At 61.3% G+C, this 60,948-nt stretch overlaps 1 protein-coding gene and 1 long non-coding RNA gene across 3 annotated transcripts; both read left to right on the top strand.

The window, feature by feature from the left end:
- Positions 1-2,711: 2,711 nt before the first annotated feature.
- On the top strand, positions 2,712-40,567 carry FOXO6 (forkhead box O6). Of its 2 annotated transcripts, XM_064635285.1 has the most exons (3): positions 2,712-2,997; positions 3,125-4,060; positions 35,910-40,567. In XM_064635285.1, exons 2-3 carry the CDS (start codon positions 3,632-3,634, stop codon positions 37,320-37,322), a joined length of 1,842 nt encoding a protein of 613 aa, XP_064491355.1. In that variant the 5' UTR covers positions 2,712-2,997; positions 3,125-3,631; the 3' UTR covers positions 37,323-40,567. The 2 variants fall into 2 exon arrangements, with proteins under 2 accessions (XP_064491355.1, XP_064491354.1); XM_064635284.1 differs by having other exon boundaries at positions 2,712-4,060.
- A 16,649-nt stretch (positions 40,568-57,216) lies between these two features.
- On the top strand, positions 57,217-58,933 carry LOC135402266 (uncharacterized). The gene is made up of 3 exons (XR_010425070.1): positions 57,217-57,365; positions 57,943-58,169; positions 58,579-58,933. It is a non-coding gene; the product is annotated as an uncharacterized LOC135402266 (long non-coding RNA).
- The last annotated feature ends 2,015 nt before the right edge of the window (positions 58,934-60,948 follow it).

The following is a 60,948-nucleotide window of genomic DNA, read 5'->3' as shown; positions in this document are numbered from 1 at the left end:
GTGGGCACCTTACCAAGGCTGGGCACATCCGTGTCACCTCTCTCCTCCCGCTCCTGAAGTGTGAGCTTCACACCACAAACCAAGCTGCTGAATGGCTTCATCATCATCAAGAGCAAACTGGCTCATGCCCCAGAGCTGGGAGGCAGAGGAGCCCCCTTTCCTGGCAGGATGGGCAGAGGGGGAAGCAGGACACTCCATGGAACACCTTTGTCCAGGTGCTGCTGGAAGCCATCAGGGAAAGGACAGACTGGGGAGTTGCATCGAGCAAGGGCTGCACTGGTGTGGGAAAGATCATAGAATCCCAGAATATCCTGAGCTGGAAGGGACTCAGGGATCAATGAGTCCAACTCCTGGCCCTGCACAGGACACCCCAACAATCCCACCATGTGCCTGAGGGTGCTCCTTGAGCTGTGGCAGGTTTGGGGCTGTGACTGCTTCCCAAGGATCCCAAGACCCTGCAGCACCACCCACCCATCACCCCCTTCCCTGTTGCTGCTGCTGCCCTGATGGCTCTGCTCTGCTCTGCTCTTTCCCCCTGGACCTGCTGTGCCCATGCTCATCCCAGGCTCTGGAGCAGCAGGTGAGGGGGGTGCAAGGGATGCCAGAGATGGGAGCACCATGGAGTGGGAGCACCATGGGATAGGAGTACCATGGGATGGGAGGAGCTTTGGTTGCTTTTAGGTGCGAGGAGCCACAAAGTTGTCCAAAATAGGCCTGTCACCTCACCCCTGAGGGAGTTCTGCTGTGCAGGTGGGGAAACTGAGGCAGCAGGGGAGTGAGCCCAGTGTGGTCCTGCAGAATTAGGCACCTGGCAGCACGGGCAGGGAGCTCTGAGCGCTGTCCCCAAGGGATGAGTTGGCTCAGGGAGAGGCACCTGCTGCAGGGCAGGAGGAGAAGTGCTGCAAGAGAAAGGGAGCAGCACCAGGCAGGGACAGGCACGGGAAGGGCTGTGCAGGCTCGACCCTCCACTCAGCTCCGCACTGGGGAACCGGGCTGGGAAAACAAGGCTGGAAGAGCAGGTGAGAAATGTGGGAGTGTTTTGACTAAGGCAAGACTGAGGGAAGAAACACCCCTGGCTCCAAATGGGTAAAAGGCTGTGGAGAGGGAACGGTTCTGCCTGTGGATCCTCGGGAAGGGGAAGGACATAAACCACAGCAAGGGAAACTTGAGATAGTCGCTGGAGAAATGCTCTGGGGAGGAGGGAGGCACAGGGAGATGAGCACGGTAGCACCGCCCTGGGGTCTGTGGGGTCAGGGGGCGTTTGGGGTCAGGTCTGTCCTGAGAGTGCTCTGGTACCCCCATAGCCAGGATGGCCAGGGCATGTCTGATGCCAGCCTGGCTCAGCCTTCCGGGGCTTGTGGAACCAAGGAGATGAGGGGCTTGGCCAGCAAGGGAAGGAGGGAACACACCCCCCAAGCCCTCGTGCTGTGCTGTGCCCCCAGGGACAGCTGGAGCCTCTGCAGCCACCACTGTCGCTGTGGGTTGTGAAACAGAGCACTTGTCAAGTCCCGCCTGTGTATTGTATTATATTTATTATATTATATCTATTAGATTATATTATACTTTATTATATTATTAGAGCTGTCAGGCCGAGCACTCTCAGGCTGGAACCATCAGCTCCTCAGTTGCTTGGGTAACCTCAGCCCGTCCCCTCGGACCAGGAACGGGGCTGCAGGAGCAGGACCGCACGCGACTGTGACTGTGGCAGGAAAGACAGTTACAGGCACAGCTGGTGGCACTTAGGGTGACAAAGCCCGGGGGGATTCAGGGAGCTCAGTGACAGTGTTCCCAGGGCCAGCCAGGCACGGCGGGTGGGGACGGGCAGAGTGGCTGCCCGCTCCTGGGGTGGTGGGGAGGGGGAAAAGGTGGGTGTGAGGAGGGGTGTGTTGGGGTGCAGGCAGCGGGGTGGGCACGGGCAGGGCTCAGGCGTGTGTCCCCCGCGGGTGCTGGGTGAGAGATGCGTGTGGGTGCAGGATGAGGTGTTTGCACCCTCGTGGGTGCCGGGGGTGCGCGGGTTGGGGCAGCGCCCCTGCCCTCCTGCCCTGCCAGGCCCCGGGTGGGCTTCGTGTGTCTGACTAAACATCACCGCGTCCCCTGCGGTGACACCACCGGGGAGCCACCGGGCTGCTGGGCCCGGCGGGCTGCGGGCAGGGCCGGGGTCGGGGACGGGTCGGGTTTGGGATCGGGGTCGGGGTCGGGGCCGGGTCGGGATCGGGGCCGCCGCAAGGTGGGCGGGGGGCGTGGCCTCCTTCGAGGGGGCGTGTCTGCCCGCGGTGGGCGGGGCCGCTCGCGGGATGTCCCTCGGCGGGGGCGTGGCCGAGGCTCCCGGGGGCGTGGCCCGTAGTGAAGGGGGCGTGCCCCGCGTTGCCCGGGGTGACGCGCGGATGCGGCCGGAGTCCGTGACGTCACCCTCGGTGGGCGGGGCCTCTACCCCCTCCCCATTCACCCCCCCTCGCGCCCGGAGCGTCCCGCCGGCGCCGGGCCAATCAGCGCGCGGGGGGGGCGTGGCCGCCGGGCGCCTCCGGCCAATGGGGCGGCGGTGGCGGCCCCGGGGCTACAATGGGGGGCGCCCGGGGCGCACGTGGGGCCGCGGCGGGGCCGGGCGGGGGTCGCGGCCCGGGCCAGGCGGGGGGGGCGCGGGGCCGGGGTTGGGGCCGGGGGGCTCCGCTCCGCTCCATCCCGTCCCGCCCCGCCGCTGCCCCGCGCGGCGCGAGGGCACTCCCCTCCCCCGCCCTCCCCCCGCCCCTCCGGGCCCTCCCCCTGTGTCACGGCGGCGCCCGCATTCGGGAACGGGCACGGCGGAGGGAGGGAAGGAGGGAGCGAGCGAGCGAAGGAACGCACGAACGAGCGAGCAGCCGCTCCAGCATGTGGCCCGCCCGCGCCGTGGCGGCAGCGCGGCGGCGGCGGCGGCGGCGGGCAGGTGCGCGGCCGCTGAAGCGGAGCGGGGGGGCGTAGGGGCGGGAGCCCGCCCGCCGCCGCCCTCGCCGGCGCTGTCAGGTGCGTGCCGCCCGCCAGCATGGCTCCGCCGCAACGCCGGACCTAGCGCCGGGCCGCCCGCGGGAGGCTGCGCCCGCCGCGCCGAGGGCTTCCCCCCCCAGCTCCGTCCCGCTTCTCCCCCGCCCAGGTGCCCCGGAGCGCGCCGGTGCCCGGCCGAGGATGCTGCCCGCCGCCGCTCGCCCCGGTTCATCTGTTGCTGCCTGAGCCAGCCCGATGGATGCGGCCGCCCCCGCGCCCTGCCCGCCCGCAGCCGCCCCGCTGGCCGCCGAGCCGGGAACCGCTCCGGAGCTCCGCGGCTGGTAAAAACCGAACCAAAACCAAATCCGAACCAAAAAAACACACCCCCGCTTCGGCCGGGGCTGGAGAGGTGGCCGAGGACCATGCAGCGCGTCCCCCGGCTCGGCGCTCCCGGCAGAGCCGCCTCCTAGAGCCGCCGGACTCGGGGCTCCCCCCGCCAGGACCCGAGCGGCTCCTCCTTCCCCTCTCCCCTCCAGCCGGGCAAGGAGCCCGCCTTCGCACTCCTCTCCCTCTCGAGATTTTGGGTTTTTTGTTGTGTGTTTATTTTTTTTTTTTTGAGTGGAAACCGCCCGTAACTCCGGGGGGGGGGCTGTAGGGGGACGGCGGGGAGGGGACCATGGAAGAAAAGCTCCAGGCGCATCAGGTGGAGATCGACCCGGATTTCGAGCCGCAGAGCCGGCCCCGCTCTTGCACTTGGCCTCTCCCCCACCCCGACTTGGCGACGGAGGAGGAGGATGGGGGCGCGGGGGGACCCCCGGCGCTGGCGGCCGGCGGGGACGGAGCCGAGAACGCGGCGGCCCCGGTGGAGCGCAGAGTCGCCGCCGCGCCCCCACCGCCCCCCGGCGCGGATGTGGGGCAGCTCCGCAAGGCCAAGACCTCCCGGCGCAACGCCTGGGGCAACCTTTCCTACGCCGACCTCATCACCAAAGCCATCGAGAGCTCGCCGGAGAAGCGCCTCACCCTCTCGCAAATCTACGACTGGATGGTGCGATACGTTCCCTACTTTAAGGATAAAGGAGACAGCAACAGCTCCGCCGGCTGGAAGGTACCTCACCCCCTGACCCCAACCCCAGCGCAACTTTGCCCCTCTCCCGAAGGTGTGCCAGAGCTTGGAGGCTTCTCCTGGGGCAGCCGGAGCTTGGCTCTGGTTGGGCGATCTGGGGGATCCCCGCTGTCCTCACGGTTGGGGAGATAAGGGCTCGGACAAGTTTTGGGGAGAGCCCGTGCCTCGTGGTGTTGCGTGTTAGAACCGGGGTGAGCTTGTCCCCGTGTCACCCGCCAGGCTCGAGCTGAGCGCCGGAGCGGTGCCACCGTCCTCCCGGGGGTCGGGGATGGCGACGGGCAGCGGGGTCGTGGCCACCGTCCTCCCGGGGGTTGGGGATGGCGACGGGCAGCGGGGTTGTGGCCGGCTCTCCCAGGTGTCCAAGCACCGGGGTGCGGTGAATGACAACCCCACGTCACGGCTCTCCTGTCCCTGCCGTGCCAGGTCCCCGCGTGCCGGTGGCGTGCCCGGGAGCACAGCCGGAGGGAGGGCTGTCCCCGAACAGGTGTCTCCGGGCTGGCTTGTACCCAGTGCGTCCTCCTGTCTCAGCCCCCGCCTTCCCCGGGGCTGCGTCCCCCTCCCGGGGGGGGCTGTGCAGGCAGCACACGGTCCCCTCAGCTCCAAGCTGGCATTCCCCGGCTCCGATCCCGGCTGGCACTGTGGGCTCGTTAGGATTCCCTGGCAGGGACAGTATTCCCGTCTTGCTTGGTGGGAGCTGGGGATCCCTGGCACCGGCAAGGGCACGGGGAGTGCTGGGTCTGGGGGTCACCCTGGCCCCTGCCCCTCCGGCTGGTGCTGCGCTGGGAAGGGGGAAGAGATCGGCTGTGTCCAGATGGTGTCAGTAAAAAGGAGTCGGTTTCTCTTAAGTCCTCCCCTAAGCCCTGTCACCTCCAGTGTGATTAGTGTGTGACGAGGCTCCGGGGGCTCTTACACCAGCCTGTGGCCCTGGCACGCGAGTCCTGGCTCCGGACCCGGCCCACCTCAGGGGGTCCTTCTTAGGTGAAAATGGGGCTCTTTTGGGGCAGGAAGGCTGGAATCTGTGGCACCTATATCCAGGCTGTGTGGGCTGGTGTTATGTGCAGGCTGGGCACCCACTCGTGATGGGTGGGCAGAGGGCAGCCGGTGTCCCCCTGCTGTGGAGATTGGCCAGGGAAGGGTGTCGGGGCTGTGGAGGTGGCAGGAGGTGGTGGTTGTGTGGTGCCTCTCAAACCTCCACCTGGGGCAAGACCTGCACAGCCCTGGGCACGTGCTGGCAGAGAAGGGTCTCCCCAAGACTCACACCTGGTGGGGACAGCAGGGGACATGCACTCATGGGGTCTTGGAGATGTGTCGGGGAGGTGTGTGAAGGCTCTGGACTGGGGCCTGGGAGGGCTGGGATGAGGAGCAAAGGGATTCCCAGGCAGCCACATGTGTCAGTGGGGGCTTCGTGGTGCATGATATGCAAGGGGAGGGCAGGCTCAGGGTCCAGCTGCAAATCCAGGGGCACGTAGAGGGGCTGCTTGCTCAGATGGGCTCACCTGTGTGCACCCTGTGATGGGATGCTCTCTCCTTTCCTGGCCCATCTCCAGGTTGGAGCATGTGCCAGGGCTCTGCCTGGGCTGTGGGCAGGTGGCTCTGCTGCCAGGACTGCACTGCTGTGGGCTGGTTCCCCCATGGAAGCCTCCCTTGCCCTCACAATGGCACTGGGATTTGAACCCCCCAGCTGGGCTGAGCGAAGAGTCCTGCCTGACCTGCCTGCGCTCTGGGCTGGCCCGAGCGGGGTGCCCAGGGCAGAGCGGGGTGCCCTGGAGCCTCTCCTGGTGCTGCAGGTGCTCAGTCCTCAGCTGAGGATGGTGGTGTGAGGGCTGACAATAGCCCGGAGCGAGAAGCAGAGGCCCCCTTTGTGCAGTGGTTTCATCAGACACCAGCATGTCGGGGGTTAAACACCTTCCCGACAGCTCCATATCACTCCTGGCTGCCCCCTGCCCCCCCTCGGTGTCCCCTCCCCTGGGTGCCAAGGGAGCACCCAGAGCGCTGGCAGTTGGTTTTGGGGTAGTGGGCACTGGTGGCTGTTTCAAGCCCTGTAGATGCCGTGTCCCTCCGGCCCCAGGCCGGGGAGAAGCGTGGCAGGGCCACAGCATTTCCTCTCCCCGCACGGCAGAGTCACAGCGAGGTCTCGGCTGCTTCTGTAATGAGCCCCTTTCAGCCTCCTCGTGCTGGAGGGAGCGGGATGGTGGAGGTCTGGGGGCCTGGCCGAGGGCTGCTGCTCTGGCAGGACTTTGTAGAATCATGGAATGGTTCCACCCCCCTACCACAGGCAGGGACGCCTTCCACTAGCCCAGGCTGCCCAGAGCCCCATCCAACCTGGCCTTGGACACTTCAAACCCTACTCTTGACTTCTCCAAAACCTTTCTGCCCTGCTCTGGCACTGGGAGGACCTTCACAGCCATACCCCTTCCTGCATCCAGCTGGTGGTGGGGATGCTGAACCCACACCTGGCCACGGTGTCCCATGTGTCCCTCAGGAGTGTGTGCCCCAGGCTGGCTGTTGTCTCTCAGGTGGGCAGCATGCTGGCACGGGGTGTGTTTTGGGGTCAGGCCTCTCCTCCACCAGGCTGTGCTTTGCATGACATGGTTTCATAGTCAGAGACTCATGGAATGGTTTGGGTTGGAAGGGATCGTAAAGACCATCTCGTTCCACCCCCTGCCACGAGCAAGCAGGGACACCTTCCACTGTCCCAGGCTGCTCCAAGCCCCATCTGACACTTCTAGGGATGGGGCAGCCACATCACTCATGGTGAACTCATGAAACTGAGGCACAGCACCCAAACCCCTCGGCTGTGCCCAGTGTCGGGACCAGGACCCAGCTGGGTGTGATGGGGAGCGTGGGGGGGGCTCTGGCTGCTGCCCCCCGGGATGTGCATCCCCCCTGCCCCCCGTGCTGCAGGGGCTGAGCCAGCGTGTCAGGCTTGTGCACCGGGAGCTGCTGCTGCTGCTTCCCGATGCAGGGCAGCGGGTGCCTGCTGACTGACAGTTCTGCTTAATTAGGGAGTTGTTATTTTATCAATTCCAAAGCGCTTGAAGTTTTCTGCTCCAGCTCACGCTTCCCTCTCGTTAATGGGAAACCAACACCCTCCGTCAGAAAGGCAGCGGCACTGATGCATTTTAAAGGGTTCTGCTTGCTCCGGTTTGACATCCAAAATATAACAATCAAGCCATCAGCTGGTGGATGCCTGTTTGATGCGGTTCTGACAGCACTGAAAACCTTAATTTCCTAGCCCTCCCTCCTCCTCCTCCTCCTCCTTTCTCTTGCCGGGTCGGCTGAGCGGCAGCACGGGGGGCCGGGGCTGCCAGGGGCTGCCAGGGGCTGCCAGGGGCTGCCAGGGGCTGGGGGCCCACGGGAGTGCTGTGTGCTCGGGGCTGGGGGCTGCCATGCAGAGACACCCCCCACCGAGTGCCACCGTCCTCTTGCAGGGCATGATGGAAATGAATTAGGGAGAAAAAGGTGTGGAAATTGTATTTGGGTGAGAGTGTGGCCCAAGTGCCCATTGCTGCTCAAGGATTTGGGGGGTTTGGGGACCAGGGTGCTTTCCCTCCCTGCTGCACGTGGGGACCCCTGAGCTGTGACCACGGGGGCAGAGCCTGGCTGGGCACCCCAAGGGCATCCTCCAGGGGAGCAGCTCCTGGCTCTGTGGCTCTGTCACTGGTGCCACCCCCTGCCCCAGCCCCGGCCCTTGCCCTCTTGGATGGGGACAGTGCCTCTGGAGCCTTGCCCAGTGCAGCTGGAGAGGCTCCAACCCAGCACCTGGACCGATGGGGACGACCTTCCCCTCATGGAAGGCAGTCAGGGTGCCAGTGAGGGCGGGGGTGGTGCCATGGGGGTGGCACAGGGATGAAGAGGGGGCTCACGGGGGGGATGGGGTGACCGGTCTCTGGGGTGCACAGCTCCTGTTTGTGCTGGGATTAGCCCTGGGGGTGCCCCCCGGCTCAGGGGGCTCTGTGGGGGCACGGCCCCGGGACCTCGGCTGAGTGGGGGCTGCCCGGTGGGGGCTCCCGTTGGGGCGGTTTGGCTCAGCTCAGCTCAGTCACGTATCCCATCCTCTCCATATATGGAGATTTTTCCAGCAGCACGGAGAGCCTGATGCTCCCCGGAGAGCTGCCCAGGGCCGGGAGCAGAGGGGCTGGGAGCGTCCGGTCATCCTGGGGACCACTCAGGGCCGGGAGGAGCTGCGGCTCCTTCACCTCAGGGACCCCCATCATTCCCAACAGCTCCTGGATAAGCCGCCCTGGCTCTCTGGTCCCCACAGGTGCAACACCCCTGGGATCCCCTCATGTGAGGGGACCCCTCTGACTCTTTCCTACAGCACAGGCAGGGTCCCCCCAGATGCTGGACTGGGGTCCCTGACCCTTCAGCACCCCAGGCCTGGAGTGGGTGTCTCCTGCCTGTCCCTGGCTTCTCACAGGGATGGGGGAGCCCACTGGCATCCCCCTGAGCTGCCCTGATGCGCTGCAGCACTGCCAGCGGCGTGGCCGGGAGGAATCCCCTTTCCTCCTTCCCACCTCATTTTTCTCTCTCCTTTTGGAGGTTTTCATCTTCTAATATTTTTTTCCCCTCTCTCCCCTCTTCTGGAATCGCTTCTCATGCAGCGCTAACTGCTGAAGTAACACAAACCTGCTAAATGGTCCAGCTTTATGATAGCATAAAAATGATACTACAGCAGCGAGTGGGGCTTTATTAAACCCCAGGGAAAGGCTCCAAATGAACAGCTTGCTCTGCTCTTAGCTTCCCCCCTACTCTCCCCCTTTATTTTTAATAACCACTGGAATATAAACTACAGTTAAGATCCCGTGGACTAGAAGAGCGCTCGCAGCCCAGCGTTCTCTCCATCCATCCCCCGTGGATCCCTGTGTGCATCCCTCCCTCTGCTTCCCGGTGCTGGGATGAGAGGACCAGCATCCTGGCCTAGAAAATGAATTTTATAATTAAAAAGCCTTGTAAATATTTTTCTAGGGAGGCTGTTCTCCCAGTCAGGCCAGACGTGTTGTGGGAGTGAGCTCGAGCTCCTTGGCCAGGCTTCCCATCCCAGTGGGACCCTCACTGGGATGCTGCTGGCAGTGGGAGGTCCCCTGGGTATAGGGAATGTGGTTGGACACCAGTCAGCCCTGTGTCCTCACACAGGGACCCCACAGGAAGGGGATGAATCTCCCTTTTCCAGTGCACCAACATGTTCTGGGCACGGTTGGACTTCCATCCCCAGGCTGCCTGGGGTTCATCCCAAGCCCCACATCCATGCCCTTGGATGTTCCATGGGGATGCTCTGGAGCTGGGTCTGGATCTCCCCTTGCCCTGCCACCCCCCTGCACCCCAGCCCTGCCTGCGGGGAGGCAGCTGCCTGCCCCTGACCCCCTAGTGGGGTCCCTGCTCCTCGCTCCCATTACTTTTAATTAGCCTGACACTTCCTGTCGGCTCCCACCGAAGGTGCCTGATTAGAGCCGAGGTGAAAGGCACTTTGGGTTATGGAAGGACACGGGAGGCTCGCCTGTCTGCCGCTCAGGCTCATTTTGGACAGCATCTGTTCATTATTATGTGGTGCCTTGGCCGGGTGCCAGCCCAGGAGAATTGAAAGCCCCGGCACAAAGCTCGCTTTCACCCGCCGCAGGGAGGAGGAGGAGGCACCCGACGCTGGGGGGGACACGGGGACCCCCAAAGCAGGCTGGTCCCTTCCCTCCCAGCAGGGCTACTCCAGCGTCCTGGGGCATCCTGAGCTGCTGCCTGCTATGGGTCTGTGGGGTGTTGGAGAATCACAGAGTCACAGACCGGCTGGGGTTGGAAGGGACCTTGAAGGTTGTCTTGTTGCAACCCCCTGCCATGGGCAGGGACACCTTCCACTAGCAGGTGTCCATTCCCCAGAACTGCTGCTGTCCTGTGGGCTGGGGGGGGACAGCAGCAGGGGGCTGCCCCAGGGGTTTGCAGCAGGATGGGGTGATAGTGGGTTCTGCGTCCTGGTGCTTACTTTGTCAGCAAGGGACTCATCCTTCCCCTCCCCACCACTCCTGTGCCACCCTGTGCATCTCTCCATGCCAGTCAGGGCTTGACAGCAGGGAGGCTCTTGGGCTTTGCTGCTGGGGTTGGTGGCACTTTGTATGCACCCAGCCAGGGATGCCAGGATGGGCAGTGGTGCAGCCCAGCTTGCTGCTCCCCTGGGGCCATGGGGCCAAGGAGGTTGCCCAGACAGCCCTGGATGCTGGCAGTGGGGTGGCTCCCCCCCGGCTCCCCTGGTGCAGGCAGACCCCTGCCTGTGCCTGCCCACAGCGATGCTGCTGGGCACCCACTGCCTGTGCCCACACGTCTCCATTGGCACGTGTTCCCTCACCCTCCTGTGCGTGTGTCCGGCTGTGCCAGGCTCCCCACACACGCTCAGCCCACGCCCTGCGCTCGGATCTGCATCAGGGTGCAAGGGCAGCGTGGGAAGGACCCTCGGACACACCTCGGGCCAGCTCGTACCGGGCACTGCACCCACTCCTGGGAGCGTGGGCTGGTGGCAGTGTCCCCCTGTCCTCGGGGACACAACATGATCACGCTGTGGGCAGTGGGTGCTTTTGAAGACGTGCCCGTGGCTGGGTGGGTGGATGGGGTGGGGAGCCCAAGCCGGGGGTGCTGAGCAGCCAACCTTGGATTTACTTGGGAAGGGGGACAAAACAAAAAAAACACCAACCCCAAAACCCCTGCAAAAAAAAAAAAAAAAACCCACAAAAAACAATCGAAGAGATAAAAAAAAGGCAACACCACCACGGAGGAGAAGAAAGGCGAGGGTTGTTCGCAGCCGCCGCCGCCTGGCGCGGTGCCAGCCCGGGGACGCTCCGGAGCAGACATGCCAAGCTGTAATTGCAGACAGGCTCATTTCGGGAGACGAGACGGTTATTTTTAACTCGCGTTAAGGTAATGCACTGATCTCCTGCCTGTGGGTTCAAAAGTTCAACACCCCGCCCCGCCCCAAAACCCCCTTTGCTCCCCCACCCCACGCGGGTACCCCCGGCGGGGCTGTGGGTGTTCCCCCCGGGAAGTGCATCCCGGTGCCCACGGCCCCCATGGCTGGGCAGCCTGGCACTGCCAACACCCTTGCCCTCCTCATGGCAGCCACGGTGTCTCCCGGGGAGTCTGGCTCATCTCCTGTGGGACTGGGAGGAGGCTGCAGCCAGGCCAGCCCTGGGCTGTGGAGGAGACGTGTGTCTGGGGGGCTGTGCCAGCCGAGGTCCCCGAGGAATGTGCTGGGGATGGTGCTGTGTGCCAGGGTGCCAGGTCCTGCTTGGAGCCCGCTGGGAAAGCCTTGCACTGCTCTCGGTGGTGGCACTGCCTACTCTCCAGGTCCCCGAGCACTTTCCAGTCGCAGCCCCGTGCTCTGGTGACTGTGCTGCCCCGGGGATCGCTGGCACCTCCTCCGGCAGCCAGGCTGGCAGGGCAGGGTGAGTGTGGCAGGACATGGGTTCCTCGGCCTGGACAGGGTTCCTCCCTGCAGGAGGGTTGAGCCTCTGGGCCACCTGTCTGTCTGGAGCAGACCCCAAGCCTGATGCTTCCAGTGCCGTTCGGTGCTCCATGCTGGGTATATATGGCCACCTCAGCACTGGTTTTTTATTTAAAAGATACTGCACAGTGCCAGGAGGGCCTGGGTGCCCTCGGCTCCTCCGGGAGCAGCTTTGCTACCCTGGGATAGGATGTCACGTGGTGCCAAGCTGGGGAGGCTGGGGATGAGCCTGGCACCTGCTCCCCACCCCTCTGCCCAAACCATCCGAAGGGAAAGTGGAGCAGAAACGCCCCAAAACGTGTCAGGTTTGGATCTGCAATAGCCGTGATTAATCCTTTCCCTCCCCACCAGCCTCCCCCAGGATTCAGCAGCTGGGAGCCGGCGGGCAGGAGGCCCTTTGTGCTCCCGAGCAGGAGCAGCGTGGCCGGCCCCCTGTCCCCAAACGCCCTCTCGCCCGGGTTCTGGCGTCAGCGCTTTGCCAGCCGGCCGGGAACTCCCCGCGTGGCTGAGATGGCTTTTGTGCTCGGCTGGGACCGGCAGCTGCAGGTGCTGGGATCGGCATTTCCCTCCCGGGGAGGGAGCTGCTCTCGGCAGCAGCGCTGAGCTCCGGGTTTGAGGGGAGCCACGGGGATGAGACCTTCTAACCATGCTTTGTGCATTTTGCTGCTCGCCCGGGCTCGTCGCTGAGCCCGGTGGCAGCACAGCCACCGCCGGAGCCGATAAATCAGGGAGAGGAGCCCGGCTGAGTCGGGGGCAGTTGTGGGGCTGTTGACCAGAATGAGTTCAGTGGGGATGGCAAAGCAGGAGCTGTGGGGAGCCTGGCATGGCCTGAGCCACAGAGAGCCTGGCCAGGTTATTCCCAGACTGAGACCCTGGCCCAGCCGGGGGCATTTCCCGGCCCAGCAGGGCAGCTCTGCGGGGGGGACGTGGCCGTGTGCTTTGCTGTGCGGATCCAGAGAGTGGGAAGGGCTGCCTGGCATCCCCCGCGCAGGGATAGGGAACGGAGGGGGGGGTACCACTGGCTCCGTACTGGTATCTGTCCCTGCTGGGGGGAGTGGGCACCGTGTCACGGCACGATGAGGTCTGGAGCATCCCCGGAGCCTGCCCGGGCCCTCGGGTGTGTTTGGTGGCGCGGGGTCGGAAACACCCACCGTGATCTGTAAGGATGGGAGAGACGGGCAGAGCAGGACTGGGACTGTGCTTAGTACCACACTCAGGACCACGCTTTGACCACCTTCAGCAGGGGGTCCATTGGCTCCTTCCTGCTGTGGTTGCAGGGCACCGGGAGCCATCCCATCCTGTGGCACAGCCGGTTGGAGCTCTGACGGCTGCTGGGGGTGGGTTTCAGCAGGATGAAGGTGGGCAAATCCTCGGCTCTGCCCGGCCACACCCCCAAGTTCAGGTAGCCGGGACAGCGGCCATCCCCTCCTGCCTGCATCCTGCCTGCCTCCTGCCTGCATCCCGCCCGGCCAGCAGCCGCTCTCCCCTCCTGTCCCAGGTGGAACGTGTGTGTGGGATGCAGGGAAGGAATTCACAAGCTCGTGAAGCGACAGGCTCATAAATTTCAGCTTTTTTTTTCGAGACTGTCAAACCTATGCCTGTCCCAGGGATGTAAGACAGCATTTTATTGCTGCCTGCTTGATGGTTGTTCCCTTCTCCTCCGTGGCTGTGATTTATCTCTGCACTTTGCGCTGATTGGATTAGAAGTTTAAATGCTAAGGGTGCATAACAATATATTTTTCTTATTAATATTAAAAAATCATTATTGGATTTTTTATAGTTCTGTTTTGAATTGAATCCCCTTGCTTGATTTATTCTCTCTCCCAGAGTAGAATTTAATGCTAATAGGAACAATCATTGCTTTGTTTTGAATCTTTGACTGTTTGGAAAACTTTCCCTGCAATGGGAAATTACAGCATTATTAAGAGTCCATTAAAAGAGGGTTTGCCCATTCCTGGCTATTACCTGCGAGCTGGAGGGAAAACAAAAAGCCAAGGCAAGGAGTCTCTTTCCCAGGGTTTGTGCTTGTTCCCTTCCCGAGGTGTGACTCAGTTATGGTGCTGGTTGTCACAATCAGCTCTGTTCTGTCGCGGGGATTAACGGAGGGCCCCGTTGGGTCGGTGCTGGGTGCTGAAGTGGCAGTGGAGTTCACAGGTGAAAGACAGAAGCTGGTGGGGGACTGGGAGTGGCTCCTCTTCCCCCTGGATTTCATAATTTTCAGGCACATACGGGAAGCAGGAGAGCAGCCTGAAAAAATCTGATGTCTTCAGCAGTGTGTCCCCGCGGCTGTGGGTGTCAGACAGAGGGATGGAGGGTGCTGATTTCCTCCCTGTGACACCCTTCGTCCTGCTGTGGATTTTAAACCCTCTGCCCCCACGAGGGGACCAGCCAGTGCCCACCCAGCCCTGGGACCCACTATGTCCTTGTGGTTGTGCCCGCTGTGCCTTGTGTTCTGGCAGCTGCTGGATAGAACACAAGGCATAATGCTGGGCAGAGCCCCGTGGGCAGCCCTGAGGAGCAGGGCCAGGCAGGTGGGACGGGGCAGGGGCCGGGGACACCATGCCAGGCAGCTGGAGACGTGCCTGGGCTGCAGCAGGGAGCTGTGCCAGGCTTGGCAGGGCTGGCAGGGCAGCACAGCCTGCCTGGGCACGGCAAGGCAGGCCTGGGCACCACGGCCCTGGAGCGCTGGGGGAGCCAAGGGTGGGGTGTGGGGTGTGGGGGGCACGGGTGGGAGCGGCAGGAATGTCGGCCTGCAGGAACCTCCCTGCAGTGCTGTGCTGTGCCAGACCACTACCCTGCACCCCAAAACCCGCTCCTGGCACCCTGTGCTCTGCTCCCCAAAGCCTGCACCCCAAATCCTGCACCTCAAAACCTGCACTCGGCACCTCATGCCTTGCACCCCACACTCTGCTTCCCAAACTCTGCACTCTGCACCCCAGGACTTGCATCCTGCACCCCTCATTGTGCTCTCCAAAGCCTGCACCCCAAATCCTGAACCCTGCAGCCTGTGCCTTGCACCCCTCACTCTGCTCCCCAAACCCTGCACTGTGCACCCCAGAACCTGCACTCTCCACCCTTTACCCTGCCTTGTGCTCCACAAACTGTGCTCCCTGCACCCGACACTCACACTCTGCACCCCAAAACTTGCACACTGTTCTCTGCATCCTGCACCCCAAAACCTGCACCCCAAAGCCTGCAGCCTGCACCCCACCCGCCCAGACCCCCACCATCCCGCACCCACTCCCCCAGTGCACCCTGTACCCTGAACCTGCATTCTGGGAAACCCACCTGTGCTTGCCAGAGACCCCGAGCTGTGCCCACCGCCCTCTGCCCTGAGCATCATGTCCTGGGTGAGCTCTGCCCCTTGGAGTCAAGATGGGGCACTGCCGCCTGCCCAGAGGTGGGATTCCCAGTTGGCCCAGTGCACTCTGAGCACTGGGATACTTGCTCTTGCTGGGACTCTGTGCCAATGCCCACGAGCCCCAGTGTGCTCAGCTCTGCCTCCTGACCCCTCCGTGCTCTGTGGGTTATGGGGTGTCGCTGGGGGGAACCCCTGCCCCCCCCGGCCCCATGGCACACCAGCACCAGCAGTTGGGATGCCACACCAGGTGGGTCTGGGGGTACAGTGCCGTTCCTTCCTGGGTGGGGTGGGGATCCCCAGCTTCCCAGCAACGTGTCCTCAGGTGTCCTCCCATGTGCCAGGACCTCCTGGCTGAGGTTTCCCGCTGCCCATTCTAGGCCAGGCAGTGCTGGGATCCCGGCAGGATCCGCTCACCCCCTGTGCAGATTTTTTGGCTGAGCCTCTCTTGTTTTCCCTCCGTCCTGGAGCCTGAGCCAGCCACACAATGGGAGGCTCCTACCAGTCCCCGTGTCAGTGGTGAGGCCAGAGGGCTTTGAGGGGGGGACCTGGTGGGGGGGAACACGGGGTTACCCCAGGGATGCACGGTAGGGTTGGGGCAGGTACCCCTGTGCCCATCCCTGAGGGGCAGGGACACCTCTCCATGCCCATGTGGGGCTCAGAGGGGCAACCCCACAGCTGGGGATTGGGGAGTGAGGTGGGGAGATGTTGGGTCCAGTGCTGTGGGAAAGCTGGGGTGCAGTGCTGGGAGATTTGGGGTGTGGACTGTGCAGTGTGGGGTGCAGGGCTGGGAAGTGGGGGGTCCTGCAGCTGCCACAAAGCAGCAAAGGGAGACACAGGGCTTGCGGGGGCCCCAAAGCTGCCAGTTTAGCCAGCAAAGTACCCAGCTGCAGGGGTCTGAGACAGGGACCCCAGCCAAGATGCACGGGTGGCTCCTCAGCCAGGGACAGGATGCCTGGGGTCCCCTCCTGCCTCGCTGAGGCACCCCCATGGTGGCACAGCCCCAGGGAGGCAGGACCAGTGATGGTCCTTGGGACCCCCCTCCCTGCCCCCAGCCCTCCCCACAGCCCCAGTCCTGCTCCTGCCTGCAGAGAGGGAGCAGAACCGGGAGGTCCTGCAGTTATCCTCGTGCCCTGAATAATTCATGGCAGCAGACTCCAGCAGAGCCTCTCCCTGCCCTGCTCCCAGCAGCCACCCCCCAGCACCGCCTGGCTTTGGGGGGGCCAGGAAAGGGGGGTCCGGGCCGGCTGGAACAGTGGGGTGGGACAGAGGGGGGTCTGTCAGCTGTGATCTGCTGCCAGGATTGGGGGCGACGTAGGCAGGGGATGGGGGATTGGGTACCCCCGGGACCATCACTGCCTTCCCACTGCCTTCCCACTGCCTCCCCCCTGTGCCTCAGTTTCCCCCTTGTCACGATGCTGGGGATGCTGGAGGGAGCTGGATCGACACGTAGGTGGTTTTGCTGCCTGGCTCAGGACTCCCTACCTTTTAGGGGAGGGTCTCTGCACAAACTCACAGCCCCCCAGCCCCTCCAGCCATTCCTGCAGAGCTGGATTTACCCCAGGAGGGGCCAAGCCCCCATCCAGCTGGGATGTGGCTGCGGGGCCGGGAGCAGCGAGGGGTTAAACGCACTAAAGCCGGTGTGAAACTTTTGGCGGAGGAGCCGCAGGCAGAAAGTGCATTTGTAGCCGCAAGTGGCTGCCTTGAAGACGATCCAGATTTGTCTGGGAGCCGTCTGCTGCTAAAACCCTTTGATCCACTTACTTCTCCCCGGGGAGCTCCCTGCAGCTCTGGTGCTAATGCCCCCGTGGCGACAGGGGCTGAGCTGCCAGACGGATGCAGGGGAGACCCCCTCCCGCTGCCAGGGAAGGGAGCAGCCGCAGAGAAACGAGGGGCGGCAAAAATAGACGGGATACAGGAGCGGTGCCACCGGGCTTCATCTGCGGGGTGCAGGGGGTGGGAGTGCGTTTGGCTGCGGGGGGGGATGGAAGGAGCATTGCCAGGTGATTGCCAAGATCAGGGCTGGGAGGGATGGTGGTGTCATGGGGAGGGTTTGCACTGTCGGTGGAGGGTTCCCTGCCCTGTGGCCGACTGCCCCAGTGCTCAGTGGGGGGATGTACCCTCGGCAGCCAGACCCACTGGTGATTTTGGGGTGGTGAGGGTTCAGATAATGTCCCTCCTGCCTCCCTGCCAAGCCCCATAGCAGGATGCAGCCTGCTGTGATTTGGAGGTAGTGGTGCCACATGTGGTTATGGGCATGCTCCTGGGGACACGGTTCCTATTCATCCTCACCCCGTCCAGCCCCAGAGCCCAGGTTTTGGGGCAGGAGGACTGGCCTCATGCCCGGCTGTGCTCAGGCAGTTGGGGGTTGTCCCTTTGTCTGTTTATAACCATTCCAGTGTGTGGGTCACTGGGATCCCTATGCCAATCTGTTGTGCCCAGCCAGGGGCTGTGGGGATGGCTCTTGGGTCCAGGGAAAGTTTGGGGTGTGGGGAGCTGGTTTCAAGTCAGTTGGGCAATATTTGCTGGTGGGGAGGTTTTTTCACAAAGGAAAAGCAAATTTGGGTCAAGCAACTCAGATAATGAAATGGCTGAAAGGGGAAGGCAGGAGATGGGCAGGCAGGAGGCAACTCCAGTGGAATAAATGGGATACTGGCTGTTTGGGATTATAGGGATTCCTTTGCTTTTACCATTAAAAAGGTTTAAAGACAGGGAAGCTGAAATCAGTTGCTGTACTGGACCTCAAATCACAGAATCACAGCCTGATTTGGGTTGGAAGGGACCTTAAGGCTCATGTCATTCCACCTGGGCAGGGACACCTTCCACTAGCCCAGGTTGCTCCAAGCCCTGTCCAACCTGGCCTTGGACACTTCCAGGGATGGGGCAGCCACAGCTTCTCTGGGCAACCTGTGCCAGGGCCTCCCCACCCTCACAGGGAAGGATTTCTTCCTAACATCCAATCTAAACCTGCCCTCTGCCAGTTAAATGGAAAATTCCCATTTTGCAGTGGGTGTCAGGAGTGAAGGATGTGTTCAGCTCTCCTGCGTGGGCAGCTCCATGTCCTGCCCTGCCCAGATCCCATCGTGGATGGGTGTCACCCCGGTGGGGATGGGGGTCCCTGGGGGTCCTGGGAGGACAGCAGTGCCGTGCAGCTGGGACAGCATCAGTGATGGGGCTGGCACGGGGCTGAGCCTGGCAAGGGGGGGCATCCACGGGGGCTGTGCCTGCACAGAACTCTCACAGGCGAGTTGTGGATGGACCTCTCAACCACAGGCTGCCAGTCTGTGCCCGGAACAGGATGGAGCTGTGGGCAGGAGAAGGGGGTCAGTGACCTCCTCCCTCCTGGGGGATGGCACAGGGAGCTGGTGCTCAGGAGGGTACACAGTGTTTTGGGATGGCGTTGCCTCTACCGCTGCCAGCAGCCCTGACCGCCCTGGCAGGGAGGGGAAAAGCCCTCGGGGCGCTGGTGGAGCCGCGGGAGAGGCCAGGGGACGGTCAGCCCGGGAACAGCCGGGGCTGGGGACGGTCACGGCGGGGTCCGGAGTGCTCTCGGAGGGCCGCAGGGGTGGGATGGAGGTGTGAAGGGAGGCGAGCGGGGAGCGAACAAAAGCCGCATTGAGTGACAGAGCGCGGCCGCCAGCGGAGCAGGAGCCCGGCCAGGAAAAACAGGGCCTGGAGCGGGGAGCACATCGTGTCCCTGGCTGGGGCCGCCGGGGCTCGGTACATTCTGTAGCGGAGGGAGCTGGCGCGGGGACGGGCTGGCTCGGCTGCCGCGGCACAGCTGACCCGGGACACGCACGGGGGGCTCCCCCGGCGCTGCCCCGACCCCGGCGCTCGGGGGTCTTTGGGGTAACGAGCCCCGCGGACCCCGCTCCCACCCCCAGGGGGTCGGGGGCGCCCCGGCTCTGGGTCAGCGCTGGGGGAGGCGGTGGGCGCTGGGGGCCCGGGATGCAGGCGGCGAGCGGGCGCCGTGCCCAGGAATTCGGGGATGGTTTGCAGGCTGCGCTGCCCGGGCAGCAGCGGCTAATTCAATTAGGGCTCCGTGTCACGAAGCCGGGAGGCCGGCGGCGTGTGGGGGCGGGCAGGGGCCCCACGGGGAGCGGGGTGGTGACCGTCGGAAGGGCTGCCAGAACCCCTGGGGAATCAGCGGGGTGGGGGTGTCCCGACCCCCCCAACTCTGCTAGGAGACCCCCGGGCAGGGGGGCTGTACCCAGGCTGGCACCGCAGGCAGGTGCCTCCAGCCCGGGCACCCCATGGAGCTGCGGGAGGTGTCACCCCCGGGCACTCGGACCCCTCAGGATGGCCTTCCAGGAGGCAGGAGTCGGGAGCAGCTGCTCTCCTTTGAAGTGTGACTTCCCACCTCTTCCACTCCTCCTCCTTGTGCCTTGTCATCCTCTGTCCCCCTCCCCTGCTGCAATCCCCATTCCCTCACCCCCCAGGAACACCCTAAAGGGAATGTCCAGGGGGGCTGTGGATGAGTTCAGACCCCTGGGTCGAGGCTCAGGGCATTGTCTCCTGCAGTCCAGAGCTGGTTTGTTCTGGTGCTCTGGGCACTGGTTCCTTCTGTCCCTTTTTGGACGTTTTGTGACACCCTCCCCCTCCAGGTGCCTTTTTTGGGCAGTTTTATTTCCAAGTGTCTGATTCCTCTGGCTGTCAGACAAGTCCCTGCTGCCAGCCTGGACCTGGAGAGGGTCCTTGGGCCACGGGATGGCTGATCCCACAGCCCAAGGCATCACTGCCGGTTTGTGGGGGGCAGGGGCTATTGCTCCAGAGACACCCACCAGCAGTAAAAACCAGTCCTGAGGATGCTGCAGGGCCTGGCTTGGAGCATCTCAGTCTCCTCTCTGAGGGCAGCGGCCCCATCTCGGGGGGGGGGGGCTGTGCAGAAGGGGTGGATCCAGCCCCTCCTCGAGCTCACTGGGACCGGCTGCTCCGGCAGCTCTGGCTGATGTAATTCCTGCCATTACAGGTAAAACTGCTCCACCTCGGGTGGCAAACTCTCCCGAGAGAGGCAGGAGGGGTTGTTATGTTCCTGTTGCTTTGCAGCAGCCCACAGGGATCCCGCTGCCTCCCCAGGGTGGCTGCCTCCCCCTCCTCCTCGGGCTGCCTGTGCCGGCTGAGTCCTTCCCAGAGCTGTGCCTGGGGAGGCAGAGGCTGCACCACGTGTTCCCCCCCCAGCCCTGCCGTGGCTCCCCTGGCTCTTTGTTACCCCTGCCTGGGCTGGCAGCATCCCTGCATCCCGCTGCCTGTTGGAAGGGTCTCTGCCTTCCCCCACCTGCCCGCTGCCTGCAGCCACTGTGTGTGCAGGGGCAGCCCAGGGACCACTGCAGTGGCTTGGCTGTGGCTTTCCTGCCTCCCTGTGTGACCAAATAGCGCTTGGAGAGGGGAACACCCCGACTGGGGCAATGGGGCATCCCCACGGGGAAAGTCTGGGGCACTGGGGAAAATCTTGGGGTGTTCCTGGTGCTTTGGAGTCCTTGGAGGGAAGAGCAGAGACTGATTGAGCCAAAGGTGACACAGGGGTGCAAAACTCCCCCTCCCTGGGGTGGGCTCAGTGCCAGCCCCCTCACCATGGGCTTATGGTGGGGGCCTGCGGGCAGGGGAACTGCCTGGGCAGTGTTCTGGGCAGACCCAGTGTGGGGGAGCAGGGAGCAGAGTGCTCAGCCAGAGCCAGGGCACAGCAGCTTCTCTCTCCCTGCTCCACCAGCCCAGCAGAGCAGCCCTGGGGGGGTGACAATGTCCCCAAGGGGCAAGTCCTCTCCTTCTCACCTCACCAGTGCCCCAGGGGGATGGCAACGTGAGGGCCAACCTCACTGCCCCCACAGCACGGGCCACAGGGCAGGAACCCCCTCTGGGTGGCAGGCAGTTGAAGATGAAGCCAGGGTGCATTGCCAGCCCCCACCCCAGCACCCACCTTACCTGCAGGATGTCGCCTGCTGTTTCCCTGGCAACGGCGATGGCATCCCGCACACCTCGGGCAGAGTTTCCCTGCATCCCCTGCGATGTCATCCCTGTTTCCCGGGTAACCCAGCATCCGGGAGCTCTGGCAGGCTGGTAGTGGGGGTCCCCAGCCCACCCCCTGCCTTCTGCTGTGCCCAGCCACGTGCCACCCGAGAGCACCAGGGGAAGGGCTGTGCTGGTGTGGGGGCTCGTGGTGGCCTTGGGTGGTGGGGACAGGCTGACAGGTCCCAGGGATGCTCTTTCCAAGGCAGGGATGGGAAGGTGAGGCACATGGCCCACAGGTTTGGGGGATCAGGCAGCCCTGGCTGTCACAACAGAGCCCAGCCCATGCTCTGCTCACTGCAGGGGCCTCTGGTCTGCCTGGTGTGGGAGCAATGGGCAGCTCAGGGGTGGGAGGAGAAGCAGGGCTTGGGGACACGGTGCCCACCCTGTGTCCTACCCGGTCCCTGCACAAAGGGATGGGGACTGTGTCTGGGCTTGTGGGCAGACAGTGTTCCCAAGAATAGCCAAGGGATGTTGGGAAGCATCCAGGACACTTGTCCTGGTCACCTTTGAGCGACTGGTCTGGGCAGGAGTTGTTAACCTCCAGGAGGGCCCTGGTGAGGTGTGCTGAGCATCCCAGTCCATGCTGGTGCTGGGCTGTTCGGCTCCAGGTAATGCCCTTCATGCCATGAACCCATCCAGGGGTGAAACACTGGGCAGAAAGTGTTCCCCACGCTCTGTGAACAGCTTTGCTGCTTGTCCCCAACAGCTTTGCTCCATCCCATCCCAGGTGGCAAATCCCCCCAGCTCCCAGTGCTCATCTCCAAGAGACCAGATACCCCCTAAGCCCCGTGGCACGAGGGTGAAGTGCTGGATCCCAGGGCAGGGGAGGTCGGGACCCCCAGCTCGCCGGCCGGGAGCCCCCCAGGATCGTGGCAGTTCCAGGTGCTTTCTCCACCAGTGGATCAGAGCCTGGAAATTCCCCTGCTGAGGCAGCTCAGCCCTGCCCAGGGAAGGGATTTGGATGAAACCGGAGCCTGCGTAGGCAGTGGCCGGGATTTCCCCTGGATCCCGTGCTCTGCCCTCTGTGCTGGGCAGGAGCTGAGCGCAGCCAGGAGCTCCTCTGGGGTGTTTTTTGGGAGCCACAGCCTTGCTGGCAGCCAGCCCCTCTCCTGCACAGACCCCCTTGGGAGTATCCCCTCTGGCAGGGGCTCCCTCGCTGTGCCCTGTGCTGCCCACCCCGAGGGGATCCAGCTGCCCCTTCCTGCCGAGCCCCTGGGGCAGGGGGTGTCCCGGGGGGGCTCCCCTTTTCCAACCCACCAGTAGAGCTGTGCCCACGGGGCGCAGCCTCGTGCGTGTGAGCAAGTGTGTCAGTGTGGGGTGACCCCAGGGGTCCGTGAGGTGACCCCAGGAGTCTGTGGGGTGACGTGAGGGGTCTGTGGACTGCCCTGTGCCTTGCTCAGCTGTGGGAGTCATAGGCAGAGTTGTGCAGGACACCCAGTGACCCCAAAATGGCCCAGCGGGTGCCTGGGTGCTGCTGGGTGCTGGCGGTGCCTGGGAACATCCCTGCCTGGAGAGTTCTATCTCTGGCCCAGCACATGCAGGGGCACAGGGGGGGCTTCAAGCCCACCCTTGGGCAGGTGCTGAATGCGGGTCTCCCCTCCTTCCCTCCTCCCTCCTCCCTGTGCCATGAGTAAGCCCAGGCTGGCGGGACCCCAGCCCGGAGCTGGGGGGGCAGGGGCAGGGCAAAAACTCTTGCTCTGGGGTCAGTGAGTCCCAGCACAGCTGGCGGGGGGGCAGCAGGGGGGGCAGGAGATGGGGGCATGGGGGGGCTGGGAATGGGGGCACTTAAGGGGCTGCTGGGGGTGGGGGACACAGGAGAGGAGAGCTGGGGACAGGGGGCTGCAGGATGGGATGCAAGGGGTGGTGTGGGCTGTGGTTGAAGGGGAAGGTGCGGGATGGGCACAGGCTGTGCCCCTGAGTGTGTGACTGGGGCTGTGTGGGACACCCCACTGCAGGTTGGGGACATCCTGGGCAGGATCCTGGCACAGGGCCTGGGGCTGTTGTTTCAACCCCCCTGGGAAAAGGGAGGTTTTTCCATGTCCCCTCCCAGAGCAGATTTGCCTTTGCCTCCTGCCTGGCATCCAGTGGGGGCCAGGAGCCCCCAGGAGATGCCACCCCGGGGCACTGTGGTGGTGCTCCTTGGGGCACAGTAGGGATGAACCCCCATCCATCTTCACCCCCAGGACCCTCTCCTGGGGGTGCCACCCTTGCTGTGAGTCACTCACCCCCCACGCTGTGCCAGTGACCTCTAAGAGCATCCTCCTTGGGGACAGGGCACCCCAAGGGTGCCATCACCCCCTCTGTGGGTGAGAGGGGTGGATGTCTGGGGTGGCTGGGCTGGTCCAGGGGGTCCAGGCTGGGGCTGTGGGATACAGCAGGTGCCCACAGCAGGGTTGGCTCCTGCAGTACCTCCTCCCTTTGCCACCGCCCCCTCTGTGCCTCAGTTCCCTGTGTCTGCAGCAGTCCTGGGCTGGGGGGACACTCACATCCCTCCTTCCCACAGCTGACAGGGCTGGAGCTCCAGAGACACCCCCGGGGGCCCGTGCTGCCCTTGCTCCACTTGCTGGCTGTGGCTGTGTGCTCAGGGGGCTCTGGGGATGTGTGTGACAGGGGCTGCTCCCAGCCAGGGTCTCCCCTGTCCCCTCCGTGTCTCGCTGTCTGTCCCAGCAGGGTCTGGGGGGAGGGGGGAGCAGCCCTGGGCACACACTGAGACTTTTCAGCTGCCTGAGTGACACAAAAGGCTCGTTGGGCTCAGCCCTGCTGGGACAGCCCCGGGGTCTGTGTGGGTGTGGGGCAGCCTCCCCTCTGTGGGACAGGCAGGCAGTGGGACCCTGGGGGCAGGGCTGCCTTCCAGGGGCTGCTTTGGAGGGGCCTGATGTCCCTCAGGTCCCTGTGGCAGAGGATACCACACTCGGGGGCATCTCAGCTGTGATGGCATCACCAGGCTGACACTGTCCTGTGGGGCCGTGGCACAGGGGGCACACCTCGGCAGGGACATCACTGTGAGGCCACTGCCCTCAGTCTCTCTGGCCATGGTGACACCTGGGACAGCTCCTGCCACTGCCTCCCTGTCCCCATCCTTGGCCAGCTCCAGGGGGAATGAGTTTGCCCCAGCTAAGTGGGTGACCACGGGGGTCTGTGCCCCTGCAGGGGCTGGTCCTGCCTGTCCCAGGTGGGCTGTGCCCAGGACAGGGGCTCGGTGCCCTCTGTCCCCTGCGTGCAAGGGCAAGACATGAAGGTGCAAGTGTAAGAAAAAGGAGTTGTGTGGGGTTTTGGTAGAATCATGGAATGGTTTGGGTTGGAAGGGATCTTAAACACATCCAGCCCCACCCCCTGCCATGGGCAGGGACACCTTCCACTAGCCCAGGTTGCTCCAAGCCCTGTCCAACCTGGCCTTGGGGACTTCCAGGGCTGGGGCACTTCCAGGGATGATCTGGAGGGTTTCAGTGTGTGCTGGCAGGGTGGGCTCTGGGGCTGGCTGGGGATGGGTGGCCCTGGTGTAGGGCTGGGAGGGGTGAGGCTGAGCCAGGAGGGGCTGGAGCCAGCCCATGGGGAGTGTTGCAGTGGGCTGGCCTGTGGGCAGTGCCCTGCAAGGCACATCAGTGTGGGGACATGGGGACAGCCCAGAGCCTGCCAGGACAGGCAGGGGTGCCATGGGCTTAACTGGGTGGAACTGACCCCATCATTGGCTGGAAACTGCTCCTTATTTTCAGAGATGTTTTTAAAATAGTGCTTCTTGCCACGGTTCTGCACAGCAGATCCCCACGGTGAGGATTTTCTCTCTCCCTCAGAGGCATCACTGAATCCTCCCCTGCCCCACCTTTGGGGCCTGAAACCTGCAACCTGGCACAAACATTTGTTTTCTTGAGCAACTGTGATTTTTTTGTTGTTGTTATTGGAATAAAATTGTTCCATGAAAAATCTCTCTGCCAAGAGCATTCGGTGGCAGGGATGTCCCTACTGTCCTGACCATCCCTCTGGTCCCCATCCCCCTCAGGGCTGAGAGCCCTGAGTTCTCCCAAGCTTTTGCCATCTGTGCTTGCTGGTGTTGGGGTGAAACCTCTTGCAGGAAGAAATTCTTCCCTGTGAGGGTGGGGAGGCCCTGGCCCAGGTTGCCCAGAGAAGCTGTGGCTGCCCCTGGATCCCTGGAAGTGTCCAAGGCCAGGTTGGACGGGGCTTAGAGCAACTTGGGCTGGTGGGAGGTGTCCCTGCCCATGGCAGGGGGTGGAGCTGGATGATCTTCAAAGTTCTTTCCAACCCAGACCAGTCTGTGATTCTGTGATTCTATTTGAAAAGCAAAAGGCACCTTTGCATGCCCAGCCAAACCAGTTTGCAGAGCCTGTCCCTGCTCCAGCAGCCAGCACAGCCCGGGGGCAGTCCTGGTGGGACACTGTGTCAGGCAGGGTTTGGCTTTGCTCCCTGGCTCCTTGAAAGCCCTGTGGCTGGAGCTGGAGGACACAGCACAGAGGGGCTCCCAGCATTCCTGTGGGGCTGCTCCCCAGGGTCACACAGGGATGTGGGGCAGGCGGGGAAGACCTGGAGCAGAGCGAGCCCTGGAGGAACACGTGTGCCCCAGTCCTGGCTCCCTGCCCAGCTCTCCGTGCTGTGCTGGGAACAGTCCAGCTCTGATGCAGCCCTCAGGCTGGAAATCAGGACAGCCTGGATGGAACAGGCAGGGGGAGGATGGGGCTGGACTCACACCCCGCAGGGTCTGGGGTTCCTGCTGCTGCTGCTCAGGGTGCTGCTGCGTGTGGTCAGTGCTCTGGGACAGGACAGCAGAAGGGTGGCACATGGCTGGAACTCACGTCCCTCCCAGGTGGCCAAGTGACCCAGAGATGGTGTTTCATGGCACCCCACAGGACAGTCACCCCCAAGGGTGTCTGAGCATTTCTGTGTGATGCAGGATGGTGCAGGCTGAGTCCTGCTGCTTCCCTCCTCTTCCCACAGGCCATGAGGAGGAGGCGGGTGGGTCCTCTCCTGGGAACAGCCAGCTCCTCTGCCTGGGGGCTTTGAACCCCCCATGGGGGCTCAGCATCCTGCTTGGGGCACCTCCTGCATCCCTGGTGGGTGCTGAGTCCCCCTGGGGTCTGTTGGCATGATTTGATGTGCCCTTGCCAGGGATCCAGAGCAGCTCTGGGTTCACTCAGCGTGGGCACAGACAGGGCTGCCTGGTGGCACTGGGGCACTTGCTGTCCCCAGACAGCCCCAGCCTTAGTGCCAGCAGTGGGGGGGTAGCCAGCAGGGAGATTAGGTGGCACCCAAGGAAAAGGGAGTGTGGCTGCTTTAATGATTTGGCTGCAGTGAGAACTTGGTGTGGAGGAAATTGAACCCAGGGGAAAAAATCCTGTAATTTCATGCAAAAATTACATGGCAGCTCCGGGTGATTTACTGCAGCTATTTTGGTGGGCAGCTCTGGGGTGTCATTAGAGCATTACTGGATAAGTGGCTGCTGGTGGAGAGGGTCTCACATGTTGGAGAGGGGTCCAGGCGGGCTGGGGGTGGGTTTTGTCCCCAAAGGACAAGGATGGGGGGGTTGATGTGTCTCAGCTGGATGAAGGCACCTTGCAGAGCCTCCCCAGCTGTGCTGGAACCCTGTGGCTTGGCAGCATCCTTGGAGAGGCTCCAGGTCCCATCCAGCACTGGGGTGGCTCTGAGGGAATGGCACCCCATGTGTGGGTCTCTTGGAGAAGGGAGTGCTCGGCTCAGCCTGGCTGGGGAGCAGAGCTGGGGTTTGTTAGCACAGGGCTTGGTGCCAGGGAGGTTCCAGATGTGGGTACTGGGGTGCTGCACACTGGGGTGCTGGGGCTGGCTGGATCTCTTGCTGCAAAGGGTGGGGGGCAGAGTCCGACCCATTTTTCCCCCATTGCACAGCACCCCCTGCCCCATAGCCCCCTGTCAGCATCCCCGTGGGGCTGGGGGTGAACTGAGTGAGCAGTGGGGGCTGGCACCAGTCCCCAGAGCTGGGCGAGCAGGCGGCCGTGCCAGGACCAGCCTGCACAGAGGTGAGTGACACACAGCCACAGCTCACCTGGGCCACCACCCCCTGCCTTTGGCACTGTTCCAGGGATGCAGGACACGTGTGGGGCTGGGGCAAACAGGAGCTGGGCAAAGGTCCTGGCTGTCCCTGCCTCCTGCCAGCCCCTGCACTGGCACCTGAGCCTGCAGAAAGGGACCCCACAGCCAGGGTGGGTGTGGGTTCAGCCCATCACCGTGGCATCGGGGCACTGCAGCCCTGCCTGGCCCTGCCTGGGCCGTGTCTCCGGGAGGTACCCGGTGCCAGCTGAGCCTGCAGAGGGGTTCTGTGTGCCCACAGCTGCCTGGTGCACCCCTGGGGCTCCTGCCCACCTGCAGGGAGCAGGGAAAGGCCGGGCTCTCCCAGAACACCCCCCACTCCCACGGAGGTGCCCAGCTCCCCAGCCCTGCCTGCGCTCTGCCCGTGTCCCTGGAGGGCAGTGTGTGCCTGCTCGTTAGCCACAGCCCTGCTCTGATCTAATGAGCCCTTCAGGGAGCGCGTGGGGCAGGACAGGGAGTGCTGGGGGATTCATGGAGCTGCGGCTCTGCTTATGGGATGGAGAGGGATTACTGCCTTCCCCATTGCCCCTGGGCTCCTCCTCTGCCCCTGCCACCCCTTCAGGGACAGACAGGCCCAGCTGGGAGGGCAGCATGGTCCCCTTGGGGTGATGGGGCAGGACAGGGCTTGGGACAGACACTGTGGGGTGGTGGGACCTCTCCCTTCCAGCTGCACTGGAACAAGCTCTTCTGGCCCCTCTTGTCCCAAGCCAGCTTGGGCAGGGCCAGGACTGGAGGAGGGAGTGTCACACAGAGCTCCAGCAGTCAGGAGAAGCCCAAGGGGTGTTTTAGTGCAGGCTGTGGGAGCTGGATCGACCATGCAGGTGTCCCCCCAGCACTGAAATCACCCAATACTGGTCCTGATGCTCTTCCCATCCATCCATCCATCCATGTGTTCATCCACGGGCTGTGGGGACCCAGAACTCAAGGAGCATTTGCTTCAACACTCTCAGGCACATAGTGGGATTTTTGGGGGTATCCTGTGCAGGACCAGGAGTTTGATTTGATGATCCTTGGGGTCCCTTCCAGCTCAGGACAAGCTATGGTTCTATGACCCGTCCCCTGAGCCACCTCACTGGAACCCAGTGTGAACCCCCCGACCAGAGTGGGACGTAGAGAAGATACTGGTGCTATGCCTGTCCCCTCTGGACTGCAGGGAAAAGCCATTCCACAGGGATGGGCACTGCGGATGCTCTCAGCAAGATGCCCGGGGAGGGGCACAATGCAGCACCCCCTGGGGGCAGGGAGGGTGCTCTGGTTTTGAAAGGGATGTGGAGTGGTGGCAGCTGGCTAAAATAAAGCAGCTGCCATGGCAACAGCAACAGTCCCAGGGCTGAGAGGGGGATGTTGGACCATGCCTGCCACCCCTGCTTGCACCCTGGTTCCAGCCTGGGCATGAGGAGTGTCCTGGTGTGCCTGATCTCCCTCTGTCAGCTCCCTCCTGGCCGGGAGGGGTGCAGGAGGTCTTGCCCTCTGTGCAGCCCTAAGGGCTGAGCCCAGCACTTGGCACCCCCCTGGGCTCTGTGCTGAGACAGTGTGTGGGGACACTGCAGTGTGGGGGTGCCCCAGGACCCCTGGGCAAGGGCTGTGGAGTGAGTGTTGGGCAGGGGGGCTGCTGGGGGCTGTGGGGAGTGGTGGGTGGCTTGATTGGCATCAGTCATGTCTCCAGTGGGTTTGGGAACTGCTTGCAGAGCTCGTGGTCAGGAGGGGGAGGGAGGGACCGAGGCAATTGTGGAACAACCTCTGCTGAGCACAAGGGCAATGAGGGGCAGTGCCGTGTGTGGGGGCTGCACCAGGGGCTTCACCAGGCTCAGACCCACTGTGAGCCACCCGCTGTGGTAGAGTGGGCCAGGACCAGCGCTGGGCCAGGCAGGGGATGGGCATCACCCAGAGACCCACCCAGTTCTGTAGCACATTTTTTGGCCCTGAAACTTGCCCGAAGCCCAGGCAGCCCCAGCCAGGCTCTGTCTGGGTTTGGGGGGTGGGATGGGGCTGGAGAGTCCTGGCACAACATCAGGGTCTTAGTGATGGTTCCCGCCTGGACCTTCTCCAGGAGAGGTTGGTCTTGGACACACCATCACCCAGCCCCAGGGAATGGTGGACATGGGCAGGGGGTGGCACAGCCTGGCCCCAGAGAGCAGGGTCCCAGCTGCATTCCTTCTCCTCCAGAGTGTGGGACTTATCTGGAGCCATCCTTTTGCCCCACATCTGTGGAGCAGGGCAAGGCTGGACTCCTGCCCGGTCCCAGAGGGGGGCTGGCACGAGGGGTGGCACAGAGAGGGGCCGGGGGGGTGTTCAGGGAGGGGGCTGTAGCACGGGGACCCCGCAAGCGCAGCTGCTCGGGCACGGCCCCGGGGGTGATTAGCGGTTCCTAATGAGCTGCGGCCGGGCTGGGAGCGGGGGGCGGGGGGCCCGGGGCGGGGATGCTTCGCCGGCCCCGCCGCCTCGGGCTCCTCGCGTGTCAGCCACCTGCGACGGGGCCGGGGCGGGCACGGCCCCTCACGCCTCTAATGGGCATTTGGTTCAATTAGCAGCACGTCAGCCCCGCTCGGCTCAGCCGACGCGCTGACCCGAATCCGCTGCCTCCGCTCGCAGCCGCCGGCGAGACCCCCGCGGCGGGGAGGCGGGTGCCTCCCCCTGCCCCTGCCGTGCCCTTTCGGGGGGCACCGGGCAGCCTGTGCACCCCCCGCCCAGCTACGGCCCCGGGGAAGGACGTGCTGGGGAGGGGGGACAGCCCCAGCTCCCGAGTGGGAGATGGCAAACGGGACCTGGGCATCAGCTGGGGGTGCAGTGAGTGGGCAGTGGGATGCTGAGACAGAGCGAGGGGCTGGGGGGCTTACGGAGCATTGAGGGGGGCTGGGGGGGATTATGGGGCATTGAGAGGGGCTGGGGGGGACTTATGGGGCATTGAGCTGATGGAGCAGTGCAAGGGTTTTGCTGTGGGATGCTGTAGGGCACCATAGAAGTACGGCTGTGGGGCACAGTGTGGGAAGCTGTGGGGTGGTGCAGAGGGCTGGTTTGGGGGTCGTGTGTGGGGTGGTGCCAAGGGCTGGCTGTGGGGTGGCTGCGTGGCCATAGGGCACTGTGAAGGGCTGCCCGGGGTGGGAGAGGGCAGCACGGGGGCTGCTGTGGGGCAGTGATGCCCGACGAGCAGTGGGCAGGGCAGGGCTCAGGCTGCAGCCGTGGAGCAGAGCTTATCCCACGTGCACGGCAGCAGCTCCAAACTGCCTCGCCGAGCCCTGTGCCGGGGGCTGCTCCTTCCAGACAAGGCACTGGGTGCCGTGGGGCAGCAGGGAGAGGGGCAGACCACGGGGGCTGCTCACAGCAGAGAGGCGGGTGGGGATTCCCAGTGTGCTGAGTCCTGTCCCTGGGGGGCCTGGCGTGAGGCTGGAGGAGCCCTGTCACACGGTGGGCTGGATTTACAACCGCCTGCCTCCCCTGGCTCCGGCTGCTCCGGGTGCTTCCTGTCACGGGGTTCACCCACCCGTGTGTGGAAGGCTGGTGTGGGTCAGGTTGGTGTGGGGTGGGCTGCTGTGAGGCTGATATGGGGCTGATGTGAGGCTCGTGTGGGGCTGGTGTGGGGTTGGCTGATGCACCTGCAGCCACTGGAGGCGACGGGGGTCTCGCCCACTCCCTACCCTTGGCACAGCACAGGGATCCGGCTGCTGTCATCACGGGGCACCCGTGAGCATCTGGGGTGCCTGGCATCCCCCGGTGTGTGGGCTGCACTGCCATGTGTGCCAGCTGCCATCTGCTCGCCAGGCGGGCGTGGGCCCCGCGCGGGAGGCGGCGGTGCCAGGGCTGGGGGGCTGCGCTCAGCCACCGGCTGCTCCGGGCAGGATGGTGACACCAACGCAGGGAGCAGGGCTGGCTGTGCTCAGGGGAGGGTGCCAGGAGGCTACGGGGATGGCCACCCTGCTCTTAGCTGCTGGTGCCCGCGGGCAGAGCCGTTTCTTGGGTGAATAGGATGTCTTTGGGGGTGTCACCGTGGAATGTCCCGTGCCACCACCCGCCCTGTACAGCGTCCCCAGGGATGGAGCCCTGTCGAGGCTGTTGGCAGCCTCTGCCCTCCGGAGTATTTCCTTCAACAGTGGCAATTTTTGTGTGCAAGAAGTGAATAAGCATCAATTAACCCCTGGAGCCGTCCTTGTGCTGCCAGAGAGCAGCCGGCAGAGCTCTTGTTAGTCTTCTTGTCCCTGTCCCTGCTTCCTCCTGTCAACAGTGTGAGAATCGCCACCAGGTAACGAAGGGGCTCATTAGCTGGATGGACCGGCAGCCTGGGCAGACAGACAGCCCCCAACACACCCTGGCCGTGGGGGTCTCTGAGAGCAGGGCTGCGAGGTGTGGGATGTGTGGCGAGCAGCTGGGTTTGCTTGGAAAACCCTTGGTGCTGTGGGGACAGCGGGGACTGGTGGCAGCCCAGGGACAGTGGTAGGGACAGCAGAGGGGTGCAGGGGATGTGACAGGGATGGAGTGGGTCCACGGGGCCCCTCGTTTGCTCTCGTCAGCTCCGGCTCTCCGCCTGTTCTCACTCGAATCGCACTTGTTTCCCCTCACCGTGCTCTCCTCGGGGCACACAGAGGGATGTTCAGCCCCCCTCCCTGTACCCCAACGCTCGTGGGCACCCCAAGGCTGGAGGTGTAACCTGGGCATGCTGCTGGGGTGGGGATGGGCAGATGCTTGGGACCCTGCAGAGGCCCCTCTGGGTCTGGCAGCGATGCCCATCTCGGGGGTCGGTGCCTAGCTCGGTGGTCGAGGCTCGTCTCGGGGGTCGTTGCTCATTTCAGAGGTCCCGTCTGGACAGAGGACATGGGGAATGGCTCCCACCACAGCAGCAGCATCATCTTCATCGTCGCTACCAGATGCCCATTGACAGTCAAGTCGCTCTCTCAAACAATGGGTCTGGCTAATCCTTTTACAATGGGACTAATTGCTAATCAGACCGATTTCACACTGCCTGTTCCCCTGACAATGAGGCTCGCCGGAGGAGGGCTCCAGGGGGGGTGGGGGCTCTGTGGGTGCCCACAGCCCCCCCTCAGGCCCCGCAGCAGGACCAGCCCTCGGCAGCCGGGCACCGGGATGGCACTGGGGTCTTCCAGCTTGGCAAAGCCTCTGGCAGCTGGTGGCTGGGGCTGGCACGGGCTCAGCCTCGTCCCTCCCTGGTGCCAGCCTGGGCTGAGCAGGGCTCCGCTCCACCTGCAGCCCTTGGTGCCACCTCCGGCCCTCCCTGCGCTACCCAGAGCATCCCGTGCCCTCTGCAGAAGGCCGGGGGAGCGGTGGAACCCCAAGGAGTGGGTGTCACCCCCGGCACGCTCTGGGTGTGCGCTGGGGGCTGATGCTCCTTGTCCGGTGCCGTTTGGGTACCTGGGGCTGTGGATCCCAGAGAGGGGCTGAGCCATCGGAGCGGGGCGGGCAGGCAGGGGCGACACGGGGGCACAGGGGACGGGGAGGGGGCACAGCGAGGGTGCAGGGCATGGCCAGGAGTGCAGGTTGCTGAGAAGTGGTGCAGGGCAGAGAGGGGCAGAGCAGTGTCAGAGGCATCGCGGGGACCCTGGGGCTGGCACCAGCCTTTCCTGCACCTCCTGTGCTCTGCCTCACTCCAACCCCTGCCAAGGCAGCTGCTGTTGGGGGCTTTTGCCAGCCCTCATGTCCCCCACGCGTCCCCTGCCTGCTCCCTGCCAGCCGAGGCTGGGGCTGTGGGAGCCGGGGGCTGCCGAGTGGTGGTGGGGGGCAGGTCCCTGCCTGCCTGCTTTAATCAGCTCCCGACCCGCCCCGGTGCAGCCCCGGCCCCGTTCCGTGCGCCCCGAGCCGCGGCCAGCCGAGCATGTCGGGGTGCTAATGAGGAGAGAGCCGGGCCCGCTGCACCTTGCACTTAATTGCTGCTGTCTGCTGGCTCTTAATGAAGCTCGGCTGCAGGAGAAGCAGCAGCTTTCCCTTCCCTCCTCTCCCTTGGCAGTCTGACCCTGCCAGCCCTGTAGCTCTGTTACCTGCCCAGCATCTAGAATTGGTGTGAGCCCTGCACTGGAGCTGCGGGGCGGGGGAGGCAGTAGCAGAGGATGATGAATGTCACCCCCATCCAGCTGTGGCATCCCCAAACTCTGCAACCCCCAGCCCCTCTCCCCATGCTCTGCATAGCAGCTCCATGCCAGCTGCACAGGGCTGCAGCAGCTCCTGCCTGTCTGGCTGAGCAGGCTCGGGGAGCGCTGGCACGGGGGGACTGCGGGGATCCTGGGAGTCCTCCCTTCCATGAGGGGCCCAGCAGCTTCACCCCAGCAAGCCCAGCCCGGGCATCCTCAGCCCCCAGTGCCTGTGGGTGCAGGGCAGTGCCTGGGGCTGAGCTGGCTGGTGGCCTTGGCCCTGCCAAGGCAGTGACAGCCACGTGCTCTGCTTCTGTCCCTGCCGCTTGCACGGCAGCCTGGTCGCGTGGAGGAAAGCTCGGGTCAGCCTGTGGCTCAGGGAGAGGTGCTGGAGGGGTCAGGGGCACTCTCCCTGCCAGGCAGGCTGGCCAGGGCTTGGCTCACTCTGCTTGAAGGTGACGAGCATCGTTTGAGCAGCTCAGTGTCCCAACCGCCCCCTGGCCCCTCCCCAGCCGTGCAGGAAGGGGTTAACAGCTGGCCCATACCTGCAGTTGCATTTTAAAGATGTGAAATTAAAGCCCATAATTTATTCTCCCCACACACGAAGGAGCAATTAGTTCTAAACACGGCTTAATCAGTCAGCGCGAGATTGATTTCTGTAGACTTGGATTTGGTGGCTGCTGGCGAGGAGCCAGCCTGGGAGCAATCTCCAAATAAATGAAGTGCAGAGAAGTAAGCCATTACATAATATGATAGATGAGGCTGGAGCTCACTCTCCTCTTCATTAGTATTCCACTGTACACCACAACAGCACCAAACTTTCTCCCCGGCACCGTGGGGTCCTTCCCCTCCCTGTCCCTCTGTCCCTCCTGCAGCTGGGCAGGATCAGGGAGCTGCCTCCCCCCTCCAGCAGCCCCTGCCCAGCCCCGAGCCACGGGCAGTGCTGGGGGAAGGGTCTCTACACTGATGCTCTTCCCTGGGCTCTGCATCTTGCCTTTCTCCTCTGGCCCCCGGGAAACTGAGGTACAGGGAGCTGGGGTGGCATCCCAGGAGCTGCACATCAGCAGGGACAGGCAGGAGTCAGGATCCCAGAACAGTTTGGGTTGGAAGGGACCTCAAAGCTCATCCAGTCCCACCCTCTGCCGTGGGCAGGGACACCTTCCACTAGCCCACGTTGCTCCAAGCCCTGTCCAACCTGGCCTTGGACACTTCAGGGATCCATGGCCCAGCTTCTCTGGGCAACCTGGGCCATCCTCACAGCCAAGAATTCCTTCCCAACATCCCATCTATCCCTGCCCTCTGGCTGTGGGAAGCCATTCCCTGTGTCCTGTCCCTCCACCCCTTGTCCCCAGTCCCTCTCCAGCTCTCCTGGAGCCCCTTTAGGCCCTGCCAGGGGCTCTCAGCTCTCCCTGGAGCCTTCTCTTCTCCAGGTGAACCCCCCCAGCTCTCTCAGCCTGGCTCCAGAGCAGAGGGGCTCCAGCCCTGGAGCACCTCTGTGACCTCCTCTGCTTTAACAGGTCTGTGACCTTCCTGTGCTGAGGGCCCCAGGGCTGGATGCAGCACTGCAGGTGGGGTCTCTCAAGGGCTGAGGGAGAGAATCCCCTCCCTTGACCTGCTGGCTACTCCTCCTCGATGCACCCCAGGATGGTCTCTGAGTGCACACAGCCAGCTCATGTCCAGCCTCTCACCCACCAGAACCTTCTCTGCAGGGCTGCTCTCAATGGGTTCCTCTCCCAGCCTGTATCATAGCCTCACCTCCTCTCTTCCCCAGGCCAGGGGTTTGAAAGCATCGCCCCATGGTCACCCCAGCCTGTCACCCCCCAGGGCAGGGGCAGCTGGGGGTGCTTGTGTTGGGACGTGACCCCCACTCCTGCCTCCTGCAAGGCCATCCCTGCTCCAGCCAGGGAGCTGCTCAGAGCTGTGGCCGCAGCCTGAGCCAAGGGAACCAAATGCTGCTCTCAGCAGGGAACCCCCTGAGATGCTGGATGTGGAGGAGGAAGCCAGAAGTGTCCAGGGAGGAAGCAGCCCCCAGCCAGTCCTGCTCTGGGCAGTGAGGGTTCTGCTGGGTTTGCAGGGTGTGTGTCCCTGCCACCAGAGCCTGGCTGCAGACACCCAGAGAGAGACTGTCAGTGACAGGCATTTTGGGGACAAGATCTCACTGGTGCCAACAGGTAGCTTTGGGCTGTGGTGGTGCTGATGTGCCCTGCACAGGGTGTGCTGAGGGAGGAGGGGAGCACATCCTGAATGGTGCTGGGCAGGGAAAGGGGCTTGGAGTCCACTCCAAAGGGGATCCTTCTGCCTGTGGAGCTGGTGGAGAGTGGGCTGGGATCCTGGGATCCTGCAGATGTGCAGGCTGTGCTGGGAGCATCCCATAGGATCTGCTAGGGCTGGGAGAAGACCTGGACCTGTGCATGGTCCTGATTCTGCCTCTGCATTTGTTGCCTCCTCACCTTGTCCCTCCCCAGGCTCCTGCCAGGGAAGAAAGGTCCCCTGAGACCCAGCCCTGCCTGCTGCAGGTCCCTGGGATACAGGGACACCCCTGTCCCTGCCATGACAGTAACTGCACTAACACAGAGCTGGTGGATGCAGCGAAGGGCCGTGACCACGGGGTCCTGGAAACGGGATGCCTGGCACTGGGATGCCCAGCAGGGCTGTGAGAGGGACCCACCAGCTGAGCCTTCCCGGTCCCGACCCCTCTGGCTCAGACATCCACGGTGTCCCAGGGGATGGAGCCCAGGTCCCCCATGATGCCCTGTGTGACCCCCAGCCCTCTGGGTGTCCCCTCCCTTCTGAGGTGCTGGAGCTGCTGCTGACATCCCCCTGTCCTTGCTGTCCCCACAGAACTCCATCCGGCACAACCTGTCCCTGCACACCCGGTTCATCCGCGTGCAGAACGAGGGCACCGGCAAGAGCTCCTGGTGGATGCTGAACCCCGAGGGCGGCAAGACGGGCAAGACGCCGCGGCGGCGGGCGGTGTCCATGGACAACAACAGCAAGTTCCTGCGCATCAAGGGCAAGGCCAGCAAGAAGAAGCAGCTGCAGGTGACGCAGGAGCGCGGGGAGGACAGCCCCTCCTCCCAGCAGCCCAAGTGGTCGGAGAGCCCCGTGTCCCACGCCAGCGACGAGTACGACGCCTGGGCAGACTTCCGGACGCGCGCCAGCTCCACGGCCAGCACGCTGAGCGGGCGCCTCTCGCCCATCATGGCCAACCACGAGCCTGACGAGCTGGAGGAGGACGACGGCACCCCCTCCTCCCCGCTGATGTACCCCAGCCCCTCCAGCACCATGTCTCCTTCCCTCAGCGCCCGCTGCTCCGTGGAGCTGCCCCGGCTGACCGACCTGACCGGCACCATCAGCCTGAACGAGAGCCTCGGGGAGAGCATGCTGGAGGACCTGCAGGACGGCTACGCCATGAGCCCGAGCCAGCAGCTCCCGCCGGCCGCCCTGCGGCAGCGCAGCTCCAGCTTCACCTTCAACTCCAAGTGCTCCAACATGGGGGCTGCCGGCAACACCTACTGCGGGACCATCTACAGCCAGCCGGCCATGGGCCTCATGCGCCGCCTGCCCATGCAGACCATCCAGGAGAACAAGCAGGCCACCTTCTCTCCCGTCAGCTCCTACAGGAACGCCTCGCTGCAGGACCTGCTCTCCTCCATCTCCTACGCGCACAAGGAGAGCATGGTCCCGGGGGACCTGCCCCTGCCGCAGGCCAGCCCCATGGTGCCGGCCCGTGGCCACAGACACAACCCGCTGCTGTGCGGGGGCGGGGAGCAGGGCCTGTCCTCCTACCCGTCCCACCCGGGCTCTCTCATGAAGAGCGGCGCGTTGTACCACCCGTCACCAGCCGGCCACCACCCCGCGGTCAACACCAGTGCCTTAGCCAATCCTGTCAGCCTTATGAGCCTGCCCAGCGACTCGTGCAGCATGGCGGCCGTGCCGCACCACGGGCACCTGCATCCCTACGCCAATAACCAAGGGGCACACATGAGCCTGCTGGATTCGCTGCAGGGCCCCTACCCGGGGGCCGTCCACCCCCCCGTGTTGGGCCAAGACAGGTTCCCAGCAGACCTGGACCTGGACATGTTCAACGGGAGCCTGGAGTGCGACGTGGAGTCGATCATCCTGAATGACTTTATGGACAGCGACGAGATGGACTTCAACTTCGACTCGGCCCTCCCGCCGCAGAACGGGCTCAACGTGCCCGCGCTGCCCGGGGGGCCACAGCCCACAAACCAGAGCTGGGTGCCTGGGTGATGCCCGCCCCGGGGGGGGCTGACCACCGGGAAGCCACGAGGGGAACATTGAGACTAACTTTTTTTTTTCCTTTCTCTTCTGCCTTTGTTTGTTAAGATGGGCGAGAGCCGTCGGTCTGAGCTCGAGGTCGAACACGGAACACAAACCGGAGGGTCAAATACTGAGATGGAGGGGGAGGGCCCCCAGCCCCACGTGTGCCCCGTCTGCTGGGTCCTCCCGTGGGCATCCTCCAGAGGACACAGGGCAGCTGAGTGGGAGAGGCAGCTGGAGCCAGACGGATCCAGGGGGGTAGCAGGAAGGGAAGACCTTTCCAGATGGTCCCAGTGCCCCACTGTGATGGTGCCAGTTTGATTTGCCCTTGGGCTGGGTGACGGAGCGGTGACGGCTGGTGGTGTGGTCCTTTCCCATGGGAAGGGACTGTTCCCTGAGCCACCTTGGGAAATGAGCCCTCTGGGTAGAAGTGTCAGGAGTGGGGACCCTGCCCCAGGGTGGGGGGGGCTCGTCACCCCTCAGTCCTGGTGGAGGTCAGAGCTCTGCCAAGCCCACACACCCAGGACACCTCCACAGGGAGTGTCCCTGTGTGGCCCCAGGCAGGTTCTCTTACCGAGCAGTGAGAGGGGTGGTGATGGAGGGGAGGGTGTGCAGGCAGCAGCCCTGGGAACAGCATCTGGGCAGCCCCCTCGCCTGCTGGGGGCTGGGGGTGCCCCAGGAATGCTGCAGTCCCTGCGTGGGGCAGGCGTGGGCAGGGCCCGGGGGGGTCCTGCTGGGAGTGATGTGCTGCTGGAATGGGTCCCCTGTGCTGGAGGTTCAGGGGCAGCTTGCAGGGTTGGGGAGGGGGGCGTATTTATTTGATTTCATGCACTCTTTTGCCATTGAGTTTTTGCATTGGAAGGAAGAAAGGGTCAAGCTTAGGGACAGGAGAGAGAGGCCGTGAGCAGTGCTGGTGGCTGCGTCCCGTCACAGGGCTCATCTTGGCTTGGCCATGGCTTTGGGTGCTGGATGATGGGGTGAAAGCTGTGATGTGGGTCACCCTCAAGAAGGGGAGGGTTGTGGTGGCCAGGCCTCCAGGTGCAGGGTGGGATCCTTCCTGCCCCAAACCTGGATGACCCACATTGCTCAGGGAGGTGTCATGGGGCTCACAGCCAGGGCTGTGGGGCTCCAGTGGATCACTGCCCATCCCCAAGGTGCCAGGAGAGCTGGTCTAGGGGGCTGTCAGCAAGAGGGGTGCACCCACCTTCCAGGGGCTGGGGCTCCGTGGGGATGGGGACCACAATTCACACGTGGTCCTGCTGCGTGCCAGGATCCCAAACTGGCCCCACTGCCTCAGTGGGGCAGGCGTGGGCCAGGGGGCCACAGCCATCCTGCACAGCTGTGGGGCAGCTCTGCCCTGGGTGCAGGGGGGTTTTGGAGGGGGCAGGCTGGTGGGCAGCAGCAGCAGCGACTGGTCCGTGCTCTGGAGGCACTGGAGGGGCTGGGAGGATGTGGTAGGAGCTGCTGCTCTGTCCTGTGGAGTCTCTGCTCAGCCATCCTTCCTCCTGGGCACCACAGGCTCTCTCTAACCCCCAGCCCCTGCCTTGCAGCAGGGACAGGCTGCTGAACCAGCACGTTCTCCCAGCCCAGCTCTTCCCTTCTTGCCCCAGGACCTGCTCCCCTGGCACAGTGCAGGCACTGGGTCCCAGCTGCAGGAACAGTGTGGCTGCCCAGAGCCAGGGCAGGGACCTGTGGGTGGGCACCTCCTGCTCCTCTCCTGACCCACAGGGCTGTGGCAAAGTGTGACAGAGGAGCCCCATGTGCCACCGTCCACCTTTGACCAGGGCACACGGCAGGCACAGTGTCTGAAGACATTCTTACAAGTTAATTAATTATGTTTACATTATTTGATCATGTACAGAATTTAATATATTCTATTATATATAATCTTTCTTGAATGCTTTTTTAAAAAGGGTTATTCTTTGGTCAGGATCATTACCACATTCCTTTTGTACACCACCTCTCGTTTCAGGCATATTTCAAATCCTTGGAAACTGGTCGCAAATGGCAAATTAATCCCTGGCCCCCCAGTTCAGCACGTGGGGTGTGAGGGACCCAGAGTCAGGGAGGGTGGGGAGGGCTGCCCTGGAGGAAAAAGGGGGGCTCTGCCCCCAAGAACAGGAGAAACAGAAGGGGTCCTGGCTCTTCCAGGCATCCAGTGTCCAGGCACAGCTCCAGCAGCACACCAGCACACCGGGCCAGCAGGCAGGCGTTTGCAGATGGGATTCTCTGGCACAGGGACCCCCAAACCCCCTGTGGTGTCACAGACCCGACCATCGGTGTGGAGGGGGAGCCACACCAGCAGCAGGAGAAAACCCTCCCCTTGTCTCATGCCTGCCCCCCCCCCCGCTGCCCCCCTGCCCCGCTGCTGGAGCCCCTCGATCCCCCGGGGCACGTCCCATTGCCCAGCTGTCCTTGTGGTTCGTGACCGTGGGGTTGTCGTGTGTGCGGTGGAGTCGTGTTGGTTTTGAAGCGTCGTGTGTTCAGTCGTGTGCGGGGCGAGGGACGGCGGGGGCAGGCACAGAGACCCCACAGCTGGGACCCCGGGCCAGGGGGGGCTGCAGGGGAGCCCAGGGACCCAGGGGGGTGGTGGTGGCACGGGGGGTTTCGGGGCTGTGCTTGATGCCCCTGGGGCAGGCGGGTCCTGGGGGCCCTGGGGGTGGCTGGCACGGCCGTGCCCTCTGTGAGCGCGGGTGTGGGGACACCAGGGCTCTGTGTCACTGTGGGGTGGCCGAGGGGACACCAGGGCTCTGTGTCACTGTGGGGTGGCCGAGGGGACACCAGGGCTCTGTGTCACTGTGGGGTGGCCGAGGGTTCTCTCTCTGAACACAGCCAGGCCCCCTCACGTCCCACCTCACTCAGCTTCACCCTCCCTGCTCCATCACCCCCTCTCCCCCTGGTGCCCTGAGGACACGGAGCTCCCTCTGCTCCCAGCCCTGCCCCTGCTCAGCCCTGCCTGGAGCTGGTGTGGGGGGATGCCGAGGGCCCCCCCGGTTTGCTCATACAGTGGTTTTGGGTCCGTCCTTTCCCTCGTATTTATAACTGTACAGACTGGGGGGGAGGGTCTGAGGTCATCTCTCACCACACATCTATAGTAGGCAATGGTAACTTTCTTGGTTGTGCTATTAGAGTTTGTGTATGTGGCAATGTAAAGAACTGTGTATAGTGCATTGTACAGCATATTTTCATGAATAAAATTGTTTTAAATATTACAAGGTGAGGCTGGTGCTTGTGTGCCTGGGCTGAGATGGGGGGAGGGTTCCCCCAGGGAAGCTGGGGAACCTGGGGAGAGTTACCAAGGAGAGGATGTGATGTTTGGTGACACTGAGCTTGCACCCAGAGCATGGGGATGGTTGGACTGTCAGGTCACAGAACCATAGAACCATAGAACCTCTGAGGTTAGGAAAGCCCTCTAAGACCACTGAGTCCAATCATCCCCCCAACACTTCCACACTCAACACTAACCCCTGTCCCCAAGTGCCACATCCACATGTCTTTTAAATCCCCTCAGGGATGGTGACTCCAGCACTGCCCTGGGCAGCTGTGCCAGGGCTTGACAATCCTTTCCATGAAGAAACTTTCCCTAATATCCAGCCTAAACCTCCCCTGGCACAACTTGAGGCTGTTCCCTCTTGTCCTGTCCCTTGTTCCCTGGGAGAAGAGTCTGACCTCCCCCCACTCCTCCCTCCTGTCAGGGAGTTGCAGAGCCAGAAGGTGCAGTCCCACCTGGACACGCCTCTGGATATGGGCCTAGACAGTCTATAAGTAAATGTATTTACCAATATTTTCTGAGACTGATGTCCTGCCCCAGGGTCACTGCTGTCTGGTGCAGTGGTGGGGACAGTGTCCAGCTCGTGCCCTGCACCTGCTGTCCCAAGCCCCCTCCCTCCCTGTGAGGCTCCCTGGGTACAGCCCCAGCCACTGGCCTGGAAATCCCCCTTTCCATCTGCTGTTGGAGCTGTTTGGACCAAAATTTCCCCTTTATGTGGTTGATTTTATTTCCTGCCCAACCTCATTCCACCCCCTGCCATGGGCAGGGACACCTTCCACCAGCCCAGGTTGCTCCAAGCCCCGTCCAACCTGGCCTTGGACACTTCCAGGGATCCAGGGGCAGCCACAGCTTCTCTGGGCAACCTGTGCCAGGGCCTCACTACACTCACAGCCAACAATTCCTTCCCAACATGCCATCTATCCCTGCCCTCTGGCAGTAGGAAGCCATTCCCTTTGTCCTGTCCCTCCACCCCTTGTCCCCAGTCCCTCTCCAGCTCTCCTGGAGCCCCTTTAGGCCCTGCCAGGGGCTCTCAGCTCTCCCTGGAGCCTTCTCTTCTTCAGGGGAACCCCCCCAGCTCTCCCAACCTGGCTCCAGAGCAGAGGGGCTCCAGCCCTGGAGCATTTCTGTGGCCTCTTCTGAACTCTTCCCACCAGCATTATTAGGCCTTTCCATGGCAACCTGATGCCCAGTGCTCCCCACTGTGCAGATCACCTGCAGTGTGTCCCTCCAGCACCCCCTGTGACGTCCCAGCAGAACATCTCTGCTCCCAGTGCACTGGGGACACAGCCCAGAGCATCCTCCCCATTGCTGGTGGGACCAGCCAGGGGGACAATCCCCTGCAGGCCCTGCAGTGACAATCTGTGCCCACTCATGAGCTCCAAAATGTGGTCTTAACCAATATGTTTTTTGGGTTTTCCTATTTTTTTATGAGAAAACACACAGTGTCCAGGTGATCCCTTGCTGCTCCAGTGTCCTCAGCAAACCTCCCCACCTCGACAGAGAAATGCAATCCTGTCTTTAAAGGAAAAGAGGAAAAAAAACCAACAGGAAGAAAGGTGTCAGATTGGATTAACAGGATCTCTTTTCCATAAATCCCTGTTGATTGGCATTAATTATATCACCCTTTAGGATTCTTTATTCATTGCATTCCCTATCAGCTGTTCCACTATTTTCCCTGGGATCAATGTCAGCCTGACAGACCTGAAATTACCCACGGCGCCCTGTTTCCTCTTTTAAAATATTAGCCCAAATCTCCACTTTTCTCCCAGGGCCCCCAGTGCTGGGCACCTCCCAACAGCTCCTGAGCAGGGCCCCCCTGGCTGCCCCCCCTGCAGGGGCTCAGCAGAGCTGTGCTGACAGCCTGAGCCTGCTCTGCACGCACTGACCTTCTCCCAGTGCCAGCTCCCAGTGCCACCACGGCCCCCGGAGCCTGGCAGGCTCAGCCTCCCACCGCTCCCAGAGCACCCACAGCCCTTCCCTGAGCACCACTGGGGGGTTGATGCAGTGCCAGGAGGTCGGGCAGGAGGGGGCAGGGGCTGTGCTGGTCTGAAATGCAGACTGGCTCAGGGACACCCTCCCAAGGAGGGTCTGCTCTCCTGCAGCGGGGCTCTGACAGCCTGGGCTGGTGGAAGGTGTCCCTGCCCATGGCAGGGGGTGGAACAAGGTGAGCTTTAAAGCCCCTTCCAACCCAAAACAGTGTGTGATTCTATGATTCTGTGAGATTTGCATCCCACCAGTAGCTTGTTCATGGTACATGGATACCCTGGATGCAGCCAGCCTGTCATGCAGATTTAGGAATCCAGGCTGCTGGTGAAGCCCTGGTGTCCTGCCCTTTGGAAATGCCTTCCCAGACACGAGCTCAAAGCCACCCTGCAAACGGCCGAGCTACCAAGCAGACACACTCCCCAGCAGGACTCTCAGGCTGTGGATGGTTTCCATCTGGCTGTGAGGATGGCCTGCTCTGCATATGTCCCATGTCCCACCCTGTGTCCTGCCCTGGGGATGGGCAGGAAGTGGTGCAGCAGGAGCACATGGCAGCTGCGGGGTCCTGAGCCAGGAACAGCTGCACACAAGGTGCTGGCAGGGCCCCATCACAACAGAGGTGCTGCTGACTGCCCCTCTGCCAGCCCCCCTCGTGTCCCACTCTGCCAGGACCTGCTGTGGAGGTGCTCAGCCAGCACTGACACCAGCTGGAGAGCAGGGGGTACCAGGGGGCAGAGCTGGGCAGAGACCTGGGCTCTAGCTCAGCTCAGGTCTCCTAGAGGAAAGCTCTGGGGATAGAGAACAAGGCTGAGAGATCAAGAACTGGTTTGTCCAGGTCACACTGGTTCCCTGACTGCCCAAGGAACCTTTGAGAGGCTGCACAGAGCTCGTGGTCCATGGGAGCATTTCCTGCCCATCCCAGCCATCAAAGGGGCTGGATGAAGGCAGCAGGGCCGAGCAGGGCAGATGGCTCAGCCCACAGCAGTGCAGCCTGGGAGACACTGGAACGTCACTGCAAGAGGATGCCCAAGCCCTGTCCCCCAAAGCATCCCAGTGAGGAGCAGGAGGTTCATGTGGACCCCAGAACATGCAGAGCTGAGGGCAGGGATGTGGGAAGGTGCTGTGGAGAAGCAGGGTAGGGAATGGACCAGGTAGGGGCAGAAGAGGGTTGGTAGAGTTCCTGGTGATCTGCTCAGGAGAGAAATGTTCTGACATGGGGAGCTCTGGGATGTGAGGAGCTGGGGGGCCTGGGGCAGCCCAGGCAAGGAGCCCCTGATCCTGATCCTGCCCATAATTGGGCTGCACTGGGTGCTTCAGGTGAAGAGCAGAGAAAGCCAAGTACTTCCATCTTCATGCCCAGTTGCAAGGCACCATTCCCTGTCCCATTCCTACAGGCAGAGCTGGCCCATCCCAGCAGCACAGGGTAGGAAAGAGGGTTGTGGGGCTGAGGAAGGTTGGGAACACTCAAGTAGAGCACCATGAGGGATCTGCCTGCTGGTGGGAGTGGGGCAGCCCCTCGGGGAGCAGTGCCTGGTGAGATGTGCTGCTGCTGAGCAGGAGGAGGTAGAGGCTCATCCCACAAAGCTGAGCCACCCCAAGCACTGTCTGTGTCCCTTCCCATGCCCAGAATATGCAGGAGGAGGACAGGGAGCTCAGCATCCCCATCAAGACCCAGGGAATGGGGAGAGATGGAGATCCAGCATCTGCCTGCTGTCCCTGCTCTCCCACCCACACCAGCTCTGCTCTGCCTGTGGGAACATCCCTGAGGGACAAGGGACACATCTGGAGCCACACAGAGATTTGTCTTCATGGACAGGCTTTGGCTGGAGAGTGGGAGGGTCTCCAGCAGCTGTGGCTGTGCCGTTGACCCTTCCCAGCCCTCCCTGCCTTGACACAGCCAGGACTGGCTCCTCTCACCAGTGCTGGCTGCAGGCTCGTCCTGAGAGGATCCTCTGACATATTTTACTATTCTACGAGGTAACTGGCACTTGAGAGGCGTAATTGGAGAGCTGCAAAGTGTGCTGCTTTCTGCTCCTTTGAAGACAGCAGTCCCTGTGTGGCCACGAATCCTCTCTCCACTGCACCACCACCCTCCCCATTGCCCCTCTGCTCCATTAAAGCTCCTCAAAGCTCCTGGATGAACCAGAGGGATCCAGCCCATGGGCACGTCACTGTGTTATCCCTGGGGCTGAAGGTCAGGTCCTGAGGGGGACAGAGGCTCCATGACCCAGGAGCCAAGCTGGGCTGCAGCACCCCCTTCCCAACAATCCCACGGGCAGATGGACCCACAGCCACCCTTGGAGAGTGTGGAAGAGGATGGGGACAGAAGGCTGTAGACAAATAAGGAGGAAAGCCTTCAGGAGCATGTGTCTGTCATAAGATACTCCCTTGCAGAAATCTTGGAAACCTTAGAAAGAGTTTTTGCTCAATGTTATTAATTAAGGCAAAAGAATCCCCATATGGAAAGAGAAACAGTCAAGTTATATTTTTGCTAAATACGTGGCACCATATGGTAACATACAGAGAATTGGCCACATAGGCAGCCTAGAATATATGTTACCATATGTTCATATGTACTTTATAATTTCTTTGTTTTTGAAAAAGGGCATTGTCTTATGGGGCAGAAATGAGCAGCCCACCCCAGGGAGGAGGAGAAACAGCACAAGCTGCTCGTGCTGAATGAAGCCCAAGGAAGCAACCCAACCACCTGGCCTGGGGGCTGCCAGGATGAGCCAGCACGAGGGCAGGGAGAGCTTCCTCCCTGCTCCTCATCCTCCCCTGCATTCTCCATGGTGCTGCCTTGGCACGGGCTGCGTGGCTGATACACCGTGTGCAGGCTGGGGACACCCGGGGAGGAGGAGGAAGAGGAGGAGGAAGAGGAGGAGGAAGAGGAGGAGGAGCGAAGAGTTGTCCCCAGGAAACCTTCATTTCTTCTCAGCAAAAGCAAGAGAAAAGAGGGAAGAATCTGCTGGGAAAGAGTGCAGGCCTTGGAAAAGGGCAAAGATCCTCCACTGCCAGGCTGTGGGTGCAGCACAGGACCCCCGTGTGAGGGCTGGGCCGTGCCCGGGGTGTCCCGGGGGCACAGGCTGTGCACACACGTGTTTCCCTGGGGGCAGCTGCCTGTACCCCTTGCACAGGTGTGGGTGAATGAGCACCCCCACACACCCTGGGTGCTCCTGCATCCCCCCCCAGGGATGGGGAGCCGTCACTCAGGAGGCAGCTCCCTGGAAATCCAGCGCCAGCCAGAGCCTCTGGCACCAGGTGCTGGTGACCGAGTGTGCCAAAGCTGCAGGGGGGTGTATGGGGGGCCCTTGGAGCTGTGCCCACCTGTGCTGAGTCCTCACTGAGCTCATCCCCCAGAGTGACTGGCAGAGGGCTCTGGGCAGGGTGTGCACACACGGTACATGCACAGGCACGGGTGTGCACAGGGGGACACAGCGGGGCACAGGGGGGCACAGGGAGGCACAGGGTGTGCACAGGGGGGCACCGTGTCCCCCTTGGGGGGGCTGTCACAGAATGAGACAACCCATGATGTCCCCAGAGCACAGGTCCTCAGAGAGCACAGCCCCAGCTGTCCCCAGGGGTGGAGCACCCAGTGCTGTGCCCTCCAAGAGGATGGGCAGCCATGCCCCAGTGTCAGAGAACTGGCACAGGGGGCTGCTGGCCAAGGGTGCCCCAGCATTTATCTGGCCCTACTCAGTACAGCCCTAATCATGGAATCATGGAATGGTTTGGAAGGACCTTAAAAATTATCTCGTTTCATCCCCCCTGCCATGGGCAGGGACACCTCCCACTAGCCCAGGTTGCTCCAAGCCCTGTCCAACTGGGCCTTGGACACTTCCAGGGATGGGGCAGCCACAGCTTCCCTGGGCAACCTGTGCCAGGGCCTCCCCACCCCATCACAGCCAACAATTCCTTCCCAATATCCCATCTATCCCTGCCCTCTGGCAGTGGGAAGCCATTCCCCCTTGTCCTGTCCCTTCATGCCCTTGTCCAAAGTCACTTTAACTGTTTTTTTTCCAGCTCCATTTTCCCTTCATCCTCCTCCAAGGACAGGCTGGAGCCCCTGGCAGGACCTCCCTCCCTGCCTCTCCCGGCACGTCGCAGCTGGGAGCCCTTTGTGCCGAGGTCTGGGTGGCTGCGGCCGCCCCAGCCAGCCCTCTCCATCCTCCCCACCGTCCCACCGCCCAGCCAGCCCTCCCGACCCTCCCCACCGTCCCACCGCCCAGCCAGCCCTCCCGACCCTCCCCACCGCCCAGCCCTCCCCGCGCCCCCCGCCCGCCGCCAGTCGGGCTCCACACGCGCAAAGGCAGGGCTTGCTTCCAGCCCCACTTCTGAGCCCCCCCTCGGCTTCGGAGGAGCTTCATTAAAAGGAAACACAAACCAGAAGCAGAAGGAAGCACTTTTAAGTTGCTGGCAGCTTTGGCTGTCTATGAGTTATGAGGTCTTGCTTTATTCATGGGGCAGGAAAAAAATGCTTATCTCCTCGGAGTCTATTATGTTTCATTTGGAGCCCGGGTGCAATCGGTTCTTTGGCAGAAATATCCCGGTGCCCCGCTCACCCTCCCGAAACTTTATCTCCCTATTTCATTACTGGGAGTTGCGCTCGCCCTGGTTTATCAGCGGTGATGGAGTGGATTGCTGACTTCTCTGCTGTCCTAGCAAAAATGAGGATGGAGACATTCTGCTCCAGGTTCCTGCTATTTTCAGAGACCTTGGCTGCATGATTTATTCATAAAAAAGCCATTATTTATGCCAAAGAAAGAAGACAGAATGGGTTAGCTTTTTAAGTGCTTATAATGCATTATATGGTACCTTAGCCTGCCAGACATCATTTATAATTGTAGAATCCCTTAACCTCCTTTTTCTGTTTTCCCTACCCTTCACATCAGTGCAGAGGGTGATAGCAAACTCGGTAATTAGCAGAAGTTGACAGATGTGGCAAGGAGAGGTAAGGTGAAATATCATCGAAGGAGACGTTTCTCCAGCACCTAAGTGAGGAGGGACCCTCCCTCCTCCCAGCCTGATCTCCCAGCGCAGGGAATGGAACCACCAGGGAGAATGAGCTCATGGGATCTGATGCTGGGGTCCATCCAAGCCTCTGCATCCCAGCCTCAGGCTTTGCTGACGGCTGCAGGTATCCCAGCTGGTTCCCGTCCTGAGAAACACATCCCTGCTCTCACCTGGGGGTGCTCCAGGTCCCCATTGCTGCCACCAGCACCTCTGGGGCTCCTGCTGGGGTTGTCCCAGCCCTGGGACATGCAGGGACTTGCTGTGTCACAGGGGTGAGATCCCCTCAACTGGTCCCAGGGGGACTTCAGGCCCCAAGCCCCTCTTCCTTAGCTCTTGCACAATGAAAACAAATTTTAGGAGAGCATCAGCCAAGGAAAAAGGCCTGTGAACTTATAGAATCATCGAATCAGCCAGGTCGGAAGGGACCTCTGAGATCATCAAGTCCAACCCTTGATCCGACCCCTCTGTGGTTCCCAGCCCGTGGCACTGATGCCACAATGTGCTGGAGTTAAAGAGCAGAGGCCGTGGGCTGAGGGCAGAGCTCGGGGCTGGGGCAGCAGCAGGAGCTCTGCAGCCCCATCACAGCTGCCAGGGCCTGCCTGTCCCCAGCAAGAGCTCTCAGGGCTGGTGTCAGGCCTCCTGTCAGCCCTGAGCTCAGCTGGAGGGCTCCCTGCCAGCCAAAGGGCTCCTTCCTCACTGTTCCTGCCCTCAGCCCCGGCCTCGGGGTGGGAACAACGTCTGGGAGCACCTGCAGCACCACCTCCCTCTGGAGAGGAGTCACCCCCCGAAAACAAGGCACTGAGGGGCACCTCCACCATCCCATAGAAGCACCAGATCATTAAGGTTGGAAAAGCCCCCTGAGAACATCGAGTCCAACCATTAACGTGTCTCCTGGGCCTGCTGCTGTCACAGTCTGTGTCCCTTCATCACTGCCAAGGGTCTCATTGAGGCTGAAAGCAGTGGGAAAGGGATTTCTCTCCTGGGTCTTGGAGGAGACCACAGCATTCCCAGTATAACCCATTCTGGAGGGGGTGCAGCCATGCTTCTGGAGGCAACTTTAAATCACAGGCATCAAATCTAGTGAGTGCTGGGGACCGGCCTGAGTGTCTGCACTGTGCCTGGATCCAGGCACAGTGGATGAAAAAAGGGAAAGGGCTGTTTTCCCAGGCTGTGGAGGCTGGGGGGGCTGCCCTGTGTGTTCCCCGTGGGCTGCAATGTGGTGGCCAAGGGGCCAGAGCCCCCCACCAGGTCACTCCAAGCTGGGGAGGGGGCACATCCTGTGAACATTCCCAGCTGGCACAAGGTGCCCTCGCTCTGGACTGAGAGACAAAACAGAAGAAAAACAATTAGTTCTTTGGAGGTGAGGGGAGCCTTCCCCTCCGGCTGCCTGGCTTCCAGTAGGAGAAAATCCCCATTAAAAGGCAGAGCCATTTCCAAACTCCTTGAGTTCAAAAGCAGAGACAGAAATCTCAGCTCTGATTTTGCTTTTTAAGCCTAAGATAAATAAAAATGTAAGAGACGGGAAATAATGTAATGTAATCATCAAGGAGAAGAGAAACCAAAGGCTCCACTCTCACACACACACGCAAATATAAACACATACGCAGAACACATTTTAAAACCAATTAAAATCCCTTTGCAGAGAAAGCTCTTTCACCCACTCCCTGGGATACAGGCTATCTGCTTCCTTGGCACACTGGATATGAATAATTAAAAGCTAAACATATGTTAAAAAATGCAAACAGTACATGATCCTGGAAACTTCCTCTCCTTATTATTATTTCCACAAGAAAGCTGTTAAATGGTTATAAAACTCGTGAAATACGCCAACCTTGGCATCTCGTGTGATTCCCTGCTTTGGCTGGGAAGGAGTTAAAACCATTTGGCAGAGACTAACCCATTAGGCCTAATAATTATGAAATTATAGAGGTACTCAGGTGACTGTTAATTTCACACATACTGTTCAGCTCGGTGGCTAATGAGAGCCTGAAGAACTCAAGTGCCTCATCTTTCTTGTTGAATGGTGACCTGCAATTAATGAGCTTCTGCAAGAAAAGGCAGCATTTTGCACTTGGGGCTAATAAGATGGCTTTTGTGCAGCAGCATTGTGATACCAGGAGCTTTCGAATGAAGATTAAGAACTTTTCTCCTTATTTATTTATGAGCACTACGCAGTCCAAGAGACCACACATGCAGAGAAGCAGCCCTGGTGTGAGTCTTGGAAGAAACTTAACAGCACAGTTGCTCCGAGGCACTGGCAAAAATCCTCCTTCTCCTGCACTGGGTAATAATAAGACAAAATTGTAGAATCCCCATCCCTGAAAGAGTTCAAGGCCAGGTTGGACGGGGCTTGGAGCAACCTGGGCCGGTGGAAGGTGTCCCTGCCCATGGCAGGGGGTGGAATGAGATGAGCTTTAAGGTCCCTTCCAACCCAAACCAGTCTGGAATTCTGCGACTCTATAATTCTCTGAACTAGCAGGGAAACAACTGCAGGGCTCTCACCCATGACAGGGAGGAACAGGGCAGGGTCTGGGAAAAAGAAATGGGTCAAGACCCCTTTTTCCCCCAGGGGTGCCCACACGTACACACACACACCCCCTTCCCTGCCAGAAAGACCCCAAAATAGGCCCCTTATGTGACTGAGCACAACTCCTGCCTTTGTGGTGATCTCCCTTTCAGGACCCTGAAATCAATCCTGGAGGTTTCCAGAGGCACTGACATATTTTCTGGCTGCTTCCAGACTTGTGTTAGTGCTGTGAAAACTGGCTGGCTGTGTGTGCATGAGCCCCCGGGACTGCAGCTATTGGGCAGCAGAGCCCAGGCCCCAGCCAGGCCCTCCCAGCCCAAATGGAACCATTAAGGCTGGAAAAGACCTCCTGGATCACGGAGTCCCCCCTGTGCCCGATGCCCACCTTGTCCCCCAGCCCAGAGCACTGAGCCAGTCCTTCCTTGGGCACCTCCAGGGGTGGGGACTCCAAACCTCCCTGGGCAGCCCCTGCCAAGGTCTAACCACCCTTTCCATGAGGAAATTTTCCCTAATATCCACTCTAAATGTCACCTGGAGCACCTTGAGGCCGTTCCCTCTCCTCCTGTCCCTTGTTCCCTGGGAGCAGAGCCCGACCCCCCCTGGCTCCCCCCTCCTGTCAGGGGGTTGCAGAGCCAGAAGGTCCCCCCTGAGCCTCCTTTTCTCCAGGCTGAGCCCCCCAGCTCCCAAACCCATTGCTGACTGTAGCTCTCCAAGTACACATATTTGTTAGAGCCCAGGATCTCCCTACCCTCACTCTGTCAGTGTTCGTACACTTATTCTTGGTGGCAGCATTATCATAATCATTGTTATTAACACCAATTTTCTCTCCAAATGCCTGCTTTGTTGACATTTGCTTTATTCACACACCCATAGAGCAGTAACACCCCATCAGCTGAAGCCAGTGAGCCTTTCAAGGTGTTCACACCTTCACCTGTGTTGGAGCAGCTCAGAAATGTCTCCTCCAACAGTCCTGACCATTCCCTCTCCTTTAGGTGGCCTGCTGGGTCTTGACCTCAGTCTGAGCTCAGGCATCAGCAGAAAGAGAAGCTGGACCAGGACACAGGTACGTGGAGCACCAAGCTGGGATCCAGCAGACAGGGGCTGCTTCCCTGGTCCTTGTTTGTGGGCTGGGAGCCCACCCTGAGGAGGTCTCGTGGTGCCTGGCTCTGGTTTGTGCTCCTGCCGTTCCCTGTCACTAAAGCCCGTGGCCTCTCCAGCCTCCTGGAGACACCAGCTGATCTGTCAAGAGTTTCCCAGACAAAAGTCTAACAGAGAAGATTTCTGAACACCTTCCTCAGCAAGGCCTGTCCCCTCCTGTCAGGTAGGTACTGGTTCTCCATGGTTATGTTCTTGTGATGTTTTTCCAGAACGAGGTAGAGCTGGTGGGTCCCAAATGCTTCTCAGTTCTTGACTATGCACAAAAGAATCATAGCATGGTTTGGGTTGGAAGGGGCCTTAAAGATCCCCTACAGAAGCTGTTGACCCTGTTCCAGCACATCCAGACTTTTCTTTAAAACCACTGAGAACAGCTGCTCCTCCATTTGCCCCAGTTTCTTTGAGGCTGCAAACGGGGCGCTCAGGTCTCTGCCTGGCAGGTGTCCCCTCACACTAATTCTCTGCCAGTATTTCTACACTCTAATCCACAAGAGAGATGTTAACAAACCTCTGCCCATGGCACAGAAGAGCCCACGGAGCCCCATGTCAGCCAGAATTTGGGATGGCCAGGGATGATCATCCAGAAGCACCTGCAGCCAAAGCAGGACCTCCTGTGTGCAGACTGCAGGGGCAGGTCACAGATCATGGACTAGTTTGGGTTGGAGGTGACCAGGGGCCACTGATGTTACAGGAGTGAGTTCAGAGGTGCCCACCAGCTCCTTGTGTTCCCTGTGGACATGGTCATGCTGTGCCTGGTGGGGACACCCCTGTGCAGGCAGTGTGACCCCCCCCACACTCCTGATGGCTCCCAGGCCCTGTGGATCCCTGGGGATTTCTCCTATCACTGTGGGTGTGACCTTGGTCTGTGGGCAACCAGCCACATCACCACATCCCTGGGCTGTGCCCAGGGGCAGAGTTAAGGTTACCCACGAGTTCAAGGGAATGATCTTCCTTTCCAGGAGCAGGAGGTTTGCTCTGTCAATACATCCTGACTTGCTACTCCTTCCCTGCCCCCTCAATCTCCGGCACCACCAAACCATAGAATCACAGAATCACAGGATGGTTTGGGTGAGAAGGGAACTTAAACCTCATCTTGTTTCATCCCCTCCATGGGCAGGGACACCTTCCACTATCCCAGGTTGCTCCAAGCCCTGTCCATCCTGGCCTTGGACACTTCCAGGGATGGGGCAACCACAGCTTCTCTGGGCAACCTGTGCCAGGGCCTCCCCACCCTCACAGGGAAGGATTTCTTCCTGCTAACTAACCTAAAGCTTTCAGCTTAGAACTATTCTCCCTTGTCCTGTCACTGCTTGCCCTCACAAAACCCCCCAAGTCCCCACCAGATCCCCTCCCAGCCCCTTGCCCTCACTCCATTTCTTCCTGGCAGCTGCTGGGATCTCATCCAGGACATGCCCAGAGCCCTGGGCTGTGTGACAGCACCACACCCTCCTGGTTCTGTCACAGGAGGCACATCCCTGGGAGATCTGGGCACTGGAGGGCAGCTCCCGTTTGGCTGGCTTTGGGACCAGCCAGCCTGAGCCAGGGAGATGCTCGTCTGTAAAGCAGCACCCTCAGCACAGGCTCGTTTGCACCTTGGTCCCCCTCCCATCAGAGCCCTTGGGGGGTGACTCCCCCCAGCTGACAGAGGAAGAGAAGTGTCAGCTCAGGGGGAGCTGTGCTGTGCTGAGGAGCTCGGGGGAGGACGTGGCAGCTGTCAGGAGCTGGCACACGGCTTTCTAGGGGTGGCCTTTGGATGTTTTGCCTTATATTTCAAGTCAATCATGTGGCCACGAGCAAGGCCCCCCATCCCCCGGAACGGGGGGGAGAGAGGCACTGACATGGATCTGACAGGGTGGGTGAGCTGCCAGCGAGCCTTGGACAGCAGGGGAGGGAAGGGGGAGCTGGGAGGGAGTTTGGTCCCCAAGCCTTGCTGGCATGGGAAGGGCTGAGGTGAGGCTGCCACCTCCCAGCCCTGCCCAGCATCCCCTCCTTCAGCCAGAGCCAACTCTGTCACTGCCTGTCCCCTCTCCTGGGCTTGCAGCTGGCACACACAGCTGCTTCCTGGCTGGGGAGTCTCTCCCTCCTCCAAAAAACCCATATTCCAACATTTTGCTTATGTATGCAATGACAAAATAAGAACATGCATCTGAGTCTCTAAAAACATTTCGTTTGGATGGCTTGTGTTGGAAGCCAAATGTTCTCAACACTTTGGGGGGGTAGGGACAGGCTCCTTTCCACATCATGCACCCACAGCCCAAAAATGAAGGTGTTCAGATGGAGAAAAATGCTATTTTAGAAGCGTCTGCAGGTTGCTGTAGCCCAGCAGCCCGTGCCAATACCTGCTCTCCTCGTGTTGTGCAGGGGTGGACGTGGCCTCTCCTTGGCTGGAGAAGGAAGAGCTGCCAGTGTCCAGGCTCAGGTGTCCAGCAGGCCTGGAGGCAGGGCTGGGGGCTGATCCTAGGTGCAGAGTGACCAGAGGTGGTCCCTAGAGTGGCTGCTTGAGTGTCTCAGGAGGGTCCTTAAGGCTGGGTTGAGCTCCCCTGGTCCATCTGTTGCCCACAACATCATCACCTGGCCCTTCTTCTTTGGGCTCAGCCCGTTTCAGACTCTGTTTTGTTGACACGTGGCACCCAAAGCCGGCGGCTCCCGAGCAGAGCCTGGGCTGGGCTGGTGCCTCTCCCAGGGTGCTCTTGAGTGCACAGCCCAGGAAATGCTTGGCCATGCTGTCCTGCAGGATTGCTTCCGCTCACTGCTGGGTTTGCCTTCTCATGGTCCCTTCCCTGTCCCATTCCCAGACTGCTAATGAAGAAAACAGAGCCAGGAGGAACCCTCAGCCCCCTGGGCAGCCCAGCCCTGCTGCCAGGTAAAAAGTCAGGGCACGTCCTGCTGAGCGTCTGAGCACCTCCTACTGCCAGTCCTTTGACTTCTCTCCCATCCACGTTTCCAGAATTCACCTGGGAGAATATCCAGAGAAACCCTGTCAAGAGCCTGGTGCATATCTGGGAATGTGACCCTGCCTCTGCCAGGCCACTGAGGAATTGGGTTGTGTGAAACACTTTGCTTCTGACAAACCAGACTGGATGTTACTCATTTTCTCATTAACTACTACAGACTTGCAATAGCTTGTTTGATTATTGTTCCAGAGCTTTCCAGGGAATCAGAGTTAAGCTGACAGGTAGGGAAGTCCTGGCTGTCCTTCCCCAAAATTGCACTTTCCCAATCCCAAGAATTCCAGATCACAGACTGTTGCAGCCCCAGATGACCCTGACCCAGCTCTGAGTCCCCCTGACCTCACTGGCTTGGCTGCTTCTCCTGTGCAAGCCTGAGAGCTTTCCCCATTGTCACCCACCCTGGTGGAAACATCTCCTCCTCCAGCAGCCCCTCACAGAGGGACCCTCAGACACCCCAAGAAAAGATGCAGCATCTGGGGGGGGGATACAAATGGCTCCTGTCCTGCTGTGCCTTCACCCATTTTCTGGGACCTCAGCACATCCTAGGAAGGGGAAGAGCAGGTCTTTACTGTGCCACCATCATGATAAGCTCCATACTCCCCTGGGAATTCCCAAAGGCCCTTGGTCAAGTGTGTGGTACCCCCAAAGCCACAATGTACTGAGCATCTCTGCCAAGGCAGGTGTCCTCTGCAGCACCTGGGCAGGAGGGCTGAAGGCTGGAACTGTCTGGAGTCCACCAGCAAACTTGTGTCTTATCAACGATGATGGTACATCCTGTGCAGAGCAGAGGGCAGAGGAGCAGTGGGGTTCAGCTGCTGACTGTGGAGGATGAGCTGCCAGGGTGGGATCATGGCCCTCGTCACCCTCAGCCAGGGCAGGTGAACAGCAGAGGCCAGGGAGAGCTGCAGGGAGGGCAGGGCAGCAGAGCCTGCAGGGCTGAGGGGTCTCCCCAAAGAGGGCTGGGTTTGGGGGCTCAGCAGAGGAGGCAGCGAGGCTGGACCCGCCCAGGCTCAGCACCCTGGGCTCAGCACCCTGGGCTCCTCTGCCCGTGGGGGGAGGCAGGAGGAGGAGGGCACGTGTGGCTGTGCCTGGCCAGAGCTCCCCAGCAGTCCTGCATCACCAGGACACAAGAGGGGGAGCTGGGAACCACCTGTGGGGGATCCTCAGCCTGCTCTGAGGTCTCTCCCTCTGAGATGGGCACCCACGGGGCATGGAGGCTGGGACAAACCTGGCATGTGTGCCAATGCTGCACCTCAGGGGGATCCTTCTCCCCTCCACTCTCTGTCCTTGAGGGATTCTTGTTTCCCAGCTGTGCCATTTGGCCTGTCCTAGGTCCCTGCCAGGACACAGCCTGGCCCCAGCAGCACCACAGCCCCACTGTGCTCCCAGCTGGGGAGCTGCTCCCTGCCAGGACCTGCTGGGGCTTTGACTCGAGTGGGGTGACCTCCCTTCCACCCTGGCAGACTGGAAAGGTGGTGGGAGCAGCTTGCCCTGACCCAGAAAAGGGGCTGAGGCACCAGGGGCCCTTCCTGGAGCCATAAATTCACTGGGGTCCCTTTGCCCTCCCTGTGCCCCCGTTTCCCCACTGGCACAATGTGGGCAATGAGCTGTCCCGAGGGAATGGGGAGGGGGTGGGACCTTTGCCTATAAAGTCTTTGTACCAGGCAGAGCTGAAAGATGCATTTTTATGTCATTAAGGAACCAAAAGCTGAAGAAACAGAGGTGAGACAGGGAGGTGCATCAGCTGCAAAGGGATGTCATCCCTCCAAAACATGGGCAAACCACTGGGGCAGACCCTTCCTGGAGTGAAGGGAGCCCTGAGATGAGCCCCCCGTGCAGCTGGAGGGCAGGAGAAAGCCCTGCAGGGACACACAGTGCCCAGTGTGCTCAGCTCGTCAGAGGGAAGGCCGAGAAGTGTTTTGATTGCAACGTGTAAGTGCCTTCATGGGGATAAAATCCAGGTACTAGAGGGCCCTTTAATCTGGCTGTGAAAGACAGACCAAGGACCAGCAGCTGGAAGCAGATCCACAGGAGTTATATTTAGAAAGGAGGCATGTTGTTAATGGAGGCAGAGAGAGGAGATGGAGTGCCCAGGGATGACTCAGACCAAGGCTGGGCCCCCCTTGGCAGAAGAGCTGAGCCAAGCCCAGGTCAGGAGGGTGCAGGGGGGCTGAGGGTGAGGCCTGGCTGGTGATGACAAGGCAGGGTGGCCCCATCACAGATGGGGAAACTGAGGCATGGAGGGGCAGATGTCTAAAAGCCAAGCCCATGGGCTGGGCTGGGCAGGGCTGGGGGTTTGCACACACAGATCAGGTGTCTGTGCTTAGGTGTGTCCCCCAGCATGTCCCTGCTGACACCCAGTGCCACCTGGGGCAGCCCAGGGTAGCCCACCTGGCCTCCATCTGTCATGCCAGAAGGGCACAGGTTTCCCGTGGATCCTGTATCACATCTGCCAGCCCTGTGGAGATGTCTCAGGTCCCCCCAGAGCTTCTTGGATTGCACCAGGCACCTCTGCTGAGGGCCCGAGTTCCACCCCTCGTTTGCAAGCCCTGCTTTTGGCACAGTAATTATTGGCACAGACACTCCTGCTCAGAGCAGAGACTCCGTGTTTCATGTACCTCTCCCCAGGCACTTCATTACAACAGTCCAACACGAGCACTGCTCTGATCCAGAGCCCCTGGAAGGCTCCCTCCTGCCTCTGGAGGGCTGGTGCTGAGGTACTGCACGTGTGGCCACTTCCCTCAAGGCACAGACGTTCAGGCAGAACATCTGATATGCAGGGATCAGTTCAGTTGTGTGATGAGGTGATTCAGTGCTCAGGTAGCCCTGTCCCCTGACTGTTACTCAGGGGACTGAGCCCCACAGGGTCCCTGTGGGTCAGGCACTGCTGTGAAGTGGGGCTGGTGGGGTGAAGGTCATCACAGAGGCATCACAGAGACATGGAATGGTTTGGGTTGGAAGGGACATCTCGTTCCAACCCCGTTCCATGGGCAGGGACACTAGACCAGGCTGCTCCAAGCCCTGTCCAATCTGCCCTTGAACACTTCCAGAGATGGGGCATCCGTGGGATCTGGCTGCTCCTGTCTTTTCTGGTGCTGGAGCAGTGTAGGGAGGTAAAGGCAGAGGCCATGGGTGCTGCTGACTCTGCTTTAGGGCTCTGTTAACTTTAGGGGACAGAACAACAAACCAGTCCCATGCCCCAGGGCAGTGGGCATGGTCCCAAGGCTGCCAGAGCTCAAGGAGTCTGGACAACGCTCTGAGGGACAGGGTGGGATTGGTGGGGTGTCTGTGCAGGGCCAGGAGTGGGACTGGATGATCCCTGTGGGTCCCTTCCAGCTCAGGGTATTCTGTGATTCTCTGATTCACTTCACTTTGCGCCACTGGAGATCTCAGCTGACACAGAAGGGCTCATGTGAGCCATGGGACTGTTCTGACTGCGCTGGAAAGACTTTACCTTTCTCTTCTATGGGAAGATTTCTGTGCTTCGAGCCAGGGAAGCAGCAGGAGCTGCACAAAGGGCTGTGCAGTGGAAAATGTGGGCTCGTGGCCACTGACTCACACCTGTGAGTGCTGTGAGAGGCTGTGGCAGCACCAGGAGTGCTCTTTGAATGAGCTTTGCACAGGCAGGTGTGGCATTTACCCATTGTCTGGAGGCACCAAAGCACATGCCCAGCATCTCTGCCCTGGCAGGATTCCCATGGAAGCGGCTGTGTCAAGTCTCAGCTGGCTGTGGAGGGAGATGCCCCCAGCCCTGGCATATCAGCCTGGGGAAGGGCAGCCGTGCCCAGGAGCAGGAGGTGCTGGGAGCCCGCCCCTGCCAGAGGAGCAAACTCAAAGGCAAGCTTGATGGAGAGAGGAGATCCTGCTCCTGTGCTGTCTGGCAGCAAAAACATGTGAATGAAGCTGTAAAAGCCCAGGTAACCCCTCAATTTGCCCAGCTCACCAGGGGCTGGCGAGGAGTGGCAGGGTCACGGCGTGCAGGAGGCTTTCCAAGGTGTCTCAGCCACGTCCCTGGCTGTGGAGCTGGGGAGGCACCTGCCAGCCTGCCTGGGAGCTTTGGGGATGCTATTTCCTGGCAGGTCTCCCTCTGCACAACCTGTGGTGTTGACAAGCCCCACTGAGGGTTGGGAGGGAGCCAGTGTCTGGCTGCCAACCATCTCTCCCCTCCTTGGCTCCCGCAGCACAAAGGGCTGCAAATCACCACTAAAACATAGTTGGTGTGTGTGCCTGTGTCCCCTGGGGACACCCCATCCCTTTGTCACTGTGGCACAGACAAAGGTTATGCTCTGTGGAGCAATTTGTGCCAAGCATGTGCCTGTCCCACAGTGGTCCCAAAGAAGTGCCTGGTTTTGGCTGCTCCCTTCATCAGCCTCCTCTGGGAATCCTTGGCTCTTACCCCAGGAATAAAGCCCCTGTGACCAGGCTGGAAGACAACACTTGCAGGCTCACCAGCCCCGCTGGAGGCCTCTAAACATGCAAGGTGATGAGTCTACCCCGGGGGAAGGTGTGGCAGCCAGCAGTTACAGTGGGAAAGGTAAGTGTTCTTTAAAAAGAAAGTAAAGGTATTTAGTAGATGGCAGAGATAGAGATGTCTAGAACAGCCTCACAGCAGACCCTGGTGTGATCCTGCATGCCCAGCCTCCTCCAGGCAGCTCTGCCCCTGCCCTCTTCTCTCACAGCTGGTTGTTTTGGTCCCCTGGCTGGGGAGAGGTGAGCCTGGCTGGCTCAGTGACAAGGGCTCCTTCCCAGGGCATGGTGCTGCCATCCCCTCCAAAAACACACCAGCTCTCTTCCACTCCAGCTCTGAGCCCACTGGTGTGTCTCCAAGTTGGGTGACACCTCCTGCAGCCACTCCTGGTTAAGTTGTTGGTGCTTTGAGACCCCCCAGAGCAGCCCGGAATGGGAGCTTTGCTCTGCTCTGTGCTGGGAGTGTGGGTGGGGAGAGCCCCTGCAGAGCAGGGACATCCCGAGGATGTCCCGGGGATGGCGGGAGGTGGGGACGGGACTGCCAGAGCAGGGCAGGGGGGTTGCACTATTGACCTTGAAAGGTCCCTTTCGACCCAAATTACTCTGTGGCGCTCTGAGTCCGGGCTGGGGGGGAGCAGGGCCGGGGGTGGGTCTGGCTCGCAGCGCTCTCCTGACTACAACCATCTCCTGTGGCCTCTCCCCGAGGCCCCAGTCGGGACCTGCCGGCTGGAGAAGGGCTGATGGGCTGCGGATGGGGCAGCCCGTGCCCAGCAATGGCCAGGGCGCAGGGAAGGGGAACAGCGCACCCGGGGGCCCTACTCCTTCCTTCCCACACCCAGGAGCCCTCTCCCTCCTTCCCACCGCCGTCCTCGGCAGAGCCGGGGGGCCGAAAGGAATCACTGCCCCTTGCCGTGGCAGCATCCCCCTCCCCAGCCCTCTCCCCGGGAATATTTGAAGCACTGGGGAGACTGGAATTCATGGGGAAGCTCGCTGGCCTTCCTCCAGTCTCATCAGCATGACAATTGCTCTCTCGCCTGCTCTGTTTCAGATCCTACCCTTAACATTTAACCACTCCCCATTAATTTCCAAATTGCCACACACATCGCGGAGTCATTTCTCCCCTGCGCTGCTCTCAATGCCGGGGCCGGGCTATTCCCAGGGAGGCCGGGGCCGGGGGCAGACCTGGCTGCGGACCCCCGGTCCCGGGAGGGAGTATGGGAACAGGAGGAGAAGGGAGCTGGGGACCCGCCACTTGGCTTTGTCTGGTGGCAGACACATGGAGCACATTAGCAGCCTTTCAGTGGAAGTTTGATCGATGGGGAAGGCTTTCTAACTGACTATCAAAGCACGCATGGTATGTGAGAAGCAGACACCAATTAGTGATGTCTTTTTAAAGGCTGCCTTGTTAAGAGGGGAATAAGGGGAAAGAATGAAATTGGCCAGAAAACACGGAGCTATTTAACCTTAATTAGAAGAAAGGTGTGGGCTTTGTGAAAAGGCCATTTCTGAAAGGGGTTTTTCTCTCTGGGCATAAAGAGATCCTGCCTACTTGTTAGAGACTTGTTAGAGTTTATAAGGCTGGGCAGGAGGCTAACTTGTAGAAATGCCTTTTATGCCACTTGAATGTGTGGCTTGCTTATTATAGTCTGCCATCCTGCCAGGGTGGCTGGTGGAGAGGAGAGGAGAGAGCAGCAACTGCCAACTGGCTATAAATTTCATGAACATCATAAATGTAAGTGCTTTCTGGAGAGCTGTACAGATTGCACATAAAAGTCCCCCTTCTGTCCCTGTAAACTAGAAAGAGGGCTTTTTTGGCAAATTAAAAATTGTAGAGTGTCTTCCATGCTGAGCTAGGAAGCAGCCCAGGCTACAAATCCACCGCTCAAAGTCGCAGCCGCGCAGGGAGGTCTCTGGCACCGCCACTCCCACGGCCACCGTGACCCGAGGGAGCAGGACCCGGAGCTGGGGGGGCTGCAGCCAGTGCCAACACCTGGGGGGACGCTGTGCCTGTCCCCCGCTGCCAGGGCTCCAGGGGGCTGTGGATGGTGCCACCTCGGTGCTCGCCCGGCTGCCAGCAGGCGAGGCACGGCAGAGCGTGTGCTGGATCGCGTGCGGCTGCACAGACAGGCAGCAGAGGAGTTCTGGGAGCCGTGGGACCGAGCGGCGCTCCTGGCTCTTCCCCAGCCCTCCCCGTGACCTTGGGGAGCCACAGCACCTCTGGGACTCGGT

This window comes from Pseudopipra pipra, chromosome 24 (assembly GCF_036250125.1).
Source record: "Pseudopipra pipra isolate bDixPip1 chromosome 24, bDixPip1.hap1, whole genome shotgun sequence".
Lineage (NCBI taxonomy): Eukaryota > Metazoa > Chordata > Aves > Passeriformes > Pipridae > Pseudopipra > Pseudopipra pipra.
This window is presented reverse-complemented; position numbering and strand designations above follow the sequence as displayed.

Excerpts from the sequence above, each read along its gene's own strand:
- FOXO6 (XM_064635285.1), top strand. The coding sequence starts at position 3,632 with ATGGAAGAAAAGCTCCAGGCGCATCAGGTGGAGATCGACCCGGATTTC. Across the intron at positions 4,061-35,909 it reads ACAGCTCCGCCGGCTGGAAG|AACTCCATCCGGCACAACCT; the intron begins GTACCTCACCCC and ends CTGTCCCCACAG.